This window comes from Dunckerocampus dactyliophorus, chromosome 10 (genome assembly GCF_027744805.1).
Source record: "Dunckerocampus dactyliophorus isolate RoL2022-P2 chromosome 10, RoL_Ddac_1.1, whole genome shotgun sequence".
NCBI classification, from domain to species: domain Eukaryota; kingdom Metazoa; phylum Chordata; class Actinopteri; order Syngnathiformes; family Syngnathidae; genus Dunckerocampus; species Dunckerocampus dactyliophorus.
In genome coordinates, this window is record NC_072828.1 from 18,813,424 (window position 1) to 18,885,512 (window position 72,089).

General features: G+C 39.0%; 1 protein-coding gene across 4 annotated transcripts; it reads right to left on the reverse strand.

The window, feature by feature from the left end:
• Window positions 1-1,554: 1,554 nt before the first annotated feature.
• Window positions 1,555-53,985, reverse strand: brinp3a.2 (bone morphogenetic protein/retinoic acid inducible neural-specific 3a, tandem duplicate 2). 4 transcript variants are annotated; one of them, XM_054789943.1, is made up of 10 exons: window positions 53,182-53,983; window positions 35,885-36,238; window positions 24,262-24,315; window positions 23,981-24,171; window positions 20,861-21,051; window positions 11,595-11,700; window positions 8,059-8,295; window positions 6,607-6,829; window positions 4,114-4,456; window positions 1,557-3,208 (listed from the first exon to the last, which is right to left on the reverse strand). In XM_054789943.1, exons 2-10 carry the CDS (start codon window positions 36,097-36,099, stop codon window positions 2,438-2,440), a joined length of 2,331 nt encoding a protein of 776 aa, XP_054645918.1. In that variant the 5' UTR covers window positions 36,100-36,238; window positions 53,182-53,983; the 3' UTR covers window positions 1,557-2,437. The 4 variants fall into 4 exon arrangements, with proteins under 4 accessions (XP_054645921.1, XP_054645918.1, XP_054645922.1 ...); XM_054789946.1 differs by lacking the exon at window positions 8,059-8,295 and having other exon boundaries at window positions 1,555-3,208; window positions 53,182-53,985; XM_054789945.1 differs by lacking the exon at window positions 24,262-24,315 and having other exon boundaries at window positions 1,560-3,208; window positions 53,182-53,980.
• Between the last annotated feature and the right edge of the window lie 18,104 nt (window positions 53,986-72,089).

The following is a 72,089-nucleotide window of genomic DNA, read 5'->3' on the forward strand; positions in this document are numbered from 1 at the left end:
TCACAGTTTTTCAAAATAAATCAATTAATATGAATATAATATCAAGTAATATGAAGTAATATCATGGATGCCTATTATGACTATGACAGTAGCCAAAAAATATGCATGTTTAAGCAAAATTGATGTATTTGTGGCCTAAATTAAGCATTTTCTAAATGACTAAATGAACCAAATGTATGGCAGATGTAAGGCATTAAGAAAAGGCACTGAAAGCCATGTTGTGGCATGTAGTATGTTACACTGGCCACTAGGTGTCAGTACATGTTACATTATAGTACATTGATGAGACAATAGTAATAGTAAGTAAAAAAAATAAACAAGGAACCTGCTGGCATGTATAAGTCTATATTATGTCTTATTTTCTCTTATGTCTACTATATTGGGTAATATGAATGTAAAGGTGACTGTAGGGGTGTTATTTGATGTCTAGGGGGCTCTAAGTGTTAAATAACGTATTTAGAATGTTGAGCATGTTTTCTATGCTCCATCTATGGAAATATTCCATTTATGAATAAGGAATCCTACTTCCTAATTCAGGTATCATGCTCAGGTCTGGAAGCAAATCATTGCGATAAACAAGCGATTACTAAACCATCCATTACAGCCCTCATCCAACAGCTTTTCTTGATATGAGGCAGGCAGGATGAGGTGCTGACATTTGGTTTTTCTAAGGCGCTTAACTCTGCAATGTTTCAGAGCACATGAATAATTGCGGATTAGTGGTGACAGTCTGAGATCAATCAAAAAAATCGGCGATGGTATTGACCTACAGTACAGAGACAAATAGTGTTGGGTCATTGTGATGGACCCCCGCCCCCCAAAAACAGAGCATAAATTGCCTGGTGTTCACATACATGTCCGTAATGTGTCCACACACACTAAAACAGTCTCAGTGGGACGATCAACAATTTACATTGATGATGTTATGATAAACTATACATTCAGTGATCGCTAACATTAGTAGCTAAACTGGGCTAAATCGCTGTCATTAGCTCCATCGTGTTACGTTGGGTGTAGTTTACGTACTCAAGGCAGAAAGAGGGTAGGATGTAATGCTTGCAGTACTTTCAAAAGTTAGTGCTTTCTAGGCAGCCATGACATACAGCAGCTTTAAGTTGGTACCGCGTGTATCTCCACCGTGTTATTATTAGCGTTATGAAAGCGTGCCAGCTTAAGTTGACGTACATGGTCAACCGCTTTTCTCGACACAAAATTGGAGACCCAAAGGAATGATTTCAATGAAAATTGTTTTGTATATGTGTAACAAATGCCAGCCTGTGAGGTTGTGCGAGCGTACGTTGGTAAACCTCACTCCCTCTGCCTCAAGAGCTGCGCTGAACACGCGGCCGACAGCCCGGGCTTTTAGTCGTGTGGTCAGCGCCCTCACCTCCCGGTGCGGGCAGGTGCGAAACAGGGCGGGTTACATATGTCGATATGTTGTATTTTCATCAACTTCCCCATTATTGCCAAGCAGTATTAAAATATGAACTTACTGTTCAATGCAAACTGAACTTCCAAATAAAAGCATGGCTGTATTCACCTGAACTATACACTCCTTTATTAATTTTATTTCATTGTCAACCATCGTTGGTGTCGTCAGCCGTCTATGTCGAGCGTTGAGACAGGTGGGTTCCGCTGTAGTTTAAAAGAGTTAAACTCATGTCAAAATTACTAGTGTCAAGTGTAAAATATTTTGTAAAAGGAAAAATCATAACCTTTGTGATGGCCGACAGTGCTTTCCAATAAAATGTTTACTTGTGAGTCAAGATGGGAGAATGAAGAGACAAGAGTGAATCATTTGCTGTGTAGGAGTAGCATGTTACAAAGAATATCAAAATAAAAAGGCACAATACACATCAGCATCTACTTCTGAGTCAATTTAGGCGAGACAATGACATGAAACTAAACATGTATGAAAAATAATCCAACAGCTGGTATATGTTATTTTACTTTGCACATTTTAATATCAACTTATCTACAAAATCTGGACTGACACCACTGTATTCCGGGCTTCATGGAAAGCGCACGCTACGAAAGCAAATAGACATATAAAAATTACAAACCAAAAGACTGCAACATTTTAGCATTAATTTGTCCATTCATTGAGTTTGTCTTGCCAGTAAAAATGAACAGTCTTCAGATATGGTTAGTCAAGTGATATCTGAATTTGTACTGCAGTATAAGTTTTATTTTTAAATACATTGTGCATTTTCTTTTAATCCACTCCATTCTTTGTTATACCACTGCAGGTGGTCTCGGCAAAACAAACAAATGGAGTACATTCTGCAGCAGCCCTCAACTCTAAATTTGCCTTTTTTGGTAATCTATTGAAAGAGGGAACAACTGTAAACAAATGCACCACGAATGGTGCGTTTTACTTAAGTCCAGTAATGATTCTTGTGACAGTTCACAAGTCAGATCGCCCTCCCAGCAGCTGTTAACTGCAAAGCTTAGTGGTTTCATAATCCATTGAACTCGGCAGGCGAGAGCTGAAGGCCTCTAAGGAGGCATGAATGCGAGCCACATCACTGGCAGTCAGTTTAAGTCGGTGTCGGAGAAGACAGGCAAACAGGTCCAATCTCGGTTGACCTTGAGGCGATATCCGGTTAACCTGGTCACGTATTTCCAACAGCTGCAGCATAGCTGTGTCCTGGGAACCTTGTGTATAAGGATAGTCCAGCTGCAGAATCAAGTCACGAATAGCCTCTGGGTCAAAGTGCATACTGTAGCCAAAGACCTGGATGCTGTTGATTTTCATGTAGCCAAGGTTACGCCCAGGATCTGTCATCTCTAAAGGTTCATAATATACACTGTCATTCGCTCCATTTGGTGTCTTTATCCTGCTCCGAAGGTATATGTGGATCGTTTCAAAGAATGTCTTCCACTTGTTACCGAGTGTCAGGGTCCAGTTATAACACTCAAAGGGTAGGTCCAATTTGGTGGCATGCCAGTCAGGAAAATTGTTCTCATTGACTGGGATGTACCAGCTTTCTGAATGGCTCCCTCCGAAGGGGTTGATGTAAAGTGTAAGGGCAGGCTCCAGTGTGCTGTTCTTTGTAAGGCAAATCTGAAGTGATATCCCTAGCAGCATGTGGACCATGTTGGACTTGTATTTGTTACTTTTCAGTGTCAGTAGCATCCTCTTTCTCCATGAGGGGTCAAACCAGCTATTGAGACGCATGTCATTGCTGATGAAAATTGCATGAACCTGACAAGAAAAAGGACAAACAGCACAGACATCCATTCAGTAAGGACTTTGACTTGCATCAACAGTACTACAGTATTTACAAAACCTAAAAATTTTGTGCGGAGGCCCTACCTACCATTCGGGTTGGATGGTGATTTCTGTTTGAATGAATGAATGGACTGTCAAGATGGAGGATTATCCAGGGTGTCCCAAAAAATGTATACACCCTTTAAGCAGCTGATAACTCAATTGTTATTTTTTTTTATTTGCAGGTTAAATCCAGTGGAATGAAAGACAGCAGCCAGACTAAACTTTGAAGAAAGGAAATTCATTCTAAAAAAGCTTGAATGCACACAAATACCAAGGGAATTGTTTTGGGATGTGTGCGATTCCATTGCTAAGACTGAGAAGTATTTGAAAACAACATTTTTAACACAAGTTATTCTGTTCTTGTTATCCTCTTAAGCAAACAAATTCTAAAAGAGTCAGTACCTCACTAGTAAGGTCTTATATTTCTACTTTGTTGATGTTAGCTTTTGTTCTCAGTACTTAATCTTTTTTTAGCCCCTGCTTTTTAAAATAATTATTATTTTGGTGAATAAACTGTTTTGACTTCCCGCATAATTGCATCTGTTTAACCTGTATTCAGCTTCACCTATTCTCATAAAAAACGGATGGGTTCAGCCTTCCGCAAGTACTATATAATAGTCCAAAATTCAGCAAAATAAATTTACAAGATTACTTGTTCTCATTAATTCAATTTACTTGCAAGGAGATTAGGATTTTATTCAACTAAAGTGCTCAAATTTGATTTTACTGTTTAAAATGTTCGTTAAACATCTCATTTTATGTTCTTTTATTGTCTTTGTGACTTAAAACAAGTGAACATAAATGCAGGTTTTTCACTTTCCATAAATATAGAATACCTCAAGCCTACGATCAGCTCTCTGAAGAAGGTAGCCTAGTTCCAAATCTTGGAGGTCTGTTTCAAATCCTAGGTAGTTTTCTGTGGAGTCTGCCACCATTGGTTTACAGGCTCCTTGTAGCAGAGCGAAGCCTTGGTTACAGCTCCCACATCGGGTGTGGTTGTCTGCCGCACACTCTGCACAAGCAGAGCCTTCGCCAACAGAGCAGGGTGGAGGGAGCTGACAGGGGATGTGTTCATATCGACAGCTGCAGCTGTGGAGTTCCTCAGAGAATGCACCAAGCTGATTGTTCTCTGAACAATACAAGATGGACTGGAAATGTCTCAGCCAGTAGGACTGAGACCTGCAAGAGGGAAGGCAGGGAAAGAGACAAAGAACATGAGGAAGACGTTGCAAGAATGGTTACTTTATCATTCTAGTTCCCCAGCTGTCACGTGATCGAAACACATTAACATATTCACAAGCTTTGGGTGAATGCTCGGAATAACAGCCACTCAGTTCTAAACCTGATATACTGTGCTGTCAAGGCAAACTACCAAAGCATGTTTTAAATATCCCTGCTCATAATTGCCATTCATTAAATGTGTCAAAAAGATGTTTTAATGAGCTCTTTATAGTAATATAAAATAAAATAACATAAAAGATAACTTTTACATACCATTTTCAGCGCTTTGCCTGGATAATTTTATAGGGATCATCATTTTACAATTACTCATCGAAATCTATTATAACAAAAACAGTCACCGTCCCCTCCCAAATTAGGATTTTTATAAGATGTAAGAATGTTCTAATAGATGATAACATGGTGACCAGAGTCTTTTCTTTGAGCAGTTAGCAGTTAGCTCCAACTATAGGGTGACTCTCAGACACATAATTCCGGCTGCAGCTTGATTCCTCTTTGTCGCACTTTCTTGACTCCTTTATGGCTCTTATTCTCTTTCTTTACTATGGAGAGGATGCTTAGCAACTAAATAAAAGCTTTTTTTCTTTGATGGTGAGATGAGAGTATATTGTGGCATGTAATGTATGCTAATCTGAAAATGTTTGGAGGCATATTTTCTTTTCTCTAATATTCAATTTTGAAGTACAGAATGAAGTCACTAACACTTACTACAAAGCATGAACAAGGCATTTTACCTTGAGCAGTCGCTAGAAATATACAGTATAGTATACGATAACTTGCAGACATAGATTAGATATACAGCTACAGATATGCATTGCCGTTTATGACAATATATTAATTTGTGTTGCAGTTTTCAGGCCAGATTGACTGTCAAAACAAGTGCTTCCGTGGGCAAACAAACTTTTGTGCCCCAGCACACAACTATGGTGTATTCAAGGGCAGTCAAACAAAGTGCGAAATCTCAAGCTTGACGACCAAATTATCAGTGAAGCATAAACACAAACATGTAAAACTGTGAGCTTTCTAACAGTGGCACATTTGATGTGCATTTTACCTACGTTATCACATAGTTTTCCGCATCTCATTCACAGTAAGTTGGTAATTCATAAATACAGTATGTGACAACAGCATACCCGCGCGACCCTAATGAGGAGAAGCGGCATAGAAAATGGATGGATGGATGGATGCCTTTTCCGCTGAAAAAATGGTTATTTTCAAGAGAGAGAAAAAACAATCTGCATATTTGTGTGGCCGTGAATGATGTGAAACCTATTTATTGAGTATGAACAAAAGCATTTGGATTGATTTGCTTTTTTTCGTTTACTGTTTCGCCAAGTAACCCTGTGGATCTCTGCTTGCCCGCCTCAGAGCTATCCTTGTCAGCAATCAAGCCTTCAGCCGATGTAAAAGCAATGTTAAATGCTCATTGATCCCTTTCATTTATCATTTCTAGATTTTAAACGTTTTTCATGTATGAAAAACTACAATTGTAAAGCTACAAAATAGTATTTTGTGTTAACATTTTTGGGTCTTAGTAACGGATTTATTGTATTTGCATTATTTCTTTTGGGAAAAATGCATTTGGTTAGACTATGTTTCGGTTTGAGTAGGTCCTTCGGGAACGGCTTAATGATGCTAACCGAGGTTCCACTGTATAGCGTTATATTTTTGTAGTGGTTTCGGGCTTTAGCAGAATAATGAAATCAGCCGATGAGAATCAATTCTCAAACACACACACACATGAACGTTAAGTTTTGACATAAGTGTCACAATTTGTCTACAAAAATAAAGAGTTTTTTGAAAGTAACCAAATGTGTGAACAATTACAGTCAAATTTTATAATGTGCCCACTGGCAGTAGCTTGTAAACTCACACTTTACCGAGTCAAATCATTCATGAAGACAACTCAGTTGTGACTCTATACTGTAGCTGTGGCTATAAATGCATGCACATTACAACTGTTTTTCAGTAATAAATAGAAAAAAGTACAAACCAAAACAATAAAAATAGATAAGCTTAAGAAAAACATACTGAAGAGAGAATTGTGGGGAAAATAAAGCAGCCAGTATGTGCTCAATGATTTTGCTCACTTCTCTCTCGGTAGGCGAACTTGTGGCTGTTGGTGGCATCGTTTACTTAAACTAAAGAGCTTGAAGATGACTCTCTCAGCATGCTTGGCAAGGACCCGCATGCTGTTCTCCAGCTGCTCATATCTCCCGTGGAACAAGTTGTCAAGTGACCACAAGTGTTGGATCGTGGACATGTTCAGGAAATGGGTTTGGGGCAGCCTTGCATAAAATGCCTTGAATTCATCTGCAACAACAAAACAAGCATAATGTCGATCTCGGGACAGACCTTTTTTTAGTTGAACAAATCACTCTGAATGAAACATGTCGATTTTCAGACATTTTCAACAATTCCATGTTTCCAAAGGGAGTCTTTTGGGGAGGGCTTTTCTCTGTTCTCCTGTAAATATGGTCCAGTCTACAAAGCAATGTCTCTTGAGGCCTGGTTGGATGAGTTGTGTGTGGAATAACTTGACTGGACTGACATCAATCCAACAATTACAGGACCAACTGGAACAGTGTATTAAGCCCTACTATTCCACATCTCTTAAATTAATCTGTCAAAGCTGGACCCTGAAAATGACACACTGGATGCCACTCAAACAATTTCTATGTATTTATGTTTTCCAACTTTTTGAAAGCCAACCACAGTTCTATGTGTAATCCTGACTTGTAATACACTTGATTACCACAGTCTTTGCTTGTGACAAAGTGATTTTTTTAAACAAGAGCTTAGGTGCAGGGTAGCAGTCATTGCTTTCATTCTCAGCCGTTGAACACTACCTGAGCTCTTCTAGTGATTAGATAGGAATATGGAAATCACTGACAGCCCTTGCTGCATGACATAATGACACCTTGGATGTGTGTATTCTGGGCATGCGCCTGACCTCTCTTTACTCCCAACTATTAAAACATAAACTTTAAAAGTAATTGCACTTAGCGATATTTCAGATGAGGGGTGACAAAAATGACACCCATTTGATTTTGCCTGCGTAATAATCACCTTGGCTGGATGACCGAGCACAGCAATAATAACCAAACATTATTCTAAGAGCCTCCATTCAAACAATGTTTCCACAGCAATATTAACATTTAGACAAGCAATAAATGGGTTTTATGGATGATTAATCTCCTCCTAACATACTGTAAACTACTTGAGGCAAAAGCTGTGGATGTTGTTTTGTTTTTTAGTCTGGTTCTGTCGTGTTTTGAATTTGTTTATGCATAAATTTCACCAAGACAAAAGTTTCACAACTACTTCTAGTTCACCTTTGTTGAAGAGCAGGGACGAACATAAGATGAAAAATATGACACTGACGGTACAACACTTATCAATTCATATTCTGTCCCTTTCATATGAATAATTTATATGGTGGAAGTTTGATTTCCCTGCAAGTGTTCACAGCAAGGCATGAATATGAAGGCTATATTGCATGAGGAGGCGAGAATTGATTATCCTCATGGGGATATTCCTACCTGATTCCTCAAAATCTTTGTAAAGCTGCCCCCATGTCTCTGTGATTCTCTCCAGACTCTCCTCCATGGCTTGGATGTCCATATATGGACAGTTGCATTCTGGGAACTTGGCGTCACAGCTGCACCAGCAGTCATTATCCTTGCAGACAAATTCCCCTTCACCATTACAGGCTATGTAGCTGAGAGCAGCTTGCACAAAACCTTCTCTCAAGTAGCCTGGAAGGATTACTTGCAAACCTGTGTGAAACCAACCTTGGTTTAGTGCAATGCTCAATGACACTGAAAGTCACTCAATACTTCTGTGAGTTCTCGTTGTATACCACAGCGTTCTTTCACAGTCCACAGCATTACTGAAAATGGACGAATGGACACTTAAGCCTGGTGGCAGTGCAGTTTTGACTGAAACCAATGGAATCTATAAAATGGTTCCGTCATCTGTAGTTACCATACAATTATAGTGGACGTTGTAAAGAAACATGTTTTATAAACAGATTTTAGTAAGATGCTGCACAGTTACTAGAGTAAACTAGTACCACCATAATAATAAATTATAGTCATCCCTTGCGCCATAGCGGTTTGAATATCCCGCCCTCATTCTATCACCTTTTTTCAAAAAATAATTAATTAATTAAAGATCGCTGTTTCGTGGTTGAATATGGTTAATATTATTTTTAAACATGTCTATATTTAAGCACATTGTACATATTCATAGCCTAAATTAAACGTTATCAAGCATAAAAATGGCAAAATGAACGAAAATACAAATCAACATCCAAAAGATGTGATATGAAGTGCAATACAATAACTGTGACTTGTCTGCGCTTTTAAGAAGGCCGCTGACGTGTTTGACGTCTGGTTCGAGTTGACTGTTAGCTGAGTGCTAGCTGCAGGTTAGCAGTTTAGAGAGTGGCTGACAGCAGCTCCAGTGTGAATGTTCACTGCATGTGTTCTCTCCTTGTTTAATAAAGCGATTGAAATCAGTGGCAGTAGAGTAGTATTCTACACTGGTCTCCAGGTGTCAGTAGCATTAAATTGATGAGACTACAGCCACCAGGAAGCACGGTGCTGTACTAACTGCCAACTTGTTCGTCATTTATGTCTAAGATGGCTTATTTGACTATAATGGGTACTACAAGTGTAAAGGTGACTATAGGGGTGTTATTTCATGTCTACAGGGCTGTAATAATGGTAAAAAAAATTATTTTGACAGGTTTTCTATGCTCTAACTACATAAATATTAAATGTATTAACATGAAATCCTACTTATCACTTATCACGATTGGGTCAGAAACCAAATTAACTGCGCTAAATAAGGGATGACTGTATTCCCTACATTTAGATCCACCAACTTGTTGGCTATTCTTGTTGACATTTTCAGTCAGTGATTCCAAGTACCTCTGAATATCCTCTTCTGCAAATACGCACAAATGTCTGTTTATACAGTATATTTAAAAAATAAATCATTATTTAACGCTTGGGTTCTCTATGTGAGGCCTTGGAGCTTGAGAGTTCTGCGCAAGAGCTTCTCGAACCATCCAACTATTGGCACCACTGTTACCCACAAAACCCACATACTCTAGGTGTTCCTTCAGCCCTTTATGGTCCTTTTTCCTGATCTTGCTATCACTTGGGATTGCTACATCCATCGCCTTCTACCTTCTGATGTTTATCTACCACCACTATGTAAGGTTAGAAGTCCCACAGTATCTTGGCCTGGTTGTTCTCAACTAGCTTCTTCGGTGTCTGCCATCTTGAATACGGAGCTTCCAGTAGATAGCTATTGGGTACAGATGTTCCAGTACACTAAGCCTGCAACCTGGTTATGCAGCTCCATGCATGACTTGCCTGCCAGCAACTTACACCCTGTCTCTGGGGCTTCTTTGCACAGCCTGCAACTCGGGTCGTGTCTGATGCGGTCGAGCCCGGCTTTTATTGATCTTGTGTTTTGAGCCTGTTCTTGTGTTGCCGTGATTAGTGCTTCTGTGCTATCTTTCAGACCAGTCTTTTCCAGCCACTGGTATTTTTTTTTCCGATGTCAGCCAACTCTTCAATTATCTGATTACTGGTATGGCATAGGCGTTAATGGTCTAGATCTTATTCTTGCCGTTCAGCTGACTCTTCAGTATCTGCAACACCCTCTGTAGGTATTTGGCTGTGCCTGACCTCCGAGCTGCCGCTTTATGCCATTTGCTTGAGGAATCCCCGGGTATGGTATGGTATGTTTACTTGTTTCAGACATGCTTAATAAAGTTACATGAAGGAACAGCGGATGGTCACATTTGCAGGAATACCCCATGTCAATTAGTGATAATTCATTCAAACCATAACTTTTACTTGTTGACACAATATTCCACTTTCCATAGTCACATTTGCATAATTTTTACATTTTTCATTTTTGCTGTTTAGCTCCTTCCTTATATGATTCAACATCACAATTATCTCCTGTAGTGTACCTGGTTCCTGGCTTCCTCCCATGTCTTCCTCTGTAGTTGCGGGGCCAGAAATGGAAGCCCTTTTTCTAGGCATTACTAACATTGGTAATCAACACCTTTGAAGATCAGACGTTAGCAACAATTAGCTTGCCTTGTTAACGATTGTCCGCACTCAACGTTTTTTTTAGACGGTACAAGCTATAGTGGTGTCAGTAAACAGATCTGTAATTATAGTTAAGATCTGTGGGCAGGAAAAGTGCCAAAATAGTGCCAAAACTTTGAGATTGATGCAAAGCTTCTTTCAGTCCATCCACACAGGAAGTGACACCACAAAAAAGTATTTGGGGCAATCCTGCACATCTGTCATTTTGCCTTCAGGCAGTTCAACCCTTCAATTGTGAGCATCTTTCTTCATCTAGATAGCATTCACCCACACTTATCTAGTCTGAATGACTTTACAGTGTCATTGCTGTATATCCTTATGAGGTGAATCAGGGAGTCAATGTCACACTTGTTCTTGGCATACAGCTTGATGTCATTCCATCTAGTGGAAGTGGCTGATCGTTGTTCCAATTTGGAACCAATACCCAAAGCCAGTGGTTATAATCTTACTGGAGGAGTCCAGGAATACGTAGAAACAGTAGAGGAGCAGAACATCTCCTTGAAATATGCCACATTTGATCCTCATCTGTGCAACTGCCTTTGGGTTGACCTCCAGTGTTGTCTTCCACAGCCTCGTTGATTTCTTCATGAAGGTCCCTAGCTTCCTGTTTATGCACTCCAGTATACATGTCTGTGTCTTTGAGCCGTAGGCTATCTTGTCATCAACCCAGGAAGTGCCCAGGTTGCCGTTTCTGGTCTTACAGTCTTGGGCGATTGCCCTGGCAACCAGGCACTGGTGTTATTAATAATACCTTTCTGTGCTCTAGCTATGGATTGATCCGTAAAACTAATCACTTTGGTCGCTATAATATAGGAGATTCCATTTGGTGAGGCAGGTTATAAGTCGCTATAGGCCATGTTGGCCCTATATATACAGTATATATATATATACTGTATACTGTATATATATATGTTCATAAAAAAATTTGAAACAAAACTAACCTTGCAGCTGGACCTTGTTTTCAGGGCTCTGAACCAGTACAGAGCTAACAGAGTCAAGGTTGTCATAGTTACTGCATCCAAGCGGACCTGTGCGAGTTTCTGTCACCTGGGAGACAAAAATCCCCAAAAACATCAACACTAAGTTTACCCACATTTTTGTTCTATTAACAAACAAGTTAAACACTGATTTCAATCTTTTCTACAAGGAACACGCATTGGTAACCAAATATTTGAGCAATTATGTAAAATGTGTGTTTCCTACAATAAGGTTTTTGCTAGAGGAAAGCTTCCATGGCAAACATATATGCTGGGTATTAAAAGTTTGAGTCTTGCATTCATCTTGTTAACTGACAAAGTACACATCAATAAGGTGCAAATATATCAATGAAAAAAATGTGACTTTATGGAATCTCACAGTGAAGAATGAGTATGTGTGACATTAATACAGTAGCTCCCCATTGTGTGTTCAGTTTAAATACATTGTCTATTACCATATGTTTGATGTAAAGCATAAGATGGTTTACTCAGCAAAATGTATGCATGAGAGATGTGTTGCTGTTATTTTTCAAAGTTAATACACATAGTAATAATAATGCACACCTTTTTTTGTCTTAATCACTTATTGTGGATGTTTCAGCTGAACTTTGGCACAGAGCAGCTTCAGCACAGCCGCCTCTTTCACTTCATTTACAAGAGGAGAGCTTTGTTTTTTTGTCTTGCTTGTGTCATGGTGGGTAGCACCTAACTGATTCTCATTATTCTTTCTTTGTGGTTGCGAGACAGCATACTTTGTTCAGCCACTTGTCCTGATCATGCTTGTCGGGGCCCAGTTGGTGTAAAATGACAGATGGATGAGTTAAAACAATGAGGGTCAGTCGATCTGTAACCAGCATAAATTGTGGAAGAGCAATGGAAGTCAAATGGGTTGCAGAGAAAAAGAGCACTGTATAGGGCCTCCTAATCATCAAAGCATGGTCCAAAATTGTTCAGAACAAATACACATGAACAGGGACAGGATTTGTGAGAAAAGTTTAATTTGTCTGCAATTCTTTTCCAATAATATTTCAATCACATCATAAATCCCCTGCGTCCCTCATGATAGAGTTTAATGCTGACATGAATGTCAGGAAATTAGATACAACACTAGCATTCACAACACGTGAATATTTGAAACAGGTATTATTTGATAAGCTATACGATACGGCGTATGGCAAAACACTGACTGATGAGCGAAGCATTCAATTTCCGGTTTGCAAAGCAGCTTTTATCATAATAAAAGTAAGGGATTAATAATGCATGCTGCAACATTATTGGGCAAATGGTTGAATGAGATAATTAAAGTGCTACCGTGCTTAAAGTAGTCTGGCTATTTATTTAAATCACTGCAAGACAAGTGCAGAAATTAAAATATTTTAGTTATTAAAAATTGAAAAAAATAATACAGTGACTATAACATACCGTCAACCTTCAGTTTTCATACGCCCCAGTATGATTAGGTTTTTGTCTAAAATTTTCATTAAAATTTTGTCTTAGTTTTCAGACTCTTTCTTGGTTTTCGTAAAATATTGTACTTAACAAACTAGTTTGTGGTGTCCTATACTGTATTGTTCTGTGAAATCAAATGAATCACCCTGTGCGTTACTGACTCACTGCATTTTGCCAGCAATTTGACAAAGAAGGTGAGAAACACTATTGAATTCGATCTTAAAGTCTGCAACAACAATAAGTTCCACACAGTCATCATTTAGAGTTGTTTTGCATTGTTTTCTGAAAGTAACACTATGATTCTTGTTGACAAAATTTATTTTTTGCTAATTTTTTTGGTGTCTGGAACAGATTCATTTGCTTTACATTATTTTCTATGGGAAAATTGCCTTGGTTTTTGTACGTTCAGGTTTTCATCTGACCATTTGGAAGGAATTAATGACGAAAACAGAGGTTCCACCGTATTGTTATTTTAAAGAGACAGTGAAAATTTTTAAAAATTAAAAATGCAAAAGCCACTGTCGCTCAGCACATTGCTAAATGAGATCATCAAAGTGATACCATGCTTTAAGGAAAACTGCTTTTTATGGGAATTTTGCCCATTATTCACAATCCTGATGCGAGACAAGAACACACTTGTCTCTTTTCTGTGCGTTTTCAATATTGAAAAACTGCTAGCATGAGGCAGCTAATAATGCATGTACTGGGGATTCACCTATTCCACTTATAAAGCCGTATAATAAAAAACCTCCAACATTTATATATACATGCTGTGACCTTGTAGTGTTATCATTTAACACTAGTGCTAAATGTTTGTAAATGGACAAAATAAGACCATAATAAAACAGTCACTTACAATGTCCGCTTTCACTGGGACGCCGACAAATGGGATGGCTGTATCTTTCAGCACAAGACTTGTGCTCCCCGTTGAGCTGGTAAATTCAGCATAGTCCTCAGGTAAAAAATGCTGAGAGCAAACGAGTATCTCTAGCTGAGTCTTCCTAGTGATGTTGTCGGGCTGAGAGCCAGCATCCACTGCATTCTTACAACCTTCTACTATACGCATGCAAGGCATGATTTATAACCTCGCGTTAACTTTTCCAAAATCACAGGCAACGCAACAGCTCCAGTAGGTAACATTCCCTCTCGGTAGTGGCCTGAGATGCTGTGAATGAGTTGCTGTGAGCGAGGCGCTGTCACTACGCAGAAAAGTAGTTATTCGGTATTAGCTCCTACAATAACAACTGCTGTAGCTTGGTTAGTATGCAGAACACTTTATGTAAAAGGAACATTGTTAGCGTTTTTTTGGAAGGTTTTTTAGAGGGTGTTGTAGGCAAAGTAGGTGACTCCCCATTTGTGCATTGTTAGCTGCCTTGTGCTAGCTGTTTTTCCTCTCTTTAGAACGCCTAGAAAAAGGAAAGATGTGTGTTCATGTCTCATGGGGATTGTGGATGATGGGCAAAATAAAAAAAAAAAGTGTAGTTTTCCTTTAAAGTAGTCTGAACATTTCCAAAGAGGAAGAGCAGTGCAGTAAGAAAAACTAAATTATTGAAAAATGGAAAAGCAAATATGGTGACAATAACATACTGTTAGTTCCAGTGTTGTAACGATGTAAGAAATTCCAGTAATGGGTAATCTAATTAACTCCTAGCAGCATAGTGTGTTCTACAACGTATCTACAACTTCCACATCCTCTCCACACCCACACGTCACTTCCTCATTCCCCACCATCAAATGTGGTCCATTCACGGACATTGGCACTAAAAAAAATCAACACAAAACACAAGCAGATCGTTCCATTAGCATTATGGTTAGTGCAGATATTCAAAGGTTTTTTAAACAAGTAACACAATAATTACTTTCACTGGTAAATAATTAGGAATTAGCAATTACTCTTTTGCGAAAGTAACTACTAACTACATCTATGGCTATAACTTAGAATTTAAAAATTAAACGCACAAGCCAAATAGCCAGATTATGGATACGTGATTTGCTCCATGTTACAACGTTTTAAAATGTATATGTATGCATGTATTTATTAAATTCGCTTAAATTCGTTTCTCAACACTTCAAGGTTGTTCAAGAGGTATGGATCCACCCCACAGAGTGCTTCAGTTATGTTTGGAGAAAAGGTCACACGATTGACTGATGATTTCGTAATGTGTATTCTTCTATCATGATGCAGAAACATCCATGAATTCACATTTATTTTAACAGTGTTCAACATATTGATAGGGCACTTTTTTTAACTGTATCATGTTAAATGAAGCAATGATTTAATATTTCCTTCAGGCAATCTACTTTGATTATGTGACATACTAATATTTCAATATATTTTCGTATTATTTTATAGATGACTGTATTTTGGATAGACAGCCAGAGCAGTATCAACATTCATTTGAATGTAGTAATTATGCTGTATAGTCCCTCCCCACTTTGTGGTTTGAACATTGTGCCCTCACTCTATTATGTTTTTTTCCAATATAAATTCATTAATAAATTACCACTGTTTCATGGTTGACTACAGCCTATTATTACTCAAAAATATGCATATTAAGCAAATTTTATGTATTCATGACCCGGATTTAGTATAAAAAAGGCTGAATGAATTTAAATACAGTTTAAAGGATTAAAGGACGTTGATGAACTGTAGTCTACACTGGCCACCAGGGGTCACTAGCAACAAGCACCAAACTTGGTTGCTGTCAAGAATTATTGCTGGGTTTAATTATATCACAACAGGCACAATAATAACAATAATAGTCAACGTCATCATCATCATCAATCGTAATAACACTAGTACTGTTTTGGCCGTAATCCAGCTAAAACTCAACTCTGACTCGCCGACGTCACTTCCTGTCCACGTCTGGAAGACATTTATTGAAACACACACACTTATTTATGTCTTATTTATGTCTTAAATGGGTAATTTTCTCTGATTATATCTACAATATGGGTGTAAAGGTGACTGTAGGGGTGTTATTGTATGTCTAGAGGGCTCTAATAATATTAAAAACTGTATCTAGAAGGTCGTAAAAGTCGTATTCTATGCCTTAACTATGAAAATATTTTATTTCTAAATAATTAATTTGTGGAAATTCACCTATTGCCGTCGGGTGTGGAACCAATTAACCACGATAAACAAGGGATGACTGTATTCATTTTTGTATGACTTTGTATTTCCTAATGTCTTCCCAAAGGTAGAGTGTATCACGCTCAATGTTGCCATGATGTCTTTAAGTTTGTGTTTTCCCCTTCTACCGGTTGTGTTTTGTGTTTCCTTTTACTAACCCCTGTTTCTGGTGCCGCATGGAGCCACGAGTCACACCTGCTGTCTATCATTAATCAGCACCCGATTTAGTGTGGGAGACTGCGACAGGAAGATGTTAGATCGTTCTTGGTTGTCGAGTGTTTCCTCATGTCCCTGCCGATTCTGATGTTCCCTGCAGCTCTTCTTCACCTCATGGTGCTGTATGTAATTATTGCCGTCTGGCAACCTGCCTTGTGGTTTTGCCTGTCCTCATATTTTTGAGCTCTATAGCTTGTAGCCTCTTGCCATTTTTTCCGACGCTCTTTTTGTGCTACATTTTTCCCTGTATCATGCTAGTTTAATCTAGCCTGTAGACTCTGACTGTTCTATTCTTCAGTTACAGTTAAAGGTTAGCACATTTAGGTTATGGCCAAACAAAGCAAAAGCCTATACAATTGTGTTTTTTAAACTGCATGTAAAACTTCAGCTGCTGAATGCTCGTCAATGCCACTAAAGAGGATTGACACCAAGCATGTAGTAGTAGTAGTAGTAGTAGTACTTTATTAATCCTACAGCAGGGAAATTCACCTGATGTAAGATGTAAGACAATCAATAAAGCAATGAAACACGTGAGTATGATTGTCAGACAATAATGGGTTAAAATGCTATGTTCATGAATTTGTTTATTTTGTCCGAAATATATTTTTCCTCCCTGTGTTTCCACTCATGCCAAACTGCACAGGAAAATAAAGTTTACATTACATTTGTCTACTTGCTGTTATAGTCTAGACAACAATCTCTAAGTGAAATCTTTTAATGTGTATTTCTTTGCCATCAGCTGAGTACATCTGAGTCTCAAAACACAAAATGACTATATAAAACAGTGAAATCCTGCTGTCTCGTTCAAACATTTTGTCTTGTATCACCAAATGTATCGGCAAATGCAGCCCATGTCAGGTGGGTGGATCTCACTCCATTAAGGCAAAGGACATGTCAAATCATAACAAGAATATTATGTATACTAGCTGCTGTTAGAGAGCTGAAGTTATTTTTCTTCTGAAAAAAAAAAAGTTTCTGTTCGGCATTGTGGCTTCTTTTCAAGATCCCATATTTCACAGTCATCTTTCGGTGCACCATATCAGTAATGTGGGCATTTCTTGCAAAATGAGCTTCAATTTCACCTTTGCATGCTGACAGCAGGGGGGCTGTGCTTCGCCTCTCTCCTTCCTTCCTCATCTTTGATTTTAAATGTATGCAGAGAACGCTTAGAGGGATCTGTTCTGCTACTGTGTGGGTCACTGCCCCGTGGAAATGACATACAAGAGTGAGGGAATTATTCCCCTTTCACTCGTTTCTAAAAGTGATGGAGGTGAATCGCTGTCTCGTATGCTCTTTGCACTGCGCGCCTGTCAGTTACGCCAGATGACTGCCTTCAGAGCGCGTGTCATGGAGGTCCGAGGCACTGCAAGTTTTCTCTCCAACCAGTTTCTCCAGCAGGTGATGTAATTGATGAGCTCCTTCCCTCAAACTGAAGGAGATGTTGATCATTAAAATCACCTGCTTTAGTGACTGGCTGGAAAGAAAACCTGCACTGTATCGGCCCTCCAGGGCAGGAATTTGACATCCCTGCTTGAAGATGCACTCTTTCTGCATTTCTCCATCTATTGTAGCTACAAAAATGAATACATTCTAGACCAGGGGTCACCAACGTTTTTCCTTGTGTGAGCTACTTTTACAAAATGAAAATGGCCAAGAGCTACTCATTTTTGTAACATTTATTTTCAGAGCTTATTTTAAACCTAAACAAAGCGAATATGCTTGTTTTACCAGAACATGAACAAAATGCCGGTGTCCACAACTCACATTTTGTATTTCAGAATGCATTTCTTTCTACTTTTCTTTCATTATTAACTGAAAACCTGAATGAAAAGCAGGCTTGCGGGCGCCTCATGTGGTCGTGGGGGGCTTCCTGGTGCCCGCAGGCACCACGTTGGTGACCCCTGTTCTAGACAAAGCATCGGTTTCTGCTCCTCAGACGTGCCCACCAAGCAAGCAGTAAAAGAGATCCGACCTTCTCTAACAAAGTACAGACACAGCACTGATATACATTCTACAAGAAGGCTGATTCAGGTTCCACTACAGCAGCCAACACATCACACGCTCAATGTGTCTGTGTTCTGCGGAATGAAAAAGGCCGAAAGGAGGGTCACCCTCTCCTCCGTCACCCTAATTGCGCTGTGCTACCTGAAGGTGACAACCGGTGGCACCAACCTGTCACCGGCACTGTTTCACAAGATTCATTTATCTTCCCTTCACCATATGTGCTCATCAGTGCTTCCTGCTGACTCAGTGTGCTGCTGGAGATTAAATCTTATCATGAGCACACTGATAAAAAGTGCCATCTTCATCCTGTCATTCTTAAAGCTGCCATTAAAGTAATTGTTCAGAAGAAACGTAATTGCAAAAACCAGCATGCTTCTTTCACTGCTCATCTTTGTCTCTCTCCATTTCTAAAGTAAATCACGGCCAGACACTGAACTTCCATTCTCTTGTTAACAAATGCCGACAACATCAGTAGCATGAGGATAGGATACAGCAAGACGCATTATATGATTTCTCAATCAAGCAATGGGTGCAATTCTTTCAGTCAAAAAAGAGGTTACATGAGACTTTTCTCTGGTTAGTTTCCACGTAGCTCCAGATGACAGTAAGATGCCTCTGTGATCTTATATTAGCAGAATCATGTATTCTGTAAACACTTTCAATTCGAGACAGTCATCATTCATTGAATAGAGATGAACCAAGCATATGGTATTGCTATTCTCATTCTTGTCCTATTGCACATAGGTGAAGATACAATACAAACCACAATTTGTAAAGTGTTTCGAACAAAGCATCCTAAAGTGTCAGAAAAGCTATGCAAAATGAGATGAGTGCATTTGTGAAGAGAGTCTTGTTCTGTACAGCTGCTAGGTCCAGGGCCTGGACACCGTCCGCCAACTCAGGACAGCTGTTCTAAACGATTAACTTCACAGTTGCGTTACACACAGGATCAGTAAGAAATATTATTATTATACTCTAATAATAACTATAAGACAAAAATGTATGAATTATTATGAACATTAATTACATACAAAAATTTGAGCAAGCAGATACTAATATCTTTACACATAAACAAGCATTTAAAATGTTACTTAAAACTTTGCTTTTATGCAGTTCACTTTACATTATTAGGGCACACGCACAGAGCAATAGCATTGCAGAGGCCTCGTTAGTTTCTTTTCATTTTTCATTTATATTTTTATATGCTCAATGGGTGGGTGGCATGTTCAGTGAGTATGCTGATCATGCAAGAACTGGGATGTTTTCAGCTTCTAGGAATTGCGCAATAACGCTGTCTAATCAGCATCTTGGTATGCCACACCTGCTCGGTGGATGACTTATGAATGCTCACGAACATGTACCTGTGAACAATATTTGAACGAGATAGACCTGTTGTATACATAGACAAAGTTTGATGTCTTTGAGTTCAGCTCTTGAAAAATGGGAGCAAAAACAAGTGTTGCGTTTATATTTTTGTTGAGTGTATTATCTAGTACGGATTTTGAACACATCCGGAAATTCCCCCCAGGAGAACCAGGTTTTTGCAAAATCTGTAATTTTTTGTTTTTCACTTCCTGCTACCACTATGTGTGGTTGTGACTCAACAAAACTGACATGTGAGTGTCTTCAACCTCTCGCACAATATATTTGGTCAAGCATTTGGTCATTCATTTGGCCGAAGTCTAAAAAAAAGAAATACAAAAACAAAAGAAACAAAGAAATTTCAAGGGGGCATCTGCAATGGTATTGCTTGGTGCGTGGGCTCCAGTAATATAAAGCGTACTGTAAAGGCAAAGCAAATTGTCAACTTTTTACCATAAGGGAGTCAATGGGGCATTGTGGCAAAGAAGGCCATACAGTTGATCAGATGTCACCCAAAATTTATATAGCAAGTAAGAATCCAAACCTGAGTAATACGGTGGGTTTCTCAAGTGTGCCCCTCCCAGCACAAAAAAACCCAACAAAAAACGGTTTCACTACACTCTTCCACACTCTCGTGTGGTAGGCATGTCTCGCATGAGAAGACCTAGAAAAAAAACATGCTGAATATGCACAGAAAGTGTGCAATTTTAGTTTGAAGTAACCATTTTGAGGATTTCTAGGATTCATGCCGGAATGAACTCTTCCTCTGGATTTCACCCTATTACTACCAAATCTGAACTTTCTTATACTAGACAAATGGGACCATCTGAATTGCTGACCTTTTTGAGGTTTTCTCCAACTATGTGGGAGTGGCATTGCATCAGATTTTGATGACTCGCCATGAAACATGAAATGAAATCTCCAATGATGCAGCTCCACAAGGTCAGAGCTTGAACAATTATTTTTGTGTGATGAACGTCCTGCCCTGAACATATTGATATGCTGATTTTCTTAATGAGTCACAGCCCCGTAATTGTTGCTAATGTCCGGAGTAAAATAGTCTTACCTTGATGGCAGTTGAGGCGATCTGGACGTGATGCAGTTTGCGCAGGGTGCTCTCCCTGTCGATGAAGTATGAGGCAGCCAGCTGGTGTAGAGCCTCCAGAGTGACAGTGGTTGAATTACCCAAGTAATCGCTCACCTCTCCTTTTTTGCTGAGTTTTCGCTTGTCAACAAATATTGTCAAGGCTTCTTCTCCTGCACAAAAAGAAAAAATGATCATTTAAATGGGCAACACTTTTGTTGTTGTCGTTTTCTTTAAACTGACTGTAATTAATCTTCATTATATGATTAAGCATAACTTTAACAACCACCATTTGCTGAATTCCAGAGAAGATGCGTAAATGAACATAAATATGGGGTAAAAGCACAAAAGTAGCCAGCAGTGACACAAATTTGAAAAAAAACCTGGATAAGTACAACATATTTCTCCCTATGCCATGGACTTGAGTAGTTCTTGAGCACAGAATGCAGCACCTGTAGAATTGACTTTACTTTGTGTGCCCTCAAGCCCCTGCACATCATGTTTTAAATCATAATGCAGTGTTAATGCTTCCGTTTTTCTTCCCCCCCCCCCCCCCAATTCTGCCTCTGTTGTTGAACGGCACCTACTTAATATCACATTTATTTATTAATTTAATGTGTCCATCTGTTTTTGGAATGCAGACACCATCCATTGAGCACCACACAGACATATACTGTATATCTGGCAGCAATCCAATACAAACTCCTCACTCTCCTCATTTCATACCACTAAGTATTGGCCAGGAGCCAGAGAGCTCAGGCGGCTAGTCGCGCTGCATTGTATATGCGGCCACTAACAATGGTAACCATGTTCAAGCCAAGAGTGAAGTCTAAAGTAATTGACAAGTGTTTCTACTTTGCAAAAGCTTCCAGAGCCTCTGTTGCATATATATATATATATATATATGTATATATATATGTTGAAAAGAAGATTTTTTTTTTCCTCTTGAGCTGTTACAATATAATATAATCTTTCTAAATAAATAAATAAAAGGCAATCTACTCTTTGCTAATCCTGCAATTCAAGTCACAACACCATAAATAATTTCTTAGTAAAAAACAAAACAAAACAAAGCAAAATGCAAATAAATCCAATCATTCAGTGACTCAAGGTCACAACATTTTTTTGTTGTTGTTTTTCATGTAACGTTACATTATTATTTCATAGAAGCCCTGATAGAAGAGAGATGGAAGAGGGTGGGACTGGAGCGGTGAATATGCAGGTCCCAACTTGTCCACAATTGGGATTTGTTGGATTGTGTGAGTTTTTATTAATTTACTTGTGTTTAAATATTGAATAGTTTACAGTTAAGACATTCACCAAGTTTATCTTCCGTGTACGGGTCATGTGATTGTTGTTGCAACTGTTGCTTAGTGGTTGTTGCTTGTTGTTCGGTGGCGAGTAAACGGTTTGTACCACTTCTCCTCCACTTCTGTGTTGTTCTGAACCACATCTCCACATTTGTTGAGATGTGAGTAATGTCGACCGACAACGGTGAAAACAGCGCGCAACTGTACGGGTTCAGTGACGATACGTGTTCATCCCTTTTGAAGGAATTATGAAAATTATTCACGAAATAATTCAACATTAGTGTATTTTGTTTACACTACAAGCTATTAAACAGTGACATTTACGAGTTACCAGGTTATGTAATTTACGTCAGCATGTCAAAAATGTACTGATATAGCGTTTTGTGCTTACACATTAGCTTGATAGCTGCAAAGCCAGGTGAAATCCACACTAAATACACTAGACATGCTCTATGAAGGCACACGTCTAGTCATTATACTGGCGCCGCTCGATGCTAACTTGGCACCTAACGTTGACGTTATCTATGTCATGACAGTTAAGTTGCACCTGACTTTTGTCACACAGCCCACACGGTTTCAGCACATCGAAACCCAGTTCCCACTGCGAGGAATAACACAACAAAATATTTTCACGTTGTGGCCGCCTGGACCCCTACGTTCTCTCATATACAGGAACGTTATGATGAAAATTTTTTGTGATTTTCAAACTGTGACTTTTTCATACCGTGGTATACCTTGAAACTGGCAACCGGCCCATGACAATTTGAAACCTTAAAAAACAAAAAGGGAGAAGAAGGTGAAAGGCAAAATGTTTATAGCCAGTAAGGTGTGCTTTATGCGATTTGAGGCTTTTGCTAATTTGTATAACCTTAAGGTGAGGCTGCTGGTGGTGATGATAAAGCAGTTTTACTGTTTCGTTTCATTTTTCGATTTAGTGTTTTTATTATGTTTTTATTATTATTGATGTCCTTCATGTGTTCTGTGTACAGCATGAGTGACTTAAAGTGGTCATGACACCAAAACACGTTAATCATGTTATTTCGGACGGCAAAAATAACATATTTCCCTTGTTTAAAGTGTGCGCAAATGTTGACATATTCAACCTTTTTAATTTTTTTGCCACTGAAAAACAATCCTGTCAGAGACTGGAGAAGAAGAAAAAGTGACGTGACTTCTGGAAACCTCCTTCTCGGAAGTACGCACGGAATACATTGGTTTCATTTTGTCGTGGTACATTTTTTTTGTCAATTTGCAGTTTTCTGAGCAGACTGAGTGAGCCTGTTCACATTTCCAAAAGACACCATTTGCTGCGTCAGATTCTTCAGTATTATGTTCGACACATTTCGAAGGACAGTTGTTTCGATAATGTGCCTCAGAAAAAGGAAAGTTTGGGACTGAATGTGTATTACCGGAGGGTGCTTCTACCATCAGCTGTCCCGACTATCTTTCCTCGACTCAGACCGGGATCTGCGAGTGAAAACACAATAGATGAAGTTCGACCGTGGAAAACCGGCCAAGGTGGCACTAAGTAAATCCACATTTTTTTTTCCATTAGATATATTTTACGAATCTTTGAATACTTAAAATTTTGTATTGCTTTTTTCAAACTTTTTTGGTGTCATGAGCACTTTAAGTCAGGTATGATTTCCGACTTACACTAAAATTCGACTTACAATGCGTCATAGGAACGAAACTCATTTGTGACCCAAGGACCACCTATAGTGTATACCACAAAAGAAATGTAAATACTGCAAATGATAACAAAATCAATTAATTCAACATATATGTTTACCTCCAAGTGTAGCTGATAACAGGAAGTGAGTACCATACTTCCTAATCAGGTTGTCAGTGATCATCTGGGTGGTGGGCCTGCGGCCGAGGAGTCGAATATTCCTGATGAACTCGGATGTTAAAGGCAACGGAGAGTCTGAGAAATCTCTTCTTTCTGCAGCCAAATTGTTTACCTTCCATCTCCCAAACTCCCTGAATATAAAAACAAATCAACATCAAATTTTACAGTATTGATTGAGCAGATTTTCTAGTAGCAAATATTAGATTGATTGATCACTTAACTGAAGTACTAGCCAAGGTTTTATATTGAATGAATGCAGAAAATGCCACAGTGTCCTGAAATGTAAGAGTTGGTGTCATTCACAAAGTTTAAAGTAGTGTAGTATAAGAAGCAAATTTATGTTTGCATCCCTTCTGTACAACGATACTTTATCAGTAAATTATTGGCTCAGTAAGTGAAACTAAAAAGTATAATTTATTGTGACACTGCATTTACTGCAAACTGGTGGTGGGGGGGATTACAACATGGAAAAAAGACAAAAAGCGTAATTATATGAAATGATGTAATGTATGTCATGAGACAGATTTGTTGTCCCAATACAAAGCTGACAAACGTTTTCCTATTATTATAATAGCCCCATAATGACAGACCTACTGTATGCACAAGACATTACACACTACTTAAATTGAGTGCATCAGTGACAGGAAACACAGTGTTTTCTGGCTGTGACAAACTAATATGTTTGATCTGTCCAGGTTTGAAGACTATAAAGAAAATACCTTTTACTGTGGTGCCACAACTGACCAACATATTAGTGACTTACAAACTGTGTACATAAATTGTGTATTGGTTGGGTTTTCTGTTGTCATTTTCTCAAGTCATATGCGAGATGATCTCAGATGCAATCCGTAACAATGGTTTGACATACATAAAAAATTCATGACAGTTTATTTATGGCCTGAAACTGTAAAATGCAATGTTATGTAGGTTGCTTGAACATACAGATGGAAGACAGACAGACAGACTACTTTCACACTTAAACATTTCTGCCAGAGAAATTGGAGTGTTCTAAAACTTTTATAGTTCTGTAAACTGATATCCAGCCTCTACTCTAAAACTCTAATCAGTAACAGGATGCTCTACCTTGGCTAGTGATGATCGATGGTACAAGTGTGGCCTTTTGAAAGAGTGTAGCTCACATTAAACCAGGAGTGATGAAGAAAACTCAACCACCCATATGTTACAATGAAAGAAATTGTAAATCCAATAGGGTATAAAACACTGCACAGAAATTAAAGTGCAAGGGTAGGAGAAATCTACAAACCTGTCACTTAAATTTTCAGCAATATAATTTGGTAAAATATGATATTGAGTAATATCGAAACAATGCTTAACAGACATACCATCATACAGTAGTAATACAAAATGGATATAGGCTACATATTGACCTTTTTTCTAATTGTGTAATCAGTCTTAGAGTAATATCTTGCTCACATACGTCTCGTGATGTGATTCATCTTCCCCAGGTTTCATGCCGTACAACATAAAATGACCTCTTCAAAAGGGACACCGTGTCTCTTGAGTTACACACTGCAGTGTGAAAGCACTATTCAAAGCCACAGCACGTCCTGTGCAACAAGACGAATACGCCGGGAGGGCGTGAACAGGAGAGAGTGAGGGGAGAGAGAGCAGGTATAGAAAGAGAATTCACAAATCCCCACTGTTGTCCGTTTTCTTCAGTTATCATTGACTTTGATAAGCTAGCACTGTCTTATCTCATAGTACTGATAGGCCAAATAGTTTGTCCTGCAGGTAGAAAAGGAAATCAAATAGGTTTTACTAAAGCTGATTTACAAACGGCTAAGTCATTATCATTTTCATTGCACCTACATCACTTTGATCCCTTCTACTTTTGGTGTCACCGCCAAAAAGTTGTTCGATTTGATACATTTAATCCAAGTTCATAATGTTCCTTTTCTATTTACAGATTAAAACCGTGGGAACAATTAAAGCAATACAGGTACCTAGGGATGGGAATTGATAATATTTTTACAATTCCTTTTGATTCTGCTTAACCCTTTAGTTCTTTATCAATTCTCTTATAGATTCTTATTTGGAAAAGAAGACCTTACAAACCCAACAGTGAGGACTTAAGAGGCCCACAGCCAAGGGCTCATTGATGGGGAACCAGGGGGGGCCCAGAAAAAAATAATTTGTTTTGAAAATAAATATAAAATAATAATAAAGTATTCTTCTGTTTTCACAAAACACAAACACAACAACAACATCAACTATTCTATGGCAATTACACAAGAATTTCCAGTAATATGTTCAACATTTAGATAAGACATTAAAATTATCCTTTTTAAAAGGATAGATGAGCTGGGCACAAAAAAATAAAAGCATGTCAGCCAGTGACAAATACAATCAAGTCTAGTCGAATGGAAGTGTTCCTTGTGCAATTCTGCAACCATCAACGATGAAGAATTGCCAATTATTTTGCCGAAAAATAAGCATATTTGCTTTCTGGACTTTTGTGTCTCCAGCTGTGGAGAACACTCTCTCAGACAAGGTGGAGGACGCCTGCACACACGGATCGAAGAAATGACATTCATTCAGTTATCGCATGCTGTGTGTGCAAATGTTTCTGCATATTGGTAACATTTCCATCCTTTGATGCAATATCCACTTTGCAAGTATTGCAAGTTACCCTGTTGTCACCCTTTCTCTTGAAATGTTACCAAACTTTTGAGCGTTTGTGCGCCATGTCTGTCCTGCTGGCTGCAACATTGCGTGACGACTTCATTCCTGCCCACTGGAATGGATAACGGATAATGGAATAAATAATTTGCAAAGCTGGCAAATAATTCTAAAGAATTGAAACACTGGAAACTATTTCGATTTCCATCCATGCAGGTACCACAAGTATAGACAGAGACGTATTTGTGTGATGTGACGATAATGTTACTTAACTGACTGATCTCCCTCCTTTCTGTCCCGGTAAATGCAGAATTTGTCGGCTTCTGACATCGTAATTTGCCTGCCCCTTACTCGTTCCCTGTCTGCCTGGTCCCCTCTTTGGAGCTGCTCTGCTGATCTGCCAGCTCTATCCTGGACCTGTTTTGGACTATTGTCGCATCCATATTCATACCTTTCAGTGTATAACACAAAAAGTGTAATCTGTCTCCAAAAACACACTTTCATGCTATCATGACTTCAACTAAATAATTTAAAAATTCAGTTAATGACTAAAGTTTACTACATTAATTATTCAACTAAATTACACGCATTACCCAAATCAAATGTGTTCATGGCACAACCAAATAAGTGTCTCTTTTCTGGTTTTGACAATAAAAGCCAGGCTGATAATTTAGCGCTAGCTTTTTAGCAGGGCTGGGCGACCATCCATCCATACATTTTGTATGCCGCTTATCCAAATTAGGGTTGCGGGGGTGTGCTGAAGCCTATCCCAGCTGACTTCGGGCAAGAGGCGGGGTACACCCTGCACTGGTCGCCATTCAATCGCAGGGCACATATAGACAATAGGGGTGGGGGAAATAATCAATTCTTAGATGCATCGCAATGCGGACATTGACGATTATTAATCGATTCATAAATGTCAATAATCATGCATGAAAAAACTGACAAACTATTGATCACAAGATGCAAATTTTATCATCGTGTCGCAGGCCTCTGAATCGTAATCTTTTTTTCCCTGCTGTTTAAAGGTACAAATGACAGTACTAATTCAAAAGTATATAAATACTGCTATAGCTGCTTCTGCAAAAAAAAAAAAAAAAAAAAGAAACATGCCGGCCCCTTCCTCTGTGGAAGAACGTCAGTGACAAGCACCTTCCAGCTCACATACGCCTGACCCCTTCAGGATGCAGCTCTGGCGATGCACTCTGGAGGCCGGATGCCTCTGTTTTAGATGCAGGAATAAGTTCTTTGTGCTGCTGCCTTTTTAGCAATGGGTTTTAGACAAATTTTTGGCAGGTTTTTTTTGCCGCAAACCCAAACCAGTTCCAAACCCCGGACAATAATATTCCTATCTTTCCTTTCTTGGGAACAAACTTCTCGCTCTCATGAGCGGTAGCCATGTTATTGCTGTGCGTGCATCTCTGTTCAGGAAATGGGGGATGGGGGGAAAGCTGGGGGGCTAAGCAACCTTCTTGGGACAAAAGGCGTGTCATAGTAAGAGGAGAAAAACACAATTAAATTAATTAAATTATTTTTTTCAATCGTCTGCAGCAAAAACCTCAAATGAATCAATAAAATCAATATAATGCTCAGGCCTACTTGTTAGTATTTTAGTATTTTAGGTACATATGATGCACTTGCAGAACATCTATCCAGTTACTTTATCTGTATTTTTGAAGATGCCTACCAGTTTTCAATTGTTTTATCACAGATGGGAGATAAAACATCAGGCAAGTTGCCTTCAGCAAGACAAAATGCAGAAATAATTGCCAACAAAAAGTTGAATGTATGGTAATCCTAATCTTAAATCTTTAAAATTCAATCATGCACATCATTTTCTAATCTTGAATAAAACATCATATGACAGTTCTGTACAACATGGTTACTAGGATGCTTAAGAATTAGCTCAAAAGAGTTAGCTCAACCCTCTGAGGAAAAATTCAGAGTACAAACGACCGAGAACATCAATAAAAATATTCATAGACTTGAGAAGCAGCACTGGAGGAGTCAGCTGTAATATACTCACCTAACCCCTTTTCAGAGCACCTGCATGCTCCCCTGTGGTTTAACTAATGTGCTAATGCTCATTGTACTTGAAGAGCTATTATATCTAGCAGTGAGCTGCTATTTTGATAGAATAACAACTTAATTAGTGGGAAGGTCTCATGGGCTACATTTGAGAAATAAACTAATACTAGAATTTATGTCACCATTCAACTGTAACAGTCTGACACATTTGTTCTGTCTACGGTAATTTGTTCTCTGCAACCTTTACCTTTTCTGCTCTACTTCTTGACTGTCCTTCATATGAAGCACAAAGCAAGATGCAAAATGAAAATGTAATGTGTGACCTCTTTCACATATTTATTTATTATACACATTATGTATCTACTGCATGGGCTTGAATGTAAGGTACAATTAACTCAGATGAGTCACTTTAAATTTCATACTGCAGGTGTGTCGACGTGTCTATCAAACCATGTTTTTTAATTGCCTGCATGCCGTTTGCAGACGTGTCGACGTGTCTATCAAATAATGTTTTTTAATTGCTTGCATGAATTGCAAATGTTTGCATCAGTAGGAACTTATATGTATTGCTAATGTAAGCATTACATATGATCATGAAAATGTTGCTTAATTAGCTTTATCTTTAAATTACCGTAAATTCCGGTGTATAAGCCGCACCCACTAATTTTTTTTAGGAAAAAACAGATTTGTTCTTATATAATAATAATAATAATAGTGAAAAAAAAATAATAGTTTTATTTTTAAGTGCCTTTAAAGGAACCCAAGGACACTGTACATAGACCCAGTTAAAAGCAGGGCACAAAAAAAATGTCCTGAATAAGTTGGTTTTGAGTGTGGATTTGAAGAGAGTCGATGTTGCGGATGTCCAGTGGGAGAGAAATCCAAAGTTTGGGAGCAGAGCGGCTGAAAGCTCTGCAACCCATGGTGCTGACGCGAGCAGTTGGGACGGTGAGGTGGACGGAGGAGGAGGATCTGAGGGAGCGAGAGGAGGTGGCAACATTGAGGAAACCAGAGAGGTGGGGGGAACAGGGGGAGCTTGTGGATGGCTTTGAATGTATACAGCAGGATTTTGAATTAAATTTTAGATGTGACAGGGAGCCAATAGAGGTGCTGCAGGATGGCGGTGATGTGATGAAAAGAAGGGGTTCTGGTGATGATGCGGGCGGATGAATTCTGGACCATTTGAAGCTTACAGAGGGATTTGTAAGGGAAGCCGACAAGGAGAGAGTAGTTAGAATAGAGGTAGTATGTTGGCTTAGGGAGGTGCGTAAGCGATTGATGTTGCGTAGTTGGAAGTATGCAGACTGGGTAATGTTGTTGATGTGGGAATGGATTGACAGCACACTATCGACGATGACACCCAGACTCTTAACCTGAGTGGCGGGTGAGACCATGGTGTTGTCGATGCTGAGGTTGAAACTGTCAACTTTGGATAGTGTAGATTTAGAGCCAACCAGAAGGACTGTTTTTTCGCAGTTGAGTTTAAGGAAATTTGAGGCGAGCCAGGATTTCATTTCAGTTAAGCAGGTGGTAAGGGAGGCGGGAGGAAGGATGAAATTTGGTTTACTCGAGAGATACAGTTGGGTGTCATCCGCAAAGCAATGGGAATTGATGTTGTATTTACGGAAGATACCGCCAAGAAGGAGAAGGTAGATGATAAAAAGGAGGGGTCCTAGGACAGAGCCTTGAGGCTCGCCTGTAGTAACAGGGGAGGACTGGGATCTGTGGGACTTGAGCTGGATGAACTGAGTGCAGCCTGAGAGATAAGAATGAAATCAGCTGAGGGGGGTGTGGCTGATGCCGAGAGAGGGAAGTCTATTGAGGAGGATGGAGGGAGAGATCGTGTCGAAGGCTGCACTGAGATCGAGGAGGATGAGGACGGTAAGTAGGCCGGAATCTGCTGCCATGAGGTCGTTGGTGATCTTGAAGAGTGCGGTTTTAGTACTGTGTTGGGGACGGAAGCCAGATTGGAACTATTCATAGAGGGCATTTTGGGTTAGATGGGCGTGGAGATGGGAGGCGACGTTTTTTTCCAATATTTTGGAGATGAATGGGAGGTTTGAAATGGGGCAAAGGTTACTGTAGACGTTGGGGTCTTAACCTTTTTTTTTTTTTAGTAACGGGGTGACAGCTGCAGTTTTGAATGAAGAGGGAACAATTCCAGAGGTTAGTGAGGAGTGGATGATGGTGGAGATAAGAGGGAGAAGAGAAAGAAGGCAGGCTTTTACCAGAGCTGTGGGAAGGGGATCGAACTGGCAAGTGGAGGGTTTGGAGTTGCATTTTATATAAGCCGTACCAGTGTATAAGCCACACGTGTCCACATCATTAAGTGGCATATTGTGGCCCGCAAATGTCCGTGAGGACCAGTCAGCGCTTTACTTGACATGAGCAGTGAAAAAACTCACAAGCTTGTCAACTCATTGGAAATTGCAGGAGGTTATTACTCAATATAACAGTCTGACTCCCGGTTTCATCTTACAAACAAAATTAAACTCATCACACAGCAAATAACACCCATACTTTATACCTCAGAAATATAGAAACATGTATCAATACAACTTTAATATGAAAAAAAAACATTTTAAAGCATAGAAAGCATAGAAAATGGGGCTGCAATGTTGCCGCTGTCCACCAGAGGGAGCCAGTGGACCTGGAGACCAAAGCCCAGAGAGAAGCTGATGTCATTGCAGCGCCCCAATGACTGTGTTGCTTAGACACAATGCCTCATGGGAAAACTTAAAAAACTTTTATTTTTTGTACTTTAAACTCATATTGAGGCATGCTTGTATATTTGTACATACACCTTTTGAGTATTAAGTTGCTGTGTGATGAATTAGTGCTGTTAGTAAAGTTCTTTGAAAGATGACACTGAGTCAGACTTCTATGTTGTTATACTGGTATATAGTGATTTGATTTCCACTGACCTCCAATGGATTGACAAGCTTGTTGTAAGTGCACTGATAGCTTGTGATTGGCTCTTGCCAAAGAAAGAGCGATCAGGGCCTCACTGCCTTGTAGGTGGCACAGTATTTAAACAATTAGTAGTAGTTCTGAAGTAAAGGACATTTCAGGAGATTAGAATTTGCTGTAGCCATAAATTAGCCGCATCGCTGTATAAGCCGCAGGGTTCAAAGTTTAAGAAAGAAGTATCGTCTTATACTGCAGAATTTACGGAATCTAAATTATGTTTGTTTCAAGATCCTTGAGAAAGGGTGGCTCAAATCAGTACATTACACTCAGGATAAACAAATCCTGTGTGTGCATGTGTATACTTCCACCAATGTTTTTTTTTTTTTTTTTTTTTTTTTTTATTGAAAGTTTTGTGTAATGTACTGATTTCATCCAACAGTCCCCAAGCATCTTGGAAAATACATAATTTGCAATAAAATCCTTCCAGAGCTTTGGTGAAGTCACATTTAAAGGAAAACTACGCTTTTTTGTGAATTTTGGCCATCATCCACAAACCTATAAGACAAGAACGCACATGCCTTTCCCTTTTCTGTGCATTCTAGATAGCTGCCTCATGCTGGCAGTCTTTCACTGAGAAAGAGTGCAATTGGGATTCACATATTCCATCTAAAAAGTCCTCCAAAAAACCCTCCAATAATTTACCTTCCATACTGTAACCATGTAGTAATAGGCACATTCATGATAACATGTAATACTTACAGTAGTTTGGTCATTTTAGGCATCACCGAAACTTCTTTCCACTGCACGTTGATTTCACAGAGTGCATAGCGACTAATGCTACTTCTGACAACAACAACAGCATAGAGAGGGTATTCTGTGTTGCTATGGCAGATTTCGTGAGAGCCGCCGCAGACTACTTTGGGACAAATGACGATCCAGATCCTCATATTTTTGAGCGTGAATATACGGAGGATGAGCTACAGGTTCTAGAAGCTGAGCGGGCAAGAAGAGACGGTGAAACATCACAGCAGGCGGGGGCTGAGAGTGTCAGAAACGGCATGACATGGCAGTATAAATGTGGAGCTTGCCAAGCCATGCTGACAAAAATTTAGCATTTCTGCTGCACAGAGTGGCACAAGGTGTTACCATCGATGGAAAGGCTTTGTGTACCTGGCAAGGAGGACACTGCGCCAAGAGACTGCAATACAATGAAGAATTGTTAGCACTAACAAACCTTGCAGCGGTAGAAACTTTTTTCCACCTACTAGGACTGGGCGATATGGACCAAAACTCAAAGCAAAGTGAGTTTAGACAAAATCAAAGCCAAATATGCGTGTCAAATGTCATTAAAATAAATGCTTAACTTAAAGCTTCATGCAAGATGCACATAAAAAATAGCCTCTAAAATAAAGAAGGCCATTCTCTTTTTGAAATAAATATGGAAAAAGTAATCTTTTTTTTATAACAAACCTGTAGCTAAGCTCAAAATTTGTCTTCAATTTCTAAAGGAAAAGGGTGAAAATGCACACTACCGTCCTCCTGGGACAGTTGCTAAAATTAAAACTTCAAATATAAAATGTATGTGATTGAGTGTTATTCAATTACAGCTTCACTTTTTTACATTTTTTGTTAAGCTTTAAAACTCTCCATTTTTGCTATTGAAGTCAAAATGCTCAATTTAGAGGCATAAGGTCCTCTATAATACAGTACGAGCATTGTTTGAAGACTGGGCGCCGGGATATTACACCAGAGTGTGTCCCACTCTCTTTTGATAAAATAACTTGGTGAATTTTTTATGAACCATCTCTGGGTGAGAGCTCCCAAAATCACCCACACGTTTCTTCTCACCACTCAGATTTGCTAAAATAGAATAACACAATGTTTTCACAGCCCTATCCTCTCACTTTTGCCAGACTGTTCTCTGAAATTGAGTGGGACCAAATGCTAGTGAATTTAATTAAGAAAGATTCACAGGCTATTTACGTTTTAGGTTCATTTTTCCTTGTAATATCATCACTATTAATCAATGCCACATTGTGGTAATCTGGAGGGCCTCAAACACAACCGTGCAGCTGACAGAATCCTCTCAAGGGATTCTGTGATAATGTGGAGTAATAAGTACTAAGAGCTCTCTAATCACATGCCCACATGATAAGACTATTAATCTTGCCGCCCATGCTGCTCAGCTCCAGCGGACAACTACCTTTTGCCAGGGAAGGAAATATTAAACAGCCCTAACGTGGCACCCCATCAACAAGGCCATAAAACATCTGTCAGCTGAGACATACTGTAGTTATGCAGGACCATGTCTTTCTATTTCCGGAATCCTGGGTGACATCCTTCCATATAGTGATGGATATAATTCTTAGCACAGTTGTCACTAATTTGACAAATCATCCAATTTTTTCCCCATACAAACACATTTGAGTTGGCCATTTCATAAGGTGATTCTCTCAGGCTTCGGAAAACAGAGTCAGCTGATAGCAACATGCCTCTTACTCCAAGTAATCATATTGTGAAGGTGCCTCTGACAAAGCTTTTCAGTTTGACAAGAGCTAATAATAACATGGCACATATTCCCTGCTGTGTGCTGTATTAAAAAATATAATGTTGTGTTGCAGTTTCATCTGTACTTCATGTTGTTGTCACAGAAAATAAGTATGTGGCTATAATAACAAAATACCTAGGCAGCTATGAATACTTCTACAACATTAATTGCATTAATTGAAGAATATCCCGACAGTTTTAACATGGTTCACTATGTTCTTGACTGCACACAATTCATCTAAACAATCAGAGTTTGTACGAGTTTGTTATTTTAATTAAAGCATTTAAGTGGCAGTTAGTTAGTTTGTGTCAACTATCACTTTGTATGGAGCCCCCGAGGGGACATGGAGAAAAAAAATTGATGGGCAAAAAAAAAAAAAAGATGAATTTTTGCAAGAGCAATAACTGTTTTGCGTTATCTCACAAAACTATGTGAGGCTGCAGGACACACTTCCGGTCATAGCTTAAATACGCATAGTGAAAATCAGGTGGAAATGCAATTCCATCTTCAGTATTTGTGTATCCCTTGCTGCACAACTGTAGAGGTATAAAGTGATACTGTAACTATAGCAATAAGTTTTCAATTCCATTCGGCTCGTCTTTTAAGAATAAATATCCGGTCGTAACTAACAGTTGCTGGAAACACATCTCTTCGAGTACGTGGTACCCGGAAGGAAATACATTGATTAGCCGTACATAGAATGCTTTCACTTGTGTGCACTGCTAGTCCCATAAGTGAACAGTCATATCAGAAACTCATCAAATGTGCTGCTCTAACGCAAACACCCACTAATAGCTGATTTTGAAAGAGAAGCAAGTGCTTGCCAAACAGTAGCTCACATATTTTTTACAGTAGGGTTTAAAGCTTTTAATTCCTGATCAAAGTGTCACCATTGAGGTTTAACAGCTGATAACAGGCACTGAATCTGAGAAATTACATCGTTAGTGTAACTTTAGAGCATGACTTCTTGTTTGTGATGCATGGCGGAAGTAGCTTCACGTATCCTCGAAAGTTTTCTCTCGCAAAAGTATTGCCAGCTCTCGTAAAATGGTGGCTTTTTTTTTTTTTAAACCATCATCTTTTTTTCTCTATGTTCTCTCAGGGAGTCCGTAACTTTGACACTTAACACCACTTCTTTCAACCAAATTTTAAAGAAACAATCCACTAGAATCTTATTTTAATATAGGCTACAAGAACCTTGTCATGGTCACTGGCTGATAATAATGTCATTGCGACAGGAAGCCCAGGTTACCAACTTTAGCAGTCAATAACATTGATGGTTTGCCACAATAAATACAATTGAATTAAAAATATCCCTACTGTTAAGATAATCAGTCACATCTTTAACTATATAAATGACATAAACTGCGATGCAATATATGTAGATAGGTTTTTCCACACAAAAATACTTAATTAAAGAATGCCATTGTTTTTTACACCTCACGTAAATTCTAAAGCCAGAATTGATGAGCTGCAGAGATGTTGCTTGCTTCTGATTCAGGATAGCTATTTCCCACATCCAGTGTCTATGGTAATCAAAACTAATTGACTGCTGGCAGTGTCTTCAATGTTGATGACATGAAAGAAGTATTGATCATTTCCTCTCGCTTGTCAAGAAAGCCAACTAATGTATTTCCAAAATGACAATGTGCCTTTTGATCTGAGGAATCGTGATTTGACTGCAGTTGCAAATTATTAGTGTTAGACTGATGACTTGCCTGTATATCTTGTATCTGGTAGAGAAGCCTTGTCTGTTTTTCTCTGCAAAGTCGATGTACTCTGGTGAGTGGTGGAAGGGCCCCTTGTCAGACAAGAGCCAGTCCAAGGGGCCCCTGGGTTTGTCATTTGGTAGAGTTGCCGCAGCAACTGTTTCCACAGGCCTTAAACACTCCCAGCAAAGAAGGCTGAGGGTGAAGATGGGCCATAGAGCCATCAGAGATTAGGAGCAAGTACTGGATGAGGGTGCTGCTGGCAGTGGGGGGGCTATTCAAAGACCAAAGCCACTTGTTGCAAGAAGTCTCCTCCACTCCGATAGCAGAAAGACCTGCATCACTTTAAAGCCCCCCAGGCACCTGAAAAAAAGGCATATAGAGGTAAAATTAAAAGCATTCAGATGAATGACAGATACAGATAATAATTGTAATCATGACTAGCCTCAAATCAAGATAATGTAACTACTGTATTTTAGAGAATATTCCAAAAATTATTTAGAGGATGGAAGACTTATTCTATCAATACAAAGATTATCTGAAGGTGGAAAAGACACAGTACAGTGTAAAGTTAAATGTGTGCATTGTTTCATACCTCCTGCCGGTCAGACTCATGTCTCTCATTTGTGCCCACAAGCTACTTCAACCTTTTAGTTATTTTTCCTTCGCTGACACGTCGCACCGTAAAGTGCAAGATGCACTGAAGGAGGGGCTGGCCCCATTATACTGTAGTATTTAGATGAAAATCTGTCAAGTTAACTCAAGCATATGACCATGCACATGCACTCCAAAAGTCATTACCCTTCAAAAATAACACCAAAGACATCAAGGAAATACCACGGAACAGCTGGGGTGCACAGAGGAGACAAGTAATGTTGTAGACATTACTGTCCTGTGAGGTATCGATCGATTAGCTGTGAGGGAAAGCATTTAAAAGTTTGACCTTTTGAGCTCGGTTACTTTAGTCAACATGTTTAGTTAAGCAAAGACAGCTTAAACATTGTATTTGTACATCATCTACCTTGACCATCTTGTGTACTTGATTAGTAAAAATCAAGTCTTGAGTTTGTTTTTTTTTTTGCTTTAATCTTGGACAGGGGTGTCAAACTCAATCGCACAGGGGGCTGAAACTCAAAGCTTGGTTGTGGGATGAATTGGACATTACTCCCCCACCCCACCTCCCAACTTTGTATCTTTCTTATTATTTACCATGAAATTTTCAACACTTGTATATTTCTGCATATACAAGCATATCAAAAGTATTTTGTCCTTTTAATCACCATAATTGGTGAATGACGCATACATGCACATATGCATCACTAGTGCAAACACACAGATACCCCTTTGAAGTTGCCAACATGACAGGACATGCCCCAAAAATCCAGGCTGAAAAAAGAGAAGTATGATCAGATTTTGAGAAAATGACTTAGCACTGGCGAATAGATAACCAGTAAGCAGCCTACACACCTTTTATCCCGGTTCCCCGCGTGTGCAGTGCCGGGATTGGAACATACAATATAATGCAACCCTGTGGTTGCATTTTCAAGTTGGGACAAAATGGGCATGACAGCTGGTGAATGTGTTTTTAAGTGGACATACATTTATTTAAAACTTCGCACTGGATGGACATTTTGTTTTACATCGGAGTGGGGAAAATTTGCATTTTTTTCGTGTTCGTTCATTCCTGCTCGAAATTTCTACTTCCCAATATATCTGCCGATATACAACTATGGTTGTTTTGGCATGGTTGTTTGTTTTGTTCGTTTTGATCATTATTCTCTCAATGTCCGGGCAAAAGCTACAGCATTTTATATCAACACAAAAACATCACAATCCGTGAGATGTGTAGCTGTGGAATGGGGAGATTACACATTTCCCGGCATGCTTTATTGTAGGTAAAATTATCACTTTTGACCGTCTTAAGCCTCTTTAACGTGTTATTTTGTACAGACAGGGTGTAATAGTTAATGTGCTGCCGTTTTTAGTCGTGCACAATTAAATTATTTAGACTAATCTGGCACCCTTATTGAGCAAGGTTGTGAATTTCGTATCAGTGCCACTAAAATTAAAATACCAGATGAGTAGTTTTACCAGAGGAGTTGCTTCATTACGCTTAATTAAGGTTGCTAAGGCTCAACTCAATGCTATTTTCCTCGGGCCGGATGAAATTGCAGTGCGGGCCGGATTTGGCCCCCATGCCTGAGTTTGACACATGTGATTTCAAACTTTGATTTTTTTTTTGTTTTTTTTAAAAGGTACCCATTTGGAGTGATGGTGGAGCTGGTGTATTTATTTCAGACGATTGTACTGTATTTCTGGCCAAGTGACATGAACATGAATGCATTTTACACTATGACCTCTGTGTTATTCAAAATATATGCAAATCAATCATTACAACGTGACTGGATTATGGTATGGTATGTTTATTTGTTTCAGACATGCGTAACAAGTTACATTATATGTCCGTACATCAGGTCTGCACACACACACACACAAATTGTGACATCACTTTACGCTAATATGTGATGTAAATTTCTAAATGATGACAATTTATTTGATTTTACTTAACAAGCTGTATCCCAAACAAACACTGTCATTGTACTGAAGGACTCATCGTATTGTGCATTCAATCAGTGATCGTGCTGTTTCTTGACTTAATTATTTGTCAGTCTTTTTATTCATCTCTATTAAAAAAGTCACCCGTCAACTGTCCTTTCGAGACCTACCATGAAGAACGGCAGAAAGACCATTGGAAGTTTCCTTAAAGCAGAACAAGACAATGAGGAGTCTAATAATAATAATAATAATAATAATAATAATAATAATAATAATAATAATAAGTAGTACAATTTCTTTTAAATATAAGCATATGGCCCTGAACATGGTGTGAGTGTGTGTGCCCATGTGCATGTCCACGTGAAAAAATTGTTCCACAGAATCGCAATCTTGGTGGTAAGGAAACAAAAGAAAATCATGACTCATATTTTTTCAGTATCCGACCCGTATATTCTCATTTTATTCACATTTAGTCGTCTTCAGTTGTCTCTGTGTTGTTTTGAAGTGATATCAATTCCAAGTCACGTTACAGATCACCATAAACATATTCACATAAAAAAAAAAACAAGTACCATGAGGTTGCTAGGTTGCTACAAACTCTTTTGTCAGTAAAGTCTTTGGAGCAACTATGTCAGTTCTCGAGTCATAATTTATGTAAATTAAATCTTTAATTTAGTTCTTTCAAAAGCAGGCAGCAAACAATGGCGAAAGATAGCATTTTGATGAGCTTACCAATGCAGATGCATGATTCAAGTTGGAACTAATTTAGTTTTTGCTTCAGTGTAAAATTTGATATACTGTATCTCTTACATTGCTTTCGCCTCAAGGGTTCACTGCTGTTTACACTTGTGTAATAAGCAATGCCATTACATTCATCCATCCATCCATCCATCCATCCATTTTCTATACCGCTTTATCCTCATTAGGGTCGCAGGGGCATGCTGGAGCCTATCCCAGCTGACTTCGGGCGACAGGCGGGGTACACCCTGGACTGGTCGCCAGCCAATCGCAGCCATTACATTCATGTAATACAATTTGTCACAGCAACACTACTAGCATTAAAATGAATTGAAAAAAAAGGAGAAGACTCACAACTCTCTTTAACTCCCTTTCTTAGTGCCATAGCGATGCTAAACTGTGCAGACATCCTTTAGCAATTCCCGTGCTCATTCTGATAGCATCCAATCATTTATTCACGTATAGAAAAGCAAAACATGTCTCAGTCTTATGCGTCTTTTTTGAGCTCAAGCACAGCCCTTTTTGGTCTGATGTGTATGGCAAGTGGGGTATAACTTTGACAAAACATGACAACACCTGCTATTAACAGTTAATTATGTATGGAGATGAATGTGTAAAAAGGTATTGGCATGCATCCTGACTAACACCTATATGTTACAGGTGAAAGGTGGTATATGTAGTGTCAAGAGTAACCCAGCTCAGTGCACTGTGTGTAGCATGTTAATGAACAGGACACAGTAGTTATATTAAAGGACTCTCTAATCCTATAATCTAGTAGGCAACTGTCCAAAAAGATGATGCATAAGATTGTGGATTGTGAACACTCGGCTCTTTGCTCTGTATTGTTCACTTGCTGTCTTTTCCTTCCCTACAAACACCTTTGACTTTGTTTCTTCTGTATATCCCTCGTCAAACCACCCACTTGCTTCCTCCTCTGGATTCTGGAATATCTCTAAATCCTCCTTTTGACTCACATCCTGCATGTTTTTTTACACACTTGCTCTGGCAGTCCTGTCTGCAAACATTCATCATTCTCAGACAGGTCCATGCCAGCTTCATAATCACATTATCGTCCAACAAAGCCATCCGCTGAGCCTTTGTTGTCAGATGCCTGAATGATACAAGATACACAGCATTCCCAGTTTACAGGGACACAATGTGTCATAATTTAAATTACATGCAGCATGCTTTTCATCAAATAATATCTGAAATGTTCCCGCTTGAGAAGCGCTCACATAGTCCAAAAACAACAAATAAAAAAAAAAAACGTGTGATACAATGGGAAGACATTTTCAATTCAATAAGTCACAAGCAGGCACCGAGCTCTAGTGAATTCATTCAAATATGAATTTTCACAGTGTGGGGAAAAAGTAACCCAGGGCTGTTTGGAATGTCTTCAGAAAATGAACTCTCTCTTTGTTTCCGTGAGGCCATCTAAATAAAATTGCGTGTAGAGTACAAATGAGGAGGGAAGCAGATTTTCTTACGTAAGAATGTAATGAGAACATGCATACACACAAAAAGCCAATACTGGTGGAAGAACAAGTATGGCACTGTATCGTCTACATCCATTACTTTGGAAGTAATGGATGTTAATATTTTGTATCCTCCTCTGGACAAATGAATTTCAGTTATGGTAGCTGTCCTGAACTCTTTCTGCATTTTGGATATTCCTCTGATGGCTCTTTTTTTTTTTTTATTTGACAGCTTGTGTAATGTACGTGATGGCTTCAGCCTTGTCACATGACATAAGATCTTTCTTCTGTAAATATAAACACACACAAACTGTTCAATTTCATTTGTGCTGAAAACTAATATATCACTATATGTCTGCAATGACAGTACTTATTTTTTAAATGACACTGATGACCGGATCCTGTTTATTCATGTAGGCATGGCCTGTTCGTACAATTGCATATTTTATAAGGTAGTGAATATAATTAATTAAATTAGCAAAAAAGTTATTTTATGGTGCTTATTTGGTCCACGATCCAAACTGTGCAAGTATTTGTTTATAAATGAAGTGATTAGGGGTGTCCCAATCCGATCTCAGCCAACAAACCACGTATCAGATTAATCAGCCTTCATATAAAATTTCCGATATTGGCACTCCAATACAAGCAGTCCATTCCAGATTCCGCCTAAGCACTTCTATCCAGCAGCGCCTAGATAAAGCCAATATGATCAAAACAGTGTGTGATAACATGTTAATAATAGCATGGGTTAGCAGTAATGTCGGCTGTGTGGCAGTATTTTCCGTTAAAGCCCAAAAAAAGACATTGCAGCTGTGATTAACAGCCAGTCCATTGGGTACCACCAACTCTCACCCGTGACCCAGAACAGGATAAGTAGTAGAAAATAAATGAGGGAATTTTCATTACAAGCCCTACTGATGTATACAAGGAACCTTAATATCCAGAATGGGCTTGATTTGTCTTCATCGTTCTGATTATCATCATATTTTTATTGCACATGTGTTTGCAAGTTTATGACTCATTATGTAAATGTGAAATTGTCATTTTTAGGCACTGAGTTTGTTTGTTTTTAAATTGTGTGGATGGTGTACGATATATACAGGTGCATCTCAATATATTAAAATACCATACAAAAGTTAATTGATTTCAGGAGTTCAATTCAGGGCTCAGGAAGTTTTTGCAGTTCAACTGCTGATTAAAGCATGAACTAGTAGTGTTACAGTGTTTCAACAGTAAAAAAAAAATTGATACAATACTGAATTTGGGATTTTTATAAGCTGTAAGATATAGCTGTCAAAATGAACACATCAAGAAATACATTTTTGAAATATTTCACTGTGTGTAGTAAATTAATAGAATACAATAGGTTCACTTTTTAAATTGAATGACTGAAACAAACTTTTCAAGGTTATTCAGATTTACTGATTATATAAAAAAATCTTTATATAACAAATACCAACCAACCAATCCAGTAATTGATCTGACATTTTAAAATGTCTAATTGTTTTGGGGATGAAATGCGGCACTTCCTAAATCACTCTCCATGTTTCCTCCAAAGATTTTGGTTGCCAACTGCACTGTTGAAGTTTGACTGTCACCTTTTAAAGGACACAGTGTACTTGATGAGATGTGGGAACTCCCAGGCCTAATCTTTCTTAAGAGTTGCAGCAGCCGTTTTCATTGGAGACCAGGACAAATCAAAACATTCAGACTCTAAACAGCTGTTGCGCTTATTGTAGGATGCCAAGGTGGAGATGTGACCTACCTAAATGGTGTGTGTGTGTGTGTGTGTTTTCCTCCTGTGTCTAGGACATACATCACAATGTGGGGACCTGCAAGAAATCAACCTCAAGCCAAAATATATTTTGGAAAACAATTTGGGACTTGTTTTAAATGCTCAAAATGCCAAAATAAATGATGACCTGCTAACAGCACAGAATGTACACATTAAGCACTCATTATGTACCTGTAAGGCTGTGTTCACATTTGGTTCAGTTAAAATGAACTCTTTGCGGTTTGTTTGGTGAAGTATGAACACTATCATCCAAACCCTGGTGTGCACGAAACAAGTGGACCTACACTGCTTGAGAGGTAAGTCTTGGTCAACAGCACGAGTCTGAAGTACCACGTTTGGGCAAGCATATCTTTGCTAACGTTAGCAAGGACGCTAACAACGTGGGATCAAGTCGTGGTCGTCAAGTTACACTGGCAGACTGTACCAGGCTCGAACTTATCAACAAAAAGACAACAACTAAATAATGCAGTTGCTGAATGGGTTGTCAGAGACTGCAGGCACATCAACATAGTTGAAGACAAGGGGCTTCACAACCTATAGCCACAGGTGGCCCATTATATAGAACACCCTCAAGGAGAACTGTCATCACAAGAATTTACGAACTGTATGAAAAGGCAACAGAGTTAGATCAGCTGGCCAAAGCTACATTTGTTGTATCGACAGGAGACCACTGGACAGCAGTAAGCAACCATAACTACCTCGAGATAACAGCACTTCTGATCGATGATAGTTGGCGGCTGCACTGATTTGCACTAGGTGTAGTGAAATTGGAGGAAAGACATTTCTCCGAAGAATGTGCTCGTCAGTTTCTTGATGTTGCTAAGGAGTGGGGGATAATAGACAAGGTTACTGCTATAGGGACAGATAGTGCTCGAAATATGATGGCAGCAGCCAGGAGTCTACCATACGAGCACTTGCCGTGTGTCACGCACATGCATTGCTCGACAATTAAAGACATCGGCTTTATGTGTATATGTCTTTATGTGTATGCTGTAAGTTTTAAAATGCTGGTTTGTTAAATATTTCTTTATTTTAACACCATACTGTACCTAATTTTATCTCAAAACAAAATTCAAGCCAATTGTAGTACTTCAATAAGTCTACTTAATTAAGCCCAAGGTAAAAGTTTGACTAATATAGTATGGATGGCTGATATTGGCTTTTTTGCCAATGCCGATATTGTCTAACTCTCAATTTCTGACTCCAATATCAAACACCACATATGTAAAACATGTGTAACATCACATATCATGGAAGGACGGGACTGGACAGGACTGGACATATTACCTTATTATGTATTATTATGTATTGTTATTATTTATTATGTATTATTGCACTACACATTTGACGTGATCTCTTCCGTATTTATTTATTTATTCTTATTCGATTTTCTTATTTTTCTTATGTCTCATGTCTTGCCTTGGTTGTTTTATTTTGTGATTAAGTTATTAAGTTCATGACATTTTTGCAGAGCCGCTGGAAATGTAAATTTATCTTGGAGATTAATAAAGTATCTATCTAGCTTTCCATCCATCCATCCATTCCAACACACATCTGCTGCGAAGCCAGTGGATGCAGCATCAGCAATCAGCTTCTCGATGTGGCCGCAAACAACACTGCACAACTCATCCAAGCAAACACCTGAGAAATCCGGCAACCACGCACCCGCCGCCGAGGAGTCCAGCACCGCGTCCGCCCGCTGGAACCTACGGGCTCCACCACATTAACGCTACCCCACCCCCCACCACCAGCATTGCCCAGACAACTCACCACACCCTGCCACCCCAAACATGGTCAAGCAAACTATCAGCTCAAGCACGCTATGCGTGCGGACTGCGGCGAGCACGCTCCCCACAAACACCCAAATTCAGCACAGAAACACGCCGACAAATGCCCTTGATTATTACAAGGATGTCTGCCATCTCCTGGTGAAAAGTATTAACTACACGAGGCACCACAGCAGCAAATTCAGCAATGGTGCGACTTTGGCGCTTAAAGGGCTGTATCGGCTTTCATTACAGTGTAAAAAAACTATACCTATATTGACTGATATTACATTATTATCCCAATATCGGGCCAATAATATCGGTGGGACGATACTATCAGACATCCCTAATATGTGCGTGTGTAAATATATATATATATATATATATATATATATATATATATATATATATATATACACTGCTAAAATAACACATCTGAATTAATGAAATATTCTTATTAAATACTTTTGTCTTTACATAGTTGAATGTGCTGGCAACAAAAGCACACAAAAATTATCAAAGGAAATCAAATGTATTAACCCGTGGAGGTCTGGGTTTGGAGTCATGCTCAAAATTGAAGTGGAAAAACACACCACCTGTTGTCTATTCCATTTGGTTTAGTTTATTTGAACATGAAGGTTAGTTTATTCCATTTGCTCAACAGATTGTGAAAATGATTGTCAATCTGTGTTGCTTCCTAAGTGGACAGTTTGTATAATGGCGCAGCACTTTTGACTGAGTTTGAGTTTTCACACCACTGTTATACATTATGTGTTTATTTGACTTTAGTAGACATGGCGTGACACATTTGCTGTTTTTTTTTTAATTAATTTTTTTACTGTAACTGACATCCAAAAAAAAAACAGGCCATGTATTGTTTATGTTTTGTGCCCATTTGTGAAGGTTTGTTGTTTGAATTAGGGTAATGCAGTGCATCCCTATATTATCGGGAGCTGGATGGGAGTTGGAGTCATCTTACCGGTGTGGACCGCACACTGGGATGAGACAAGATTTTTTTTCTGTGAGAGTGGTACAGGACAGGAGTGAAAATCCACTACCGTGTCACCCTGTAGTTCACACCTGATCAAACGAATTGCATGAAGAGAGATAACAAACTAAAAACAAAAGTTTCATCAAAACAGACCAAAGAGTAAGTGTGTTAATAAGTAGTAAAATATAATGTGTGCTGTTTCCTGTTGAACATTGCTATAATGGATTAGATCACCTCCATAACTCAATGTGCAGGCAATAATAGAAGGAGTAGTATACCCCATTCCCCTTTGGGGTATTGCAGACATGATTAAAACATTTCTTTAGAATCCCTTCAACCGGATCCACTTTGTAAGTTGACTGCGAGCAAACCCCCAATCCATTGTCAAAGCAGGAAAACAGGAACTGATAAACTTTACATCTTCCCCTCTGTGCTGACTAATGAGTTTTTTGGCCCTAATTAACCCAGTTATATTTCCGCCTACAACTGTTGACAATACCTCTCATACCAGTGCCCAGGGTAAAACACAGCCTTTGTAGAGTTGTAATATGGCTGCCAGTTGCACTCATCCGGCTGTCTCACAAACAAAAAAGAGCTCCCGTATTGTCCTGGGAGAGAGACATCAAAGATAAAAATGTCACTGTGTAGGCGCATGAACATTCATGAATAAACATGGACAGATCTGAAAAAAAATCCATCTTTGAGGGGGGGAAAGAGTAATTTGTTTATTGAGGGGTTTTCCAAGGCTAACTGCTGTGTTTTCCTGGGGACTACTGTCAGGTAAATAATTATTCATGAAGGTGGACAAAAACTGTCCCAATTCAGATTAAATAAATATGATTACCGATATACAGTATTTAATGTGTCTCACCCTATGACAAAGTGTGCCTGTGGCTTACTGAAGACCAGTCCAGCCATTGGCTTGAAGTCTGAGATAGTCTCCAGCTCTTTGTGACCCTGAACCATGAATTCAAGATTCAAGATTCACGATTCAAGAGTTTTATTGTCATATGCACAGTAAAACAGGTAGTTCTGCTATGCAATGAAATTCTTGTTCTGTCCATTCTCCCAAAAAAAGACAGAAAAACACAAGAAAATGAATAAGAACATCAGAAACATAAATACCAATAATGAATGGGTAGACTATGACAATTTGGACATATCTGGTAAATATTTTTTTCACATTTCTCACAAATGCAAGATAGAATCTGGGCTTCAGTAAATATCACAGCAAAATTCAACATATTCTCTTCAATACAGTGACAGTGTGACATGGACACCCCAGTTATATACACTCCTGAACACAATCTTAAAACTGGTGGAAAATTACAAGTATTCAGAGTTTGCGCTGAGGGATTGTAACCAGATTGTAAGCAGAGCATTAAAATGCAAAAAAAAAAAAAAAATTAAGGTGAATTTATTGAAATCTGCATTTGAACTCAAACAGGCTGTTCATCAGCTGATCAAAGGTTGGAGACCATAGCCTTAAAACATAAAAATCTGTGCTAATATATGTTAGTTGAAACTTTGGAAAAAATACATAACTTACAAGCATCCAAAATCATTTTTTATCTGAGTGTCATTAATATACCGTAGTGTGTTTGTGGGTCCAAAATTGTGGATTCATCATTCGGGGAGATTCATCTCTACTGATCTCTAAGAGTGGTTTAATTTGGACATGTGGGATGTCAGTTTATGTTTCACAATCTTCAAAAGGATTGCAGTAAATGCAAAACGGTGCGTCCTGTGAAAAAGGGATTTGGAGCCGCATATCTATGAGTGAGTGAGAAGATAGTGTGATGCATCGTTCCATCAAAGTAAAACCTCTTGTTGGTGTGGCCCGGAATACGACAAATGTTGCTCTTACACTGATAGAAGGACTTCCTTTCCTTCTGTGGAATTTACCTTTCACCATTAATTTATATATACATATAACATTGGCTTATTATTAGGGCTGTCAAAAGAACATGTTAACGGTGGTTACTAATTCATTTAAATAATTACGTTTAATTTTTCAGCGTAATTAACGCATGTGCATCATGGCAAACCACACGTTTCTGTTATGACAACAGACGGAGGCAAGTGTAGCTTCCCACAGAGTCACACAATCCGGCGATCTTTTATTACTTTATTCTGACCTGAACGCTATTCACAGAACATAACTTCCTCATCTTCACTACACTACAGTAAGATGCATTCACAGACACACCTAACCTCAATCATCACAAGAACTTTATTATGTGTGTATGTGTGGTGTAAATGTGAGATCTTTCAATACAACTTTTTTTTTTTTTTTTTAAACATGCACATAGTTTGATGCGACTTTTAAGAGGTGTCATCTTCTTACAAATAGAAACAATAAGTGGATATTCTTATCAGCATTTAAGTGTCCTCGTAAATCCCAGAAAGTACCCTCACAACATGTAAATTCCACTTAAATTACGTGGTGACTTTGAACATAACCTTCTGCTACTATTAAAGTAACCATAGGCAAATAGATTTTCAGACATGTGTCGTATCTTTTAGCTTGAATTAAATCTTCAGTTCAATTGGTGCTGTAAATACATACAAACATATAATCATGTACTGTCATTATTTTTTTTGTTCATAAAATACAGTAAAAGTTGGCATATTTCAGACATAGTTGCAAATGGTGATTAATCATGATGAACTGATTTTAAAACGGATTATTCTGATTAAAAACTAATCATTTGACAGCTCTGTTTGTTAAGCTAGCTAACTTGTGCAGTTTTCACACATAGGTCAACATATTGTATTTTTATGTGACTGCAGTTGTCACATCAGTTGGGAAAATGAATCATAAAAACCTCTAACCACATATTTACCGTGCAGTAGTCACGCTTGTTGTCAGCTAATAGTAGCGATTTGGCAAAGCTAAGCGGCTACCGTTAGCTGTTATTGAATGTATAACCCATCATAACCACACAATGACTCCAAATTGTCACTTCTCAGAAACTGCTGCTGTGTATTTGCATACGCCACAGACATGTACGTGAATATTACGGTTGTGAACAATAAACCGATGCGACCGCATATCCGGTTTGACAAGCGAGAGATGCGGCTTCATCGGTAGGAGACTACTGAATTGATAGGAATCAGCCATAAATCCTTACATTAATCGATTGTAGCGACTAGCAACCGGTTGACAGTTCATCTCTTAAACAAAGCAAGAAACTGGGCTGCCGGCGAAAGGACTGTCGCGCATGCTCCGTAGCTTACCATGACTAGCTAGCTAGTCACCAGGAAAGATTTTCAACACATCAGCAAAAGATCCCTACGTTATAGCAATCTAATTTATGTTATTTATCATATATTGTGTAAAAATAAGACAGGAACAATATCAAAATAAAATCACTAAATGAATACAGACCCACCACCCATCAGTACCAGCCTGGAGTTAGTTTTTTAGAGAGGTGCATTGCACAAACACAGTGGTGTGAAAAAGTGTGCGCCCCCTTCCTGATGCCTTATTTTTTTGCATGTTTGTCACACTTAAACGTTTCAGATCACCAAACAAATTGAAATATTAGTCACAACTGAATACAAAACGCCGTTTTTAAATGAAAATGTTATTATTAAGGGAGAAAAAAATCCCAAGCCTACATAGCCCTTTGTGTGAAACAGTGATTGCTCCCTTAACCTAATAACTGGTTGGGCCACCTTTAGCAGGAAAAACTGTACTCAAGCATTTGATAACTGCAATGAGTCTCTTACAGCGCTGTGGAGGAATTTTGGCCCACTCATCTTTGCAGAATTGTTGTAATTCAGCCACATTGGAAGGTTTTCCAGCATGAACCGCCATTTTAAGGTCATGCTCAAAAGGATTCAGGTCAGGACTTTGACAAGGCCACTCCACAGTCTTCATTTTGTTTTTCTTCAGTCATTCAGAGGTGGACTTGCTGCTGTGTTTTGGACCATTGTCCTGCTCAGCTTGAGGTCACGAACAGATGGCCTCTTTTTGGTAGAGAGCAGAATTCATGGTTCCATTCATCACAGAAAGTCTTACAGGTTCTAAAGCAGCAAACCAGCCCCAGACCATCACACTACCACCACAATATTTTACTGTTGGTATGATGTTCTTTTTCTGAAATGTGGCATTACTTTTACGCCAAATGTAGTGGAACACACCTTCCAAAAAGTTCAACTTTTGTCTCGTCAGACCACAGAGTATTTTCCCAAAGATCTTGGGGCTCATCAAGATGTTTTCTGGCAAAATTGAGAGGAGCCTAATGTTCTTTTTGTTCAGCAGTGGTTTTCATCTTAGAACTCTGTCATGCAGGCCATTTTTGCCCAGTGTCTGTCTTATGGTGAAGTCATGAACACTGACCTTAACTTAGGCAAGTGAGGCCTGCTTGTCAATTACTTATAGTCAAGTGTGACAAAAATGCAAAAAAATAAAAAAATCAGGAAGGTCACAAACACTTTTTCACACCACTGTATGCACATTAGCACTCAATAACGTAATCAAATCTCATCTTTACGCATTCCCATCAGCATTTGGGACCTAATATAAGATGAATGAAAAACGGGGAAAAATACAGTATATTAGTCTATCTTTGCAGTGGGAGAAAGTTAGATGGTGTGTTCAAGGACCGTCAAACAAAGTGAAACAAGTCGCCTCTCGCATTAAACATGCAAAAAACTGTGGGATTTCTTACTGTATATTTTTTGAATAAAATAATGGCCCATATTTCCAATTGATATCTCTTGGTATCCATTTACATAAAATTGAATGTAGTTATTCGAAATGATTTTAATTAAATATCTGAACGTTTCCTGCGGCCTGGTGGTTGGGGACCTGTGCCTTACAGCATGCTTGGGGAGATGCTATGCTCTTTCACACATTTGAAAATACTGTAAGAATGCAACTTTTATAGAATTGGCGTCTTTATTTTATGATGTAAGATTAATGTCTACATCAGCAAATGTAACCATTGAATCGTATCAAATCAAATCGTATCGTTTGCACACTGTATCAAATCGTTCAGGTTTTCAAATATCAAATTTTTTAAATCATAATGTAACCCGTGTATCTAGGTGTGTATTGATTCATCTACCACAAAAGGATTTACATCCCTAGTGAATACCAGAATGTGGTGAGTGAAAGCCATGAACGGCAATCATTTTATTACAATCGAGCATTGAAAACTAGTGTAGTTTGGAGCCAAAGAGGGAAAGCGCCTTTTAATACCTGCCTTATGTCTGACGCCTGTCTATTTTAACATGTATAATTGTCATAATTGAAAACATGGAATTTTTGTGACTTTCAGCAATAGAGCTGCAATGACTATTGATGATCGATGATTCATCGATTATCCAATTAGTCAACAACTATTTTGGTCATCGATTAATCTCCTTAGTCATCCATGAAAGCAAACCTATTATCTTTGTGTTTCGGGCAAAACAAGACTGTGGAAAAGCGCAATCGACATGTTTGCATGTTTCTGATATCTTGTGAAGCAAACCACTGCAGAGATGTGTGCGTACAGCGTGCATAAGAACTTTCCCACGCAAAGTATGGGATTTATCCACTTGTACTTGTGTGTAGGAAAATGCGTCCATTTATGCACAACTCCTACCATACGTACACACAAAACCCAGTGGTAGAACATTGAAACTACAAATAGCTATGGCTGTGCCTGTCCAGCGCAGGCCATATCATCCTGCTACGTCCTTCACAACTTGGCCATCAAACAAGGCTGATGCCAAACTCAAAACTTGCCCCAAAGTTGATTTGTTAATTCTTATTTATTTATTGGTGACGCACATGTAGCAGTCTCTGCCAGTGACTCGTTGATTTGCAGTAGAGTGTTTGTGATGCTTGTTGGTTGATTGTTTATGCTTCTCTACTTCCAATGAGAAATTCCTCTTTCTCGCCCTCTTTGCTATGATTTTGGGGAGGGGAAAAGTCCATTCATGCATTCCTAAAAGGGATAACTGCCAAGAGGTGGAAATTAAAAATGTTTTTCCTTTTTATATCCGATTCATCGATTAACCGAAAAAATAATCGACTGATTAATTGATTATTAAAATAATTGTCAGTTGCAGCTCTAGTCGGCAAACCACTTCAGAATGTGTGTTTTTACAGAATATGTTCAGATCCAACATTCAATTAACTAAGAGAGATACTGTATTTCAGTCTAATTCCCCACTCTGTCTTCATCAAAGAGACGCTATTTTATTGCACGAGTCAATCCCAAATCCCTCAATGACTATTTTACTTTTATCATTTTTACTTTATTCTCAACCTCTCATCTACTACATTCTCCCTCTTTCCACCACTTCCACACAGCCTGCTTCCCAACATTTTATAGATTAGAGCCAAACTTTTCAGTTTTCTCATGATCATAATATAATAGGCTGTGAATAATGAGCAGATCTGTGAAATATCACCAATCCTGCAGTCTTTCTTCCCTTTTCATCTCTATTCTCATGTTATTTTCCCCGTTCTTTATCTCCTTATGTCAGGCTTATTATGACTCCCACATCCCAGCAAATGACATTACAGTATTCTGCAATGGTATCTCACACAGCATGGGCTCAATTTTACACATCAAAGTTTGTTTACAGATCTTGGGGAGTAACTCTGCATATGTGGCAATAAGCTTTTGGTCTTTGGTGGTACACCAGGGATCTCTGTGAAATCTGGTGTGATGTCACTTGTGTCATAATTGTGGGATCTGAAGACATAAACATTTAATATAAATGGGCTTCAGTCAGTCTAGCGACATTGATTGTGTGTTAGTGATGGTCATGTTAACATTGTATGCGTGTGTTAACTTGCAATATTTTCCTCTCCATTTTCTCAGTGCTGTGGTTAAAGGAGTTGTGGGAGGGATGTGGCAGTGATTTGTTTGTTCCCTTACCCTCCCTTAGTCTCTTGCAGGCAGACACACAGCATTAAACTGTAAGAACAAGACGCCCTCTCAGGCATGGCATTTCTCCTGGTGGCACTGTGAGCCAGTAGATGGCTCTTAGTTCATTCACTGCTATATAACATTGTTTTTAAAGCTCAGCTGCCCTAAGAAATAGCTGTGCAAGGCCATATGCATCCATGGATACAAGATGTGTGGATATCATCGAGAAATGGATACATGGCAATCTGTATGTGGGGGCAGGGACTGATAGAAAGAGTGAGCTATATCTCTTCATATGAGGAGGCAGTGTGCCTTGCAGGCTTGGACATGGTCAGGTTCACCAGTCTCCCAGGATAGATGAGGACACAGCTGAACAGTGGCACTGTCGTGGCCCAATAAACAGTCTGATGCTTTGGCACTACAGCCTAACACTGGCGAGTGGCAGTGAAAATTACAGCCGTGATTGAGTGTTTTTCACTAGAAAACTGCTCCAAAACCATCCTACTCTCTCTTCACCTGGAGTGATGCTTTAATTCAAAGTTCAATTTTGCACATTATAGCTACTCCAGTCTGCCCTGGAGGATTGTATTTAAAACATTATTGCCTGATTTGAGAGCCTTTGCCTCATTAGCAGTCATGCTTCACTGTTTTATGACTCATGTGTTCTTCTCAGGTGAAGCCTGAGGGTGAAATGTATAATTGTGACATCAGTGGGACTTAAAAATCACTATAATGGACAGAGTTGATCCTATACATGCAAAGAAGCTGTAAAGGCAGATTAGGTAAAATACAATTGGACTGTGATGATCTACAGTACATAGTGACAGGAACAAAACTAGCATGAAATTGTGTGCATATTGTATGTGTTAAGTAAACACTTAGCTTTGGTCAGAAATGCTGTGTGTATGCGTGTGTGTGTCATTGGGTGGGTGGGTGAGCATCTGCCCCCCATGTGGAAACCTCAGAAAGCATTTACCTCACATTAGGCCAAATATTTTCACTAACTGTATACGTACATTAGGCATACACTGTTAAGGATTTTACTGATTTAAATATTCCTAAGAAAATAATTTCACAATACTGATGTATACAGTAGCAAGTACTCACCATAGTTATGAGTAGCAGGTAAGTTAACGTTTCCCATTATTCAGCTGGATGTTGGTCATTCAACCCTCGAAACTCATTTCACTTCGCCAGGGCTCAGTTTTAAGTCCAAACCGGTACCCACTCCGGAGATGGTCACAGTGTTGGTTCCGTCGCGTTCTTCTGCTGTTCTACACCAATGAGAAACTTTGAGAAAGCAGCCGGAATTCGCTGGGGGAGAAAGTCGACTTATTCACAGTCCCTAAAAGCACAGGCGTTGACATTTCTATAATGACTTCACAAAATGATATCATCCAGACGGCGATGTAGTCAAGAGAAGAGCAAAGTGGAGGGAGAGGAGGAGGGAGCGACCCAAGGAGCGCGAAATGGGGGATGAGGTTAGTAAGAGAAGCCAGAGTCGAGCAGATGTTGTGGTATTCGACAACGCGGACACACTCCCTAAAAAAAGTGACGTAGAAATCTCCGGTATGAATTCCAACTCGATGTCGTTTTCCCTAATTGGCCCGATTACTCCGCACGAATGTGGAGGAAGGAAGCAGACTGATGCCGAGGAAGGAGAGTGGAACGCGCCCCGGTGCAGATCACAGCTTCCCCCTGTGCCCCTCTCTCACTTTGAGTCACACGTTAACACACAAGTAGCCTTCTGTAAGAGGTGCCAGAGGAGATTCGGACGTAGGAGACGTGGCGGGAATGATAGCAAGCATTTGGTCAACACACTCCTTCCTTCAGATGAGACGCACTGGCGCGCAAAAAGTCAAGTGACACTGTTGTCATAAAATGTATGCCTCGATAAATCCGCCGTTATTTATACTTGAACATCTCTTTTTTAATATAGCTTCCTTAAGGACGTGAGCATTAATGTCCTTATGAGGCATATCAAGCGGAGGGTGTTGAACATACACAGACATTAGCACTGCACTACGGGTGGGGACTGCCCAAATGTCCAGGCAGCAGACCATAAACCAGGAAGTAAATGAATGGAGGCATTTTTATAATGACTACAACAGCACAAATTATAGCAACAGGGATGAACCCTTCAAAACTGTGCAGTGAATCCTATTTTGTTTCAGAATGCATCGATCAAAATGTGTTGCTGCCTGAGCTACATTTGAATTTGTCAGGAAGACGGATGTGTTTCTTCATGGCATATTAAAAAATGGCCTTTGCCTGAGTTATAGCTACACACAATGCATACTTGCACCTATAGGCAGAGGTGCCATATGGGGGATGTTAGGGCACCTCTAAGTGCCCCTGCCCCCCCTAAAAATAGGTAAAAATTTAACTGTGGTGCCCCAATGTGATTTTCTTTTCATGGGGCCCACAATTCCAGACTTTCTATAGGCCACTAAAGCGGTAGTGTCAAAGGCACTCCAATACTTTTAGGTCCTGGAATTGGTGGAAACATTTACCAGAGTCCAAATATTAACCATACTGGATACATTACTGCACTTCCAGTAACAATCAGAATCTTATTTTGCCCCTCTTTCTGACTATGTGAATGACAGTTAACACTAAACACTGAAGTGAATTAGAAATGCATATAATGCTCATTTCATTCACATCATCAACACAATGTTGGATGTCTGTGTTCAGATGATAAAGATGTAAATCATTAAAATGCAATGAAATTTAAAGTCCATAAGAACTTTCTCTTCAGTTTCTCTTCAGTGTTTTAACTGTACCTAATCAATGTACTCCGTCATGTACTGTGGTCATTTAGTATGCTACACAGTGCGCGAGTGTTGTGTTTCCAAAGGGGCTGTATGTTGCATCCCACTTGAGAGTTCTGTCAAATCATGTGTGACACAGACGTTTACATTTCTAACTGCCGGTCCTAATTGGGATAGTGCTGCAAAATGTGATGACATACAGTATTGTCCAAATTTTTAATTTTAAGTGACTCACGAGACACACAACTAGACGGTTAAACCTGACAAGTGAATCGTTTCAAGCACCCAAAACAAGATTAATGTGGCAGTCACATTACCCCAAATGGCAGTTTAGTTTTTAAAATTATATCTAGAAAAGGGTAAGACAGAGTGAATAGGTGAGGTAGAGGTTTCATGGAAAAAAAACAACTGTACCTTTTGCTGTGGAGAAATATCAGTCAATCAGCTTCTGCCAATATTGAGTCTCTCATGGAATAAGGACCAATTTGTCATTTTCAGTATGAAAAATGTGCTGTCCTGTGTTTGTAGCACAACTGAACTTATTCATTTGCTATTTTCAGCTGTTTTTATGGTTTGATTGAATCAATTTGTGCTTGACTAGGGTTATTACTGGAACCATGAAAACATGCCACAGTGATTTTACAATGCTAACTTGTGTTTTATTTTTTTGCCTGAAACTTAAAAAGTGCTATTCCACCTTTGCTCCAAACAACACTTTTTTTTCAAACAAAAATACAAGAACTCCACCACCAGCTAGCATATTTTATCAACAGTGGTTTCAGAGACCAGATTGGACTTAAAAATGACTACATTCAACACAATTAAACTGAGTTCAACTGAATGAGATTTGTCGTAGGAGGAGTGGCGGTAATGGCTGTCACTCACACACGGCCCGAGACTATCAACAATTGAGTGCCGTGAAAAAAACGTACAAAATAAAGCAGCCCACAAAAAAAAAAACGGACTATACCAGGGGTGTCTAAATTGCAGCCCGGGGGACATTTGCGGCCCGCAGTTAACGTTTTATTGGCCCTCGGCACATTGTTGAAATAACTAAGCAGAAGTGAGAAAAATAGGTCAAAAAGATACAGTATAAAGAGAAAAAGGTGAAATGTTGATACTTTTTTGGAAAAATGTTCTAGCCTTTTTACAAAATTAAAAAAAACATAAAAATATCAGTGTTCCCCACAACCTTTGATTTTTCAGCATGCGACCCTCAATGGAAAAACACCTCGGGACTAGACAAAGTGAAATGTAAACTGCAGTAAATTTTGGAGCTGCTTTTCAGTGATGGATGTGATGGTTGTTATGTGCCTGTTGAGGTGAGCAAAATCATACGCTTCTCCATACACTGCTGTTGTAGAATAATGTTATATTGGTACTAGGGCTGTCGAAAATAGCGTGTTAACGGCAGTATCTAATTTATTTCATTAAATACATTAACACTTTTAGCGTAAGTAACACATGGCATCATGTCAAGCCACACCTCTCTGTTATGACAGCATTTGGCGGCACGACAGTGTCCTCACACAGAGGCTGTCACTCCTACATAACTTTATTCTGCAGTGCAATTTCAACACCATACCAATATAGTACCAGTATATTTCTGCATCCTAACAATTGTATAATATTTTAGTATAGGATACAAGTGTAAATGGTTAGGTTTCAAGCGTGGCACACAATCACACATACACTCAATGCAGAGTTAGGGTGTTCAGTGGTATTTACGAGTGGAAAAGCACCAACAGAGCCAGGACAGTCACAGGTTATGTTGCTATGGTAACCCCAGCCAACTGGAGATATCATAGACCCCCTTTCTTTTGTCCCTGAGAGAGGTATAAGGAAGATCCTTGGTTGAAAGTTGTTTTGTTGACATTTTCCAGCTGTTTCTGCTGACATTGTGTCATATGTGTCATATACTGTAACAAGTAAGTAAGCAAGTATTAGATACATGTTTGACTGATGGTGTCCTGCGTTTTGTTTGCCGCTTGATCACGTCACATTTTTCTGTTCATGTTTGTTTTATGTGTGGCGTGACTTGCATGCTGTGAGCAGGAAGAGGGTGCGATAGCTAGCGCCGCCGCTGCAGTACCTAACCGTGACATAGAACCACAATGATTACATTTTCTCCTCAGGAAGTTAGTTGTGGTTGTATCAAACTCCACATATGTCTTTTGTAATTTGTAGATCACATTAAATTATGTGGAATAGGGTACTTCTCCTCTGCAATCATTGACAGTACGCTTCCAGTTGAGGCATTGATGTTTACTACTATTGTTTACTATTGGAATGTTCAAATGTTCAATCTCAGGGTACCTCACGATGCGATACAATACATGATACATGGCTCACGATAACGGTAGTATCTCGATACGGTGGTAGGGAGAAACAAAACAAAACAAAAATTTTATAGTTTATATTTTGCAGCCTTCAGATGGGATAGGCTCCAGCTTACCCGTGACCCTAATGAGGACAAGCGGTATAAAAAAATGGGTGGACATTTTGCAGAATCCAGAATTTTACAGAATCCAACCAGCAATGGTGCAAAAACAATGAGACTGTTTTAGTGCACTATAAGTGTAAAACAGGATTTTACTTTGTGTGTCTGACAAACAGTGACTCTCATTTTCAACTAGTGTTCCATTATTTTGTATTTTGTAAATGTTCGTTTTATTTGGTTGGTTGAAATAAACTGAAAGTTTTCCTATAAAACATAATGTAAATCCAATAAATCTGTTCGGGAGTTCTGGATTTTAAACTCATTCAGAAAACACACACACAAAAAAAATTGTGTAATATAGTGGTAGTGACTTAACCACCGGAAAGAGACAGGCAATGACACGGATTATGTCGAGCCGCACAACAATATTGACAATAACCGACGTAAACTAAGCACATCTCTTCATTGAATAACACGGCATTTAGCATTTAAAAAATACATTTCTCTTACTAGGCAGTTTTCTCGTGGTGACAAACGAGGTGGCTGTACATGTCTCTTGTGCCGCCCGTGTTTCGTATTTTCATGAGAAACTTCTTACATCCTGCAAAGTCAGCATTGCCTCATCCACGCTATAAAACCCAGAGTCCACACTTTTGATTTCAACGATGCTTCAACTATCGTTCCGTTTAACTTCACCGCCCCCATTTGTTTGTTGTTTTCTTCTTTTGCTTTCTTTTGTTCTTCTGTGACTCCCACCCAATTGTCTGCCACTCTCGTGAGGACCTCCTCCTGGATAACATATAAAATGGTTACTCACTGACGTAGAATGATGGGAGATGTTTGTAATGGCTGTATTTTAATAATGAAAACCGATACACGGCGAGAGCATATTGCTAATCCAGTGTAGAGTTAAATACAGCAATAGTTCGATTTATCAATATTTCGTCACACCCCTAAATGTTAGCATAGTAATGACTGATGACTCCCTGAATGATTCTCAGCCACTCTTTCTGGAACTTAAGCAACACAATCATCTTGTGCGTTACTAGTGACACTTACTGGCTAGTGTATAGTTCATCAACATCTTGTATTGCCTTAAATGATATATATATATATATATTTTAGCATAATATTTTTATGCTTGAAAATGTTTAATTTAGACCAAGAATACGTAACATTGGCTTAAAAATGAATTTTCTGGACTAACAATAATCCATACTCAACCACAAAACAGTGATCATTTCTTCTTTTTTTTTTTTTTTTTTTAAACCACGACACAGTGAGGGAGCAATGTTCGAACTGCAATGGAGCTCGGGACGACTCTAAGTGGTTCCAGACCCTACTGTGATAAGTGAATTTCCATTAAGTAGGACTGCTTATTTATAAACAGAATATTTTCATTGTGTGAGCATAAAAAACCTGTTTAGGACCTTCGAAATATGTTTTTTTTAAAACGTTATGAGAGCCCTCTAGACATGAAATAACACCCCTTTAGTTACCTTTACACTCGTATCACCCACTACAGTAGACATAAGAGAAAATAAGGAATGTGAAAATTAGAATGTGCCACGGGCCAATAAAAAGACAGCCACCTTGCTGCAAATGGCCCCCAGGCCACATTTTGGACGCCCCTGATTTAGAGTCTCCAATTGCTAACATGCAATTGTTTGGTATGGGGGAGGAAGCTGCAGTACCTGGAGAAAATCCAAAACATGCAGATTCCACACAGAGACGGTGTGACCCTGTCCCTTCTCAGTATTATACTGTTCTGTATGAAAACAGGAACTATTTACATTTTATTGAATTTTTGACTAGTGCACCAGTACATATTTTCAACTGATTTTGCACACAGCAGTCGCATCACAGGGTTGATTTGTTTTCTAGTCAAGTTTTCATCTAACCTGTATAGCAACTGTAATACATACTATTTGCATTTTCCTGTATTTTATCTTATCTGTTTTTTTTTTTTTTACATCTTTGTAGGGACAAGCAACTTGTGAAACTCTAGTGTACTCTTAAGGCATATTTTTCTATAGTCTAATGCAAGGTGAACTACACTGTAATTTGAACTTCATCTCCAGAATTCCTCAGGCAGCAGCAGAATTCTGATAACTGCATACAATTGGGCCTGTGAAATAAGTACATTTTTTTGTTCAGCTAAAAGCCCATTCATTTTAGCTCCATTTCCCCTTTCTATCATTTCCTTCAGAATACAATCAGGCTTGTATGCACTCTATATTTAAAATAGGTTGGGTCATTTTGCGTAGGGGGATATCATATTACCTTATATTTCTTACAGATTCCCACAAGCTATCCCACAACACAATTTACATACTCCAGATTTGGTTTGTGTATATCGGCGGTCACAGAAGTATCATATACTGTACTTCTATAGTCTTTCTTATTATGTACACAGCATAAAGACTTCATAAAAATGTGCTAAAGTTCTAAGAGAGAATGTTTTTTTCTTACAATGTTGCAAATTGTTTCACTCACTCAATGTGTTACGCCAGTGAGGCATTCCTTTACCCAGCAGTGAAAGGTCTATTTGGAAATTTCTGTTATTGAAAAAAAGTGTATTTGTGTAATTGTTTTTATTCCAAATGTCCCCTACTGATAAGCCTTAGGATTAGGGAGTACACCACTATCTGTATCTGTATATGTATTTTTTCACCCATCTAAAGTATCTGCATCCGTATCTGTACTCAGAGTGGGGAATAAACCGGAAGTGGCCGTGGTTTAACCGTAAATGGGTGGGAGCTAAAATCGGTATATTATTTAAAGTCTGAAATTTGGCATTGATTGATCAGAAGTTGCTATATTTATTGTTTATATTTACTTGGTGGTGCCATTAGATGAAAAGCAGCCCGCAGAAGATCGAGTTATGCGTGCATTTGTTGTTTCATCAGGCAGGATTCCAGCAATTTCAATGGATCGTTTCATGAAGAAGTGTTTGTAAAAAGTGCAAAGGGATGCAACATTCCTCCTATGTTCAAGTGGAAGAATTCCTGCTGTGAATGGTTCCTCGATTTTTAATAATCGAAGGGCTTTCCTCTGCAGCCAGTCGAATAGTGTAAGTGCTGTGGTGCCTGCTCCACTCCAAATAGGAGAAGCATGTATGTATGCCTTGTAGATGGTAATTCATGCTCGGACAGAGGGAGGAGGTTTTTCGTACATCCCAGGATATATAATATATATTTGAAAACTGTTTACAGAAAAGCCTCAAAATTGAGATTGAAATTGAGTTTTTGATCACAAAAGTAAAGGAACCACTTACAGAACATATTTTTTTTTATAACATTATTTAAGTTTTTTAATGATCTGTGTAAAGTTGGTGATTCATGTAAACATTCAGTGATGGCAAACAGGGAAATAATCTGTCAGCCTTGTTCACTGTATTTTTCTCAAAAGCACTGCGTCCAGTACTACAAGCAACGTTTTCCAACTGACTTTATGACACCAGCCAAATTAGAAGCAAGCAGACGAAAAAAAAAAAGCACAGGCAGTGACTGACGCAACATGAGCCGTTTACAGCTCTGTCTTGTCAAATCCACTGCTTACGTAACAAAACAAGTCTACCAGCCAACTTTAAATATCATACAAAACCGAAAAGCAGCAGCGAGAGCTTATTCAGGCACCACAAGCGAGCATTGAGTGAGCGTGTGCATACAGGGAGCCTTCATGAGCGTGCGCACGCGCAGGAAACGGCAAATTCAGATGCCGTGAGCGCGAGCAGAGTGGTCTTTATGCACGCTGAGTATGTTTTCACGTTCACCAATTTAGGCATTTATGTGACGCCAAGCGAGTCTGTCTAGGCAGGGGCAGTCACTGTGTCTGACTGGCCAATCACAGAGAATGAAGAGTGAATACATAAGTAGTTAACCAATGAGGATTTTCCTTCATCACGTTTATGGATAATGATGAGCTGTACTTGTTTCATGCTCATACTCTGCAAAAATGCATTATCTGTAATGAATACTCGTCTAAAACGAGTATCCGGCTCATCCCTGTTTAATATATAATAAACATATTTTGTGTAATGGCTGATATGAGGGTTAAGGAAAATTCTTAGGAGCGTCATGCACTGCAATGGTCACTGATTGGTTGTTAGTGCTTCTTGTTTTTTCCATTTTATTTTGTTTCCTTTCACTTATTGTCAGTGTTTTTCCCACCTTTCTGTCCACATACTTTGCCATCCGCTCTTCATGTTACAAGCGCTTTTCTTGTTCCCACGACTGTATCATCAATACCAAAGGCTGTGTTCTAAAAAGATAAAAAATAACCTTGACTTGGGATAAAAATTCCCACAGTAATCCTTTGATAGTGAATAGTGTTTTCATTCACCTTATTTATCATGAGGTGGCAGCTTCAGTACTTAACAGAGTGTCTGCTCACTCAATGGGACGGTTGTATTGATGGAAATGATAAATTTAAGCCGATTTGTCTACAGTTCAGTTAAAAGATGAAGATTAATTTCCCAGTATCATACAGATTTGAGAGACTGCTTTGAACAAAAGTTTACTGAATTATAATTTTAGGTTCAACTTTAATGGAAAACTGCACTTTATTTTTGGAAATTTGCCCATCATCCGTAATCCCTATGTGAGACAAGAACACAAGTCTTTCCCTTTTCTGTGCGTTCTAACTAGTGACAAACTGCTAGCATGAGATAGCTAATATGTAATGGGATTCCACTATTTCACCTATAAAGCTCCCTAAAAAAAACTTCCAAAAACCACTAAAACCGCTCCATTTACATGCTGTGACCTGCATACTAACCAAGCTGTAGCAACATTGTTTTTGTAGGAGCCAACACCCAGGAAGTACTTTTCTGGCATAGATGGACTGTGTATATAGCTGTGAGATCAAGCACTATGTGCTACATGTATCAGACTCAATATCATAGTCACTTACTTGATGGACAGTTGTCCGTCTCGCCCAGCTGACCTGGGACGTTTCTTTCAGTTGATTTTAGGTAGGTGTAAAAAGGTTTCCACCACTGCAGGGTTTGTTAGCACTAACAATTCTTAGTTGATCCTGATGCAGTCTATTGGAGCAGTGTCCTCCTCACCAGATACTTGAAGCTGTTTTATCAATGCATCCATGAAAGAAGTTTCGGTAATGCTTAAAATGACCAAAATACTGTAAGTTGCATGTTATCACAACTGTGCCTGTTACTACATGTATATGAAATGATAAAACTTTGGAGGTTTTTGGACGTTCTTTTCGAGGGTCTTATGGGTGAAATAGGGAAATCCCATTACTTGCATTATTAGCTGCGTTGTGCGTTTCACCATTTAGAATGCATGGAAAAGGGAAAGATGTGTTTTCTTGTCTGATGTAAGGATTGTCGATGATGGGCATCATTTTTTAAAAAGTGCAGTTTTCTTTTAAGTAGTTGATAGGGCCGGATTTGACAAGACGGAGCTGTAAACGGCTCGTGTTGCATTGTCACTGCCTGTGTTTTTTTTTTTTTTTTTTTTTTTTTACCCCCGTCTGCTTACTTCTAATTTGGCTGGAAAACTTTGCTTGTAGTACTTAACGCGCTGCTTTTGAGAATAATACAGTGAACAAGGCTGACAGATTATTTCCCTGTTTGCCATTACTGGATGTTTACATGAATCACTAACTTTACACAGATCATTAAAAAAAATAATTAAGTACCGATTTAAGCCTCACACATTTCTGGTTAAGAGGGAAAAAAATCCTCTTGGTGTCCTAATTTTAGTTATCAGTTTTAACATTAACGTATCTTCTTAAATAGAGGCTGCTGCCACGGAGGAGACCTGACATTGAGAGTCAATGAACAGATAAATAACAATTCGTACAATGTGACGACCATGACTTCTCTGCTACACATCCATCACCAGTGATGTATTGCAGATAAAAGAGCAGACAGTAAAAACCTCTTGCTGAGGGGCTGACCTCCTTGATGAAAGTAAATACTCCCCTATGGCCACCACAATGTACACAAGCCCTTTATCAATACAACAGGCAGGCTATGTCTCCCTGCAGGAGGACTCATATCAACACAGTCACTTGTTGGAGGATCGTGTGCATACACTGAAAAAGAAAACAAAAAAAAATGCTCAGCAGTTCATGGATGACATGTGCCTCCACTGTGTGTATTACCTTTCCAAATGGTACCACACAGATTTTTTTAATATTCTATGGGATACTATGGTAGCCTATGTAGATGGGTTTATTTTTGAAAATCAGTGTTTATTGTGATGCTTTGTAGTAGTGTAATTGCTTTGTACAGTAATCCCTCGTTTATCATGGTTAATTTTTTCCCGATCTGACTGTGATAAATAGGAGCCCTTATTTATAAATGAAATTTTTTCGTAGATAGAGCATAGAAAACCTGTGTACAACCTTCTAAATATGGTTTTTAATAAGGATGAGCGAATACACCCCTATCTGTATCTGTATCTGTTCACCCATCTAAATTATGTGTCCGTATTTGTACGTGGAGTGGCTGGGGCATAAACTGGAAGTGGGCATGGTTTAACCAGAAATGGGTAGGGCTTAAATTGGTACATTTTTTTAAGTCTGAAATTTACATGGATTGACCAGAAGTTGCTATATTTATTGTTATTTATTATTCAGCTCTATGTGTACTCTGCATGTATGTAAGTGATTTGTAAGACTTTATTATTTAATTACTTTTAATAATCTGTGTGAAGTTGGTGATTCATGCAAACATCCAGTGATGGCAAACAGGGAAATAATCTGTCAGTCTTGTTCACTGTATTTTTCTCAAAAGCACCACGTTCAGTACCACGAGCAAAGTTTTACAACTTATTTTATATCATCAGCCAAATTATAAGCAAGCAGACAAAAAAAAAAAAAAACGCCGGCAGTAACTGACACACAAGCCGTAACAAGTTTAATATTGCAACGTGCATACTGCAACGTATTGAGAGGGGTGTAATATTTTACTACGCTTAGGTATATACAGTAATGCAGTATGATAGCCGTACAGGCAGAATGTTTGATTCAGCGCTTGTGCAAGACGTGACCCAAGTCTTAATTGGTTAACAAAGCATATGTTGTTAGTTAGCAGTAACATTACTCACTTTCACCAAACCAGCCGGGGTTCAAACAATAGAAATGAAACAAAGCTAAGCCGAACTTGTAGACATAAATTCCCAATCAGTGGTTTGTAAAGGACTGTTCGCTGAAAGAAGGGACAAGTTAAGGCATGTGAAGTGACCCGGTCCACATTACCCCTGTCACTATCAGTATTTGCCAGCTTGGCCTGATAGATCCATGGGCCCTCTGCTGACAGAGATAATAAAAGGCAGAGAGAAAGACGGTTTTGTGACAACACTGAGGAGAGCTGAAGAGGAGTGGAGGAAAGCAGGGAAAGGGGGAAAGTGCGTGACTCAGCAAAATGTGTGGCACCATTAAAATTAGATTTACAGCTGGTTTCAGACAAATCTGTATGCTCTGGTGCTGTAAGTAGAGGTGGTTCTGTTTGGAGGACATTACAAATTGACACTCATACATCTCGGGACTACTGAATCATTTATTATACCTTCTACTACTTTATGCTGTCTACACAGTGATGGGTTTGGCAATATGCTATGTCCACAGTTAATTTATTGGCATGACTTGTGCTTTCTGCCCAGCCTTTAATCCTACTATTTCAATACAGATTACACCTCTCACCACTGTTTTCAAATATTAGAAAATATTTTTAAAAATATATAAATGTAATATTCAGATTGACATAAGCGTATGCCATTGGTCTGACTCAGGTTTTTAATAACTGGAAAATGACCTTCATTTGGAATTGGCAGCCTGGAAAATATGTCTACATGTCTCAAACGTTTTCAGAATATTTTCTCCATTCTGGTTAATACAGGAATATTCTTTGCATGTTTACGTAGTGATTAATGCTAGTGCTGTCAAAAGATTAAAAAAAGAACAGATTAATTGTGATCTGTAATTAATTGATCTAATTATTCTGTTGTTTAATTTCACCTAAAAATTGCTGATAAAAGGCTTCACCTGGAGATATTTTCATTTACTTTCATTACATTATTGTGGCAGATCAATATATAATAATATAATATATTGATGTACTGTATAGTAATCCCTTGTTCATCTCGGTTAATTGGTTCCAGACCCCGCCGTGATAAGTGAATTTCTTAAAAAGTAGTAGAAAGTAAGATTCTTTATTTATAAATCAAATGTATTCATAGTTAGACCATAGAAAACATGTTTACAACCTTCTAAATACAATTTGTAACATTATTATAGCCCCCTAGACATTAAATAACACTCTATAGCCACCTTTACACTCATATTACCCAGTACCCTAAACATAATCAGAGATAATAAGCCATTTAAGACATAAATAAGACTTGGGCTGTGTGTGTGTTGCACTAAATGTGTTCTGGACATTTGGAGGACAGGAAGTGACTTTGGGAGTGAAAGTTTTTGTCACTTTTGGTTGGTTATCTTTAATGCTTCCAAATAAGTCTCCGAAACGATAGCTCAATTTTGACAATTTAATGGACCAGGAAGAATGCAGGACTGCAGGACCAAATCCTAGTCACTTCAGGTCAGATGTCCTTTTACCTTGCTGAGCCCCCCTCTGCACGGGAAGGGGTGGGGTGCATCCTGACGTACAGTATGTCAATATGTGTGACACAGAGGTCTTAGCTGGTTGGTGCCGGTCAATCCTAAATATGCCAAAGGTTGTGATAAGAGAAGAATGCAAGTCCATGAGAGCAAGAGATAGTTACAGCTGGTAGACAGTCTGCTCTGGTCACGCCATCTAGCATGTGCCAAGAGAGGCCTATATGTAACTACATCTTACAGGAGTTCAGCGTTGAGTTTTAGCTGTTGTGGATTACGACCGCAACCACCGTGTTATTATTAGGATTATTATTATTATTATTGTACCTGTTGTGAACCTGCAGTAAAGTCCTGGCGATCAGATCTGATGCTTGTGTGCCTCACCGAACATTACAGTAATATTACTGACAATGTATAACCAGTGTACAACTGTATAACAAAAAAAGTGGTTTATAAAGTAATTTGTTGTTTTTAATAGAATTGAACAGATGTGGTCCAAGCCATTTACATTCCGCTGTATTTGAGACTATGCAGTTTTCCCACACACAATGCTGTTTAAAAAGTAAAAATAATGATGCTGTCAATTATTTAAATTTTGACTGTGATTTAGCAGTGTGTAGTGTGTTAAGTGTAAGTGTAAAGCTTTCCCTTTCATGGGTTTTAGTGTAGATAATTAAAGGCCAAATGGCTGTCCAAGTTCGTCTCCCTATTATGCATATTCTGTCAGCCAATCATGTAAATGGCTTTGCTTTACATGTGGTATCTAAGACACAAAGAGTGATTACCATTGTAGGACCAGAGGCCATAAATCACATCCCCTGGCTACAAACAGTTTCATTTAGAAAAGATAGGAGAGATCTAGCTGATGCCATTAACAATTGTCTTTGACCCAAAAGACAACACAAGGGCCACGCTACTCTGCTCACATGCTTTGAGACGGAGTAGTATTCAGGACCAGGGCTGTTATGTATCTGACGATTTAATTTTTCTTATTCTTCTTCTGATATGAAGATAAAGTTCAAATTGTGTATGGTTACTGTGGTTATCAAGTTTAAAATATGTTGGCAGTTTATCTTTTATAAGCATACATGTTATTGATTCCTTTGGGTTTAAATCAATCATGGTGATAACTTCACTGTCACACAAGGTACCGGGAGCCATCTTTCAAGACTGAGAATGAACAGGAAGGGACAGAAATCTATTGACTACTTATCCTCACAGTTTCACTCACGTCTTGCTGTTCCCAGTGTGTGTCGTAATGTTAGAAGTAGTTGTCATATACAGACATGCCTCTACATTGATGAATACTTTTTTCATCACTTCAGCTTTGTTTTTCACATTATTTGTGTTGATACTGACATGATGAAAAACAATCACTGTCAACAGCATCTAACATGAAATGTTTTCCAGGATGGGCACTGATTGTTGATTTACAGTGTTGATTGACATTGTTGATTAAAAGTGTTTGCTCCCTTCCTGATTCCTTTTTTTTCTTTTTGCATGTTTGTCACACTTAAATGTTTCAGATCATGGAACAAATGTAAATATTAGTCAATGACAACACAACTGAACATAAAATGCAGTTTTTAAATGAAACTTTTTATTATTAAGTGAAAAAAAAATCCAAAACTACATGGCCCTGTGTGAAAAAGCCCCCCCCCCGTGTTAAAACATAATTGAACTGAGCTTAATTGAGAGCTGTCAGTCTGGAAAAGGTTATAAAGCCATTTTTGAAGCGTTGGGACTCCAGCGAACCACAGTGAGAGATATTATCCACAAATGGCGAAAACCGTGGTGAACCTTCCCAGGAGTGGCCAGTCAACCAAAATTACCCTAAGAGCACAGCAACGACTCATCCAAAAGGTCACAAAGCACCCCACAACAACATGCAAAGAACTGCAAGTCTCAATTGCCTTAGCTAAGGTCAGTGTTCATGACTCCACCATAAGAAAGACACTGGGAAAAAACAGCCAGCCAGTGAGTGGCAGAGTTCAAAGACAAAAACCACAAGAACCACAAAACAAAAAGAACAAGACGAAAAAAAAAAAAAGAAAGAAGGCTCATCTCAGTTTTGCCAGAAAACATCCTGATGATCCCAAGACCATTGGGAAAATACTCTGTGGTCTGACGAGACAAATGCTGAACTTTCTTGAAGGTGTGTGTCCCATTACATTTGGCGTAAAAGTAATGCAGCGTTTCAGAAAAAGAACATCACACCAACAGTAAAATATGGTGGTGGTAATGTAATGGTCTGGGGCTGTTTTGATGCTTCAGGACCTAGAAGACTTGCTGTGATAAATGGAACGATGATTTCTGCTGTCCACCAAAAAATCCTGAAGGAGTCTGCCACCTGTTTGTGACATCAAGCTGAAATAAATTTGGGTTATGCAGCTGGACAATGATCCAAAACACAGCAGCAAGTCCACCTCTGAATGGCTTAAGAAAAACAAAATGAAGACTTTGGAGTGGCCTCGTCAAAGTCCTGACTTGTATCCTATTGAGATGCTGTGGCATGACCTTAAAAAGACGGTTCATGCTCGAAAACCCTCCAATGTGGCTGAGTTAAAACAATTCTGCAAAGATGAGTGGGACACAATTATTCCACAGCGCTGTAAGAGATTCATTGCATTCACACACGCTTGATTGCAGTTGTTGCTGCTAAGGGTGGCACAAGCAGTTATTTAGGGGGCAATCACACAGGGCCATGAAGGTTTGGATTTTTTTTCTCCCTTAATATTAAAAACTTTCATTTAAAAACTGCGTTTTGTGTTCATTTGTGTTGTCAGTGACAAATATTTAAATTTTTATGATGATCTGGAACATTTTAGTGTGACGAACAAAAAAAAAACGAAATCAGCAAGGGGGCAAATGCTTTTTCACACCACTGTATATGGACTATTTAAAATGTTTATATTTATTTAGTTGTATTTCATGTGAAAATTAATTGTCTTCTTAGTAAAAGTCTCAAAACACCTGCGTTATTTAAATTCCATTCCAGATTGCAGTTTTGTCCCAGTCATGAAGTCATTTGCCTCAAGATCTTTCCCTTCCCACACTCCCAATTGTTCATTCTCCATGCAGCACCTGCCAGCAGCTCCTGCCATTCTGTATCTCACAGCCAACGCACCACTGCAACACTCTTTGTATGCCAGGGACTTGGCTAAATATGAAGGATATATACTGTATATACTGCTAAAAAAAAAGTAAAGGAAACACTAGAATAATGACAAAATGACCTCCAGCAGGCCACAAATGTAAATGTGTCCGCTCAAACGGTCAGAAACAGACTCCATGAGGATAGTATGAGAGCCTGACATCCACAGGTGAGGGTTGTGCTTACAACCCAACACCGTGCAGGACGTTTGGCATTTGCCAGAGAACACCTAGATTGGCAAATTCGCCACTGACACCTAGTGCTCTTCAGAGATTAAAGCAGGTTCACACTGAGCACATTTGACAGACATGACAGAGTCTGGAGACACAGCAGAGAACGTTCTGCTGCCTGCAACATCCTCCAGCGTGACAGGTTTGGCAGTGGGTCTGTCATGGTGTGGGGTGACATTTGTTTGGGGGGCCGCACAACCCTCCATGTGATTGCCAGAGGTAGCCTGACTACCATTACGTACCAAGATAAGATCCTCAGACCCCTTGTGAGCCCATATGCTAGCGCAGTTGGCCATGGGTTCCTCCTAATCCGAGAGAATGCTCGACCTCATGTGGCTGGAGTGTGTCAGCAGTTCCTGCAAGACGAAGGCATTGATGCTATGGGCTGGCCCGCCCGTTCCACAGACCTGAATCCAATTGAACACATCTGAGACATCATGTCTTGCTCGATCCACCAATACCACCTTGCACCACACACTGTCCAAGAGTTGGCGGATGCTTTAGTCCAGGTCTTAGAGGAGATCCCTCAGGAGACCATCCCCCACCTCATCAGGAGCATGCCCAGGCGTTGTAGGGAGGTCATACAGGCACGTGGAGGTCACACACACTACTCAGCCTCATTTTGACTAATTTTAAGGACATTACATCAACGCTCGATCAGCCTGTAGTGTTTTTCCACTTCAATTTTGAGTGTGACTCCATATCCAGACCTCCGTGGGTTAATAAATTTGATTTTAGTGTTCCCTTGATTTTTTTGTGCAGTGTATATATATATATATATATATATATATATATATATATATATATATATATATCGCCACACATTCCTGTATTTTTACTCTTGCATGGTTTGTTGGCTCTTATGTCTTATGGACATTTTGCTCTACCTGAAAATCCAAACCAACCCATTTTGTTTTCCTTATATTTATTCATTTCTGCATGCAGGCTGTGACAAATCATGAAAAAAACCGGAAACATTGCTTGGTCATTCTTCAAGCTCAAGCACACATTTCCTGCTTCAGTGTTTTTTGTTCAAGGACTGCTTCTCTGTCCAAGGACTGGTGCTCAAATGTTCTGTTAACTGCAGCTATAAAGTCCATAAATCCCTGTTAAAATAAAGGTGTTTGTGATGTAAAAAAAATAGACCCAGATTAATCCCTGAACCTCTAATGAGAACTACAGCTAGTACAAATATTTTAGGGAGAGAATAGAGAGAATCAAAATTTGAACACCCTCTTATAACAAGGAAAGTTGCTGTCTGCAGAACTAACCACTCATATTCAAAACTCATGTTAAACAGTAGTCAGTCAGAACAGCCCTAAAATAGCGAAGTGTGAAGAGGCCAACAGCAACATTTAAAGAGGCTGCAGAAATTCATATTGGCTGTGTCCTACATGTGACAACATACAGTATGTCCTGGCTATGGGTTATGGTTGCAAGACTTCTCTTATGAAAAAAACAAAACATCAAAGCCCATTTTGAACAAACTTGAACTGAAACCATTATTTATTTTAAAAACTTTCAGCCTTGCTCTATAAAGTTGAATATGAAGAGGAATTTCGTCTTTTGGCATATCAGGGACCCAAAACATATATCCAAATCAACAAAAGAATGGCTTCGCCAGAATATGAATGTCTTGGAATGCTGCAGTCGGAGACCTGGAGACCAGACCTGTAACCATATGAAAATCTGTGAGGTGATGTGAAGACAGCTGTCCACAGACGCTGTCCTTGCAATCTGATCGATTTGGAGCTCTTTTGAAAGGAAGAGTGGGCAAATACAGTATTGTAGGAGATGCCATGCTGATAGAGCCTACCCAAAAAGACTCATACCTACTGCCAAGCCCTCATTTTAACCAATAAAGGCATGCGGGAACACAATGGCCAGCCTGGTCATATTACAAGGACTCACCTGATCGGATCCGGCAGTGGTGCTCCTCTAGAAGCAGCTTAGCTCTTTGCAGCTGAATTGACTCAGACGATCAAATAGGGCACACATTCCGGCAAACCTGACTGAATGGGGTGCAAGGCCAATTGTTGGGAGGACGGTTTACGCTGAGGTAGTGGATGTGGGTAGATGCTTAATACACCCACCATCTTTACGGCTGTCTCACATTCAGTTAGTAACTGAGTAAAGTAAGATGTAAAAAAGGGAATTTTATTACCTGTATAACCATGTGTCACTGCTGTCCAGTAGCACTTCAAAGGGTTGCCTGTGTTCATTTTATTTTTATGAATTTTTTTATTAAGTCCTCAGTGTCAATTTTGGCCAGTTTGTACGGCCAAGATTGACATACAAAGATTGACAAATGGTCTCCAAACACAAAACTCATTAAATAAAACAAGGGTTCCATTTTTTTTAAAGGCGCACGGACTGAAGCTTGAGCTCGCATGACCAAGAAGGGTCCAGAGGGAATTAAAAAAACACAGCTGGGGCATAGCATAGTCAGTGCTCAATATGGTGATCCAGACCAAGGGAAATAAAACACAGGCACTTGAATTAGTGCAGTGTTGGAAATTGTTTTACAACACTGTTACACACAGGTAGACTGATGAACTGGCGATGCATGGAAGTGAAAACCAGATGTAAATGTGGCAGCAGTTGGCCCATGGCAATCAGAGAGATCAGCAGCAGGTGTGGTGTGTAGTAAAAGAAGCAAGAGCACTTCAGCCGATCCCAGCCAAGACACAGGGAAGACAAGATGAAAAACAAACACATAAAATGGGTAGGAACTTACAGATTCTAACAACATTTAATGGAGTCATCCTTTCGTCCCTGTCAGATTTTGTCACACCATTGCATTTAACACTCAATGTCCAACAAACAAA

Bases quoted from the DNA above. Each gene is read 5' to 3' on its own strand.
- brinp3a.2 (XM_054789943.1), bottom strand. From the start codon at position 36,099: ATGGCTCTATGGCCCATCTTCACCCTCAGCCTTCTTTGCTGGGAGTGT. The intron at 24,172-24,261 runs GTTAAGTGATCA...TTTTATATTCAG, and splicing joins AAACCTTGGCTAGTACTTCA to GGAGTTTGGGAGATGGAAGG. The intron at 4,457-6,606 runs GTGAGCAAAATC...TCCCTCTTGCAG, and splicing joins GTTCGCCTACCGAGAGAGAA to GTCTCAGTCCTACTGGCTGA.